Here is a 65,164-nt window from a genome sequence, read left to right on the forward strand (position 1 = left end):
CCCCTGCAGGGCCAAGCTGACTATTGCAGGCACAGAGCAGCCCAGGAAACACTGAGAAGGAACGGAGTCCCAGTTACCAATGAGAGAAGATATTCCTCTGAGGAGTGGGGCAGACACTGTCCCCCGCCCCCACTTCTAGCCTCCCCCCTACACAGAAAATGAAACCAGAGAATAAGGATTCTACCCTGACAGTCATCCTGGGCAGACTCTCCTGAGGATGAGGCAAATGGAAGCTCATGGGATCTGAGAAAGTTCTGCAGCTCAAAATATAAACATCCTCCAAAGGTTCTGAGGAGGAAGCTGCCTTTCTGGGGGAAAAGAAATTTACTGCTGCACAAGTTTTAAAAAATATATATCTGAATATCTGATTTGAATTCTCAATAAGATTCCAGGGTGCTCTGGAAAAGATCTAGAAACTAGAAAAGATCATAATAACAAGGCAGAAATCTGAGAGCAGGAAGTAGAGCAGGGAGACAGAAACCACAATGGCTGGGTTAAAACCCATGATGGAGGCTGTCAATAGCAGACAAGATGCTGGAGACAGTACAATTAACATGGTCAAGGGGGAAATGATAAAGAGATGAAAAGGAAAGAGGCAGGCAGTCTGGCACAAGGGATACAACCTGGGAATAATAGGAATCTGGAGAGAAAAGAGTGGGTACAGCAAAAGCAGTAATCAAAGACCTGGCAGGAGAAAACTTTGCTGGTATACAGAAAGAACTTGGTTGGAAGCTGAGCATATGTTCTGAGTCCCAAGCAAAGTTGATGAAAAGGAGACCACATTTAGATACTCTATGGCAGCATTCTCAAAAAAAAAAAAAAAAAGTTAAAATTTCTGGAACACATGCACACACACACCACCCTTGGAATGAAATCGAAGAGGGAGAGAGATTTTACTTTTCTTTCAATATCCTTTGTTCTGGTTTCTGTGTGTGTGTGTGTGTGTGTGTGTGTGTGTGTGTGTGTGTTAATAAAACACCATATGCATATATTCCTTCGATAATTTTAAAAATAAGCTAAATTGGAGGGAGGGGTGATAAATGAGGATCTTACAGACAAATGGGGGGAAGAAAAAACAAAAGCCTAAATTAAAATGATCTCAAATTTCTCACATCATCCAGAGAAGTAAATGTCATTTTTTTTTTTTTTAACTTCAACTCATTGTTAGAAATACATTTGACTTTGGGGCATCTGAATGGCTCAGTTGGTTAAGTGTCTGACTCTTGATTTCGGCTCAGGTCCTGATCTCAGGATCCTGGGATCAAGTCCTTCTTCAGGCTCCATGCTCCACGGGGAGTCTGATTGGAATTCTCTCCCCCTCCTTTCTCTGCCCCTCCCCCAACTTGTGCACACACTCTCTCTCTCTAAAATAGATAAGTGAATCTTTTAAAAAATACATTTTACTTTGTAACCGATAGATAGATAGATGATACAAAAATTTTAAATCTACCTCTTACTTAGATCTTCAGATTTTCATGATGCAAAAATTACCTACAAAGCATGTCAATATTTTCTATTCTTGCCTACATCATTCTATGCTTTTTGAAATTCAGTCACAGGGGCGCCTGGGTGGCTCAGTCATTAAGCATCTGCCTTCGGCTCAGGTCATGATCTCAGGTTCCTGGGATCGAGCCCCACATGGGGCTCCCTGCTCAGCGGGAAGCCTGCTTCCCCCTCTCCCACCCGCCCCCTGCTTGTGTTCCCTCTCTCACTGTCTCTCTCTCTGTCAAATAAATAAATAAAATCTTTAAAAATAAAATAAAATAAAATGCAGTCACAATCTATTAAATTGAGTGAGTTGTAATCTGGGTTTGAAATACATTGATCTAGACACACCTAAAGGAAAAGCCATATTGTCGTTCATGAATGAAGGGAACAAAAAGATCTTCTTGGGTGTGGAAGTTGTTTTAAAAAATAATCCCTCCCCAGTACTGTCCTTGAATAAATCACATACTCCTCTTGAAAGTGTATGCTAGGACACTACAAAAAAAAAAAAAAAATCAGATGCAAAAACTCATGAACGAAAAAAAAATCCACCTTGAAGCATTTGCTTTGAGGGCTAGGGAAAGGAGAACTTTCATATATTCTCAGAAGGATTCATATATTGCAATCTTCTGGCAATATCTTTTCAAAATTGAAATGTACATAGTCATTTCACTCTTGCAAATCTATACACAAAGGTAAAGACAATAGTATGGAAGGTTGTATGAACTAAGATGCTTCTTACAGCAGTATGTGTAATGACAAAATAACCAACAATGACCAACACATCCGATACCAGTTAATGGTTTAATAAATGATGGTACATCCATACTAAAGTATGTACACATCATGTAGCTATTTCTAATAAACCAGCTATGTATGTATTAACCTGGAAGAGTGTCCATGATTAAATAAACCTAGAACGGTGTCTGTGATAAAATGATTTTAAACAGCAAGTAGTTGAATAATTTCTGTATGATCCCATTTCTGTACAACATAGAGGGGGACCTATTCAGGGTTTACGTCTGCATGTGTTTATGAGAGCAGAGAGAAAAATATGGAGGGAGCAAAGCAAACTGGTCAGAGCTGGTTAATTCTATATTATTTGGCCATGAAAAAGGAATGAAATCTTGCCATTTACAATGACATGGATGGAGCTGGAGAGTATCATGCTAAGTGAAATAAGTCAGAGAAAGACAAATACCGTATGATTTCACTTCTATGTGGAATTTAAGAAACAAAACAAATGAGCAAAGGGGAAAAAAAAGAGAGAGAGAGAGACAAACCAAGAAACAGACTCTTAAGAGAACAAACTGATGGTTACCAGAAGGAGGTGGATGGGGAGATTGGGAAGTGCACTTGTTTTTCTTTTTTTTTTTTTTAATTTTATTTATTTATTTGAGAGAGAGAGAGCACAAGCAGGGGGAGTAACAGAGGGAGAGGGAGAAGCAGTCTCCCTACTGATCAGGAAGCCCGACATGGGGCCCAATCCCAGGACCCTGGGATCATGACCCGAGCCTAAGGCAGACACTTAACTGACTGAGCCACCCAGGCTCCCCAGGAGTGGACTTTTCAAGGTGAGCACTAGGTGATGCACGGAAGTGTTGAATCACTATATTGTACAGCTGAAACTAATATTTCACTGTATGTTAACTGGAATTAAAAAAACAAATAAACAAAAAGCTGGTTAATTCTAAAGGGTGGGGGCAGGGGGGAGAGAAAGGAAGATCACTGGCTGTCCCGAAACACATTTTTTTAAATTTTTATTTTATTTTTTTAAAGATTTTATTTATTTATTTGACAGAGAGAGAGACAGCAAGAGAGGGAACCCAAGCAGGGGGTGTGGGAGAGGGAGAAGCAGGCTTCCCACTGAGCAGGGAGCCTGATGTGGGGCTCGATCCCAGGACCCTGGGATCATGATCTGAGCCAAAGGCAGACACTTAACGACTGAGGCACCCAGGCGCCCCCTGAAACACTTTTGAACTAATTTGTTGCAATAAATATGCTTTGCTTTTGAAATTGTTAATCTCATTTTAAAATGATCTTCTTCATAAATAAGGGGCATTAAATTGAACTTATAAAGTAATGTTACATGAAGTCAAGACACATGCATTACTCTAAATTTTTTTTTAATAGTTTCAAACTGGAGGCGCCTGGGAGGCTCAGTCGGTTAAGCGTCTGCCTTCGGCTCAGGTCACAATCTCAGGGTCCTGGGATGGAGCCCCGCGTCGGGCTCCCTGCTCAGCGGGGAGCCTGCTTCTCCCTCTGCCTCTGCCTGCCACTCCCCCTGCTTGTGCTCTCTCTCTCTCTCTTTCTGACAAATAAACAAATAAAATATTTTTTAAAATTACAAAGTTTATAATTCCAGATGAAGTTAAGAAAAAATGGGAATGAATGGGGGCAGACTGATTTTCCACAACAGGGAGTAAAAATTATAGTTCTCTGCAGACTATTATCATTAACTATCACACCAAAGACATCTGAAAACCCTTAAGGTAAACACGAGTAGAATTAATAAAGAATTCTAATTCTTTCCTAAATTATGGAGCATTATAGTAAGCAAACAGTCTATATGGCACTAGAAAATTAACAACATTATCAAGCGCCGCCTTGACATGCGGCGAAATTAGAAGGGCCTGACCACAGGTTCCTGTCCCTACTTCGCTCCTCCAGATAAGGTCCCCCAGCCAAAGAACCCTCCTTATCAACGGTACCAAGAGTAGGTCCTGCTTAGTCCCGAGGAACAGGTTCCAGTTCCTTGCTAGCCTGCATAATTATTCAAACAAGCCAATAATATCCTCCCATGAAAACCAGTGTTTATCACACCCTTTGATACTGTAAAGCCTGCCCTTCACAGCCTGTTTGTACATTCTGTTCCTGAACGCAACCCCCCTATGACCCTGCACAGTGCACTGTTCCCCCCTTCCCTGGGCAGTGAGTATATGGGATGAATAAACTGCCCAGTATTAGGTATCTTGTGTTCAGCCATGCCCATAACCCTAGGGCAGGAATCCCTCCTTCACCAGTGGGGTGAATAGAAGGCAATTAAAACACAAGACAAGAAGGGGCACCTGGGTGGCTCAGTCATTAAGCGTCTGCCTTCGGCTCAGGTCGATCCCAGGGTCCTGGGATTGAGCCCCGCATCGGGCTCCCTGCTCAGCGGGAAGCCTGCTTCTCCCTCTCTCACTCCCCCTGCTTGTGTTCTCTCTCCCTGTGTCTCTCTCTGTCAAATAAATAAACAAAATCTTTAAAAAAAAAAAACAAAAACACAAGACAAGTGTTGCCTGGGTGGCTCAGTCAGTTGGGCCTCTGCCTTTGGCTCAGGTCATGGTCTCGGGGTCCTGGGATCTAGTCCCGCTCAGGCTCCTGGCTCAGCGGGGAGCTACTTCTCCCTCTGCTCCCTGCTCGTGCTCTCTCTCTCTATCTCTCTCAAATAAATGAATAAAATATTAAAAAAAACACAAGATGATATAAAAAAACCAGAAAGCATTAAGTAAGTTGACAAAAACAGTACCAAGCGTGGTCCTGCTAGGAGAGAAAAGGAAAACAAGATTTTCTCCATTCAACAGGAGGTAGGAAAGGAGGAAAAAATGTGGAGAAAATGGATGGTGAGCAGCAAATATAGTATAATAGCAGAAGAAAGTCCAAATAAAGCATTAATAGCAATGAATGTGAATGACTTAAATACACTTAGGAAGATATGGATGATCAGACTGGATACAAAATAAAATCTCTATTGTATGCTATGAATTTTTTCTTCAATTCTGGAATAATCTCAGCTATCATATCCTCAATATGATTTCCTTGCCATTTTCTTCATTCTTTTCTTTTGCAAGTCCTATTGGAGGCTCCCGATCTATTCTTGGGCTCTTTGAACTGTTTCTTTTATATTTTAATTCCTGTTCCTCCTTGCTGTATTCTGTGTACATCCTTCAGAACTATCTTCCAATTAACCAATTTTATCTTTAACTATATCCAGCCTAAAATTTATCCCAACTTTTGAGATGTTTTTATTTCATGACTACATTTTTATTTCTCAGATTTATAATTGCTTATATTTCATTTCTGTATGTTCAGTTTATTTTCATCTGCACTGTTTCATAATTTCTTCTTTGCCCAATGATGTCCTCGTTTATCTCTTTGAGCATCCCTATTTTCAAGTCTTTACCAGATTAATCCAAAAAAAAATGAATTTCATCTGAGTGCATATTTCAGACATTGAGTTGGTGGGTTTATTTAGCATTTAATTTCTTCATGTGCTTTGGAATTTTGGTTTACAGGCTCATTATGGCTGGGAGTTTTTGCTTTTCCTTTATGCTCTGTATTTCTCTCCCTTCTTTCTTGTCTGGTGGATTTAGTTTTGTGGTTGCATCCATAAGACGAGTCCAGGACTGGTCTTGTGACGGCAGCCATGAATTTGTGCTCGTCACTGATTTGGGTGTCTTGCGGTTATGGGCTTATGGGATGGCTCAACCCAATTCTTGGCTGTGAGGCTGTCTTTGCTCTGCTCTTACCTCAGGCCTGCAGTTTTGGCCATAGCTCCTAAGAGCTAGTCAGTTGCCATTCTTTTTGGCCTTTTTTCACACATCAGGGGTCTCACTCCAGTCCCTGGCTTCAGCCAGAGAATCTGGCTCTGTCCACTATTCCATGTGCAACATTTTCGCTTCCACTACCCACCCCATAGGCCCTTGGCTTTGGCCCTACTTATCACTGTGGTTTCCAGTTAGTTCTCTTTCTTGTCCACTGAGATGTTTATCCTGTTGTGTGTGTGTGTGTTTTTTAAGCCTGTTTATGCTTTTTCTCTCTTCCAATGTGTTTGGAACATAGAGAGTATGTCAAAGCCAGAACTTTCCAACCTTCCTCTTGTTAAAGTCACTTGGGGATGGAGCTTCTACTTCTCACAGTGGAAACATGCTGACAGATAGAGTTTGGGGATTCAAGAAATGAGTATTGAAACCACAACCCTGGGAGTTCGAGTAATGGGCATTTTGTCTGGGCTTAGTGGGCTGGGCAGGGTTGTGGGTCAAATTAGGAAAAGCCCATCTAGGCACCTTCTCATTACTGACCAGCTTCCTACAGCGACTCCACGTGGCAGTCAAATGATTTGCAGGAGCAGAATGTTCCAACCAAAGTGCTCTCCTTTGGTTTGGGGGTGGAAGCCCAGCTTTTTTAGACAACTCAGAAGACCAAAGAAAAAGCGAACACTGCATTCGGGCTCCCAATTGGTTAAACAGAAAAATAAAAGAGATGTGACCCGTTCATTTTTGGAACAATTCATACTGTTGACATAAGATATAAACAAAATAACTGAGAACGATAAATAAGGGAGACATAGTGGTGTGTTTAAATTCTTTTCCAGAGAAAAAAGATTCACAAATTACAATACTGACCTCCTCCCCCCCAAAAAAAGCACAAAATTCTGAATAGACCAATAACCAAGAGAAAAAAAATAGAAGTTATCAAAGAATTAGCTCCCTAAAGACTTAGATTAGATGCTTTTGCTGACAAGGCTTTTCTAATGTTTAAGGAATAGCAGTGTCTATTGTTGTATAAATTATTTCAAACACAGAATAAAGAAAGAATGGTCTTCAGTTTGTGTTGTAAACTGATATAACTCTCAAATCTACCAAAAAAAAAAAAAAAAAAAGAGCAAAGAAAACCATGGACCAGGGTTTGCAAATACAAGTGACTGTAAGCCAGAAAGTAATATAAATGGGTGGCATCGCTTGGGTGGGAAATGACAGGGAAAGTGGGAGCCACGGGAACTAGAGAGTGTGCACTCCCACCTCAGGAACTCAAAACCAAACACTTCAAAGCCCTCCGCTGCTCAAATAAACAAGTCCCGTGAGTCACCAGTCTGCAGGCTCTGGTGTAGGTCAATCTATGTTGTAAACATAGATGCAAAAGTCCCAACTAAAATACTAGCAAGTCCAATTCAACCTATACTACAATTGTTTAAAAAACAGTCTACTAAGACCAAGCTACATTGGGGCGCCTGGGTGGCTCAGTTGGTTAAGCGACTGCCTTCGGCTCAGGTCATGATCCTGGAGTCCCAGGATCGAGTCCCACATCGGGCTCCCTGCTCAGCAGGGAGCTTGCTTCTCCCTCTGACCCTTCCCCTTCTCGTGCTCTCTCTCATTCTCTCTCTCTCTCAAATAAATAAATTTAAAAAAAAAAGACCAAGCTACATTTACTCCAAGAGATGCAACAATGTTTTAATATGTTGACACTATTTTTTAAATAATCCATCATCTCAACAGGTCACATTAGAAAAATCCATATAATCATTTCAGTAGATGTTGGAACTTATTTCCTGATAAGCAGAAACCCAGGGATCCGGAGCTGGGTTGGGCACGGGCTGGCAGAGGGTGTGCCAAAGGTAGCCTCTAGGGATGAGGCCAGCATCAGGCCCAGCAGACAGCCCACTGAAGTGTTGATCCAAGGAACCAGACAGAGAAGCGGAAACCAGATTAAGGCAAGAAGACAGAGCCTGGGGAGATGCTTGGAGGCACAGCCTCGAGGCTTTATTGCAGGGGCTGCATGCCCTCTGGTCCTGAGCCAAGTTTGGACTCTAGCTGCTGAAAATGCATTTGAAAACATTCAGCATCCATGTCTCATAAATAGCTCCTAAAACTAAGACTCTAAGGAGAAAGCCTTCACACAAGAAAGAATATATCCTAGCAAGCTGCCCACTTAAAACTTAAAAAATGCTTTCCTGTTCTGATTTTCGAAGGAGCCATTTTGTATGTCCAAGAATCCTCTACAATAAAGGGGAAAAAAAGCACAATGGAAGTTATACGGGGAACCTGAAGAGGAGACAGTGGGGTGCGATGAACCTCACATTTTCTATGGTCCAACTGAAATCAATCTATGCATATTATACCTCAGTAACAAGTGTGTTACAAAAAATAGTAAAATCTCAGTGGGCACTGAGAGAGTGATGGGGCACAAGTGCTAAATAAAACTTGCACACCTCTGCCTCAAACCATACACAAAACAAATTCCAGGTGGATTAAGACTTAAATGTAGGGGCGCCTGGGTAGCGTAGTCAGTTAAGTGCCCGACTGGTGATTTCGGCTGAGGTCATGATTCATGGGTCATGAGATCAAGCCCCATGTGGGGCTCCTCGCTCAGCATGGAGTCTGCTTGAGATTCTCTCTCTTCCTCTGCCCCTCCCCCTGCTCGAACATACGTGCTCTCTCTCTAAAAATAAATAAATAAAATCTTAAAAAAAAAAAACGAGGTCACTTCTCACCTATCAGATTAGCAAAAATTAAAAATAGTGGTAATACCTGCTGCTGGAAGGGGTGCAGGAAAGCGATACGCTCATTCATTGCTGTTGAAAATGCGAATTATCACAGCATTTTGGGAAAACAATTTGGCAATGCTGTTAAAATTTTAAATTCCCTTTTCCCCGGTGAGCCCATGCCTGGAAAACCCTACCATAGAAATAAAAGCATCAGTGCACAGGGATTTGCATAGAACCAGGTTTACTACAGCCTGTGGTAGTGGCAAAAGCTGGAATCCACATGAATACCCATTCAAGAAGGGGTGGAATATTATGCAGCCATTAAAAAGAGAATGGGTTAGACCTGTCTTATCCGACTTGGGGGATTTTCTACTACCTATTTATGGTTAAGGAAGACAAGCAAGATGCAGAAAGTGAATGTAGTATGATTCAAGTTTTTAAATATAATGACCCCAAATAAAAAATGTGTGTTATTGGGGCACCTGGGTGGCTCAGTCATTAAGCATCTGCCTTCGGCTCGGGTCATGATCCCAGGGTCCTGGGATCGAGCCCCGCATCAGGCTCCCTGCTCGGCGGGAAGCCTGCTTCTCCCTCTCCCACTGCCCCTGCTTATGTTCCTTCTCTAGCTGTGTCTCTGTCAAATAAATAAAATTAAAAAAAAATGTGTGTTATCACGTGTGTGCATTATTAGGAGAAAGTTGGAAGGAAGTTAGCAGGGGGAAAAAGAACCAAGCAAGTAAATCAAGCTGGGAACATGGGGATAAAGAGAGAAAAACACTTAAAAATATTTTAAAAGCCATGTGTGTAATATGACCCATCCACACAAAATTATATACACATAAAGAGATGCGGGAAAGGATGCACCAAAATATTAATGATGATTATCTCGAGGGATGGGATTACAGGTGACTTTTAGTTTATTCCTTATGTTTATGTTTTAAATGTTATACAATGAGTATATACTATTTATGAAAAATCAGTGGAAAATAAATCTATTTTCACTGGGTGTGTGTAGTGGGGGGAGGGAGTATTGGCAGGTAGAAGTCCCTAGGGGACCTGATTTAATGAGCACACAAGATCAATATTTAATTAACATATCAATTGCTGGCATGTCAACTGATGTTTTCCAAAATCCTTGAGGTATAGGCTCTCTTAAGTAGCCAAACTGTCATCTGAAACATTGTTTACAATTCTCCCATTTAACTAATGCTTAAGAATGGAATGATTACAAATACCAAAGGGGCCAGAAATGATTAAAAGAGGTTTTATTTAAGTGCTATCAAATAACTGGATGTACTCATCACAGCTTAGAATTCCCTCACCAGGTTTATGGCCTGGCAACTTTCAAACTCCTTTATCATTGCTTTCAGAAAAAAAAAAAAAATAACCATTTCTTTTTCCAGACTGCTCTGTCGTGGATCTTAATGTCTTTATTCTAAATCTTCAATCTTGGTTTTGCTCTTTTTATTGCTTCGTTCTCATGGTGCTTGGCTTCATCCGTTGGCCACGGACCTTGCTTTTGTGGGCACTGCTTTCCCGCTTCTCTTCCCTCTCTCCGCGAACTGCCACGTTCAGGGGAGGGCTGCCGGTGTTCAGATCTTGTCTACGCGGTGCTGGAACATGCCAGACCCTCAGAGACAGGGTCGGGTGCTAAAACAGCAAATTGGGCTTCACTTCCTCTTCCGTTTGCAACATTTACTGAGCTCTGTTGGGTGTCCAATGTCAGGTCAAGGATTCAAAAGTGAGTAAGGCGTGACCCCAGAGAAATCACAACTAGCTATGTAGTTTGTGCTCAACTGCACAGTGCTGGGGAAGCACTTGGTGGGAGGGATGCCACTGATGGAGAAGAGGATGGAGGCGGGGAACAGCTGCTAGCACTTGGCAAAGAAAACAGATATGCAAAGGTCTAATGGTTCTCTAAGTGTAGTCCCAGACTAGCAGCATCGGCATCACCTGGGAACTTGTTGAAAATTCTAATTCTCGGGGCGCCACTCCCGACCTACCAAAGCAGAAACTCCGGGGGTGGGGAGCAGCAATCTGTTTTATCAAGTCCTCCTGGTGCTTCCGATGCACCCTAGAATTTGGGAACCACCAGTTGGGGAGAGGCCTTAAGATCCTTAGGCTGAAAAGAGGCGAGAGGAAACGAGGCTTTGTGCGGGGCCTCGGGTGCAAGGCAAGGGGGTTAGCCTTTGCCCTTTTGGTGCGGCCTCCAGGGTTTCTAAGCAGGGGCCTGTCGCACTTACACAATCTCTCCCATCTCGGCGTTTCTGGGAGCTCTAGCATTCTCTGCGCGCCCTGGGCGGAGAGCTAATCAGCATGGGGCTGAGTTGCCCCACCCCCCGTGACACGAGGCGGCGAGCGCGAGGTCGGGCGCCCGACCTCTACCCCTGCGGGTACAACAGCCTTGCCGTCCAGGACCAGGTGAGCGCACGCAAGGGCGGGACGCGGACGGAGACAGGAAAGGCACCGCCAGGGAGGCGGACCCGGCGCGGCCGGGGCGGGCGAATCTGCGGACCCAGGCTCCGCCCCCGGCCCGCGGGGCGCGGCATCTCGGACCCGTGGGCCCCGCCCCCAGCCCCGCCCCGCCCCGGCGCGCGCCCGGCCCGCCTCCTTGGGAGGGGGGAGCCCGCTCGGTCCGCGCCCAGGCGCGCGCCCGCGGCCGGGTTGCAGGGCTGGGCGCGCGCCCCGCGGCCCGGGCAGGAAGATGGTGGCGAGCGCGCGGGTGCAGAAGCTGGTGCGGCGCTACAAGCTGGCGATCGCCACGGCGTTGGCCATCCTGCTGCTGCAGGGCCTGGTGGTGTGGAGCTTCAGCGGCCTGGAGGAGGACGAGCCGGGCGAGGTGCTCCGACGGCCGGGCGGGCGGGCAGGCCGGGCGCGGGGGCGCGCGGGGTCCTGGATGGGCTGCGGGCGGCCCCGGCCGGGGAAGTGGGGCACGGGCCGCGTGCGTGCTGGCGCTGGCGGCCGCCGGGAGCAGGGCGTCGGACCCCTGGCGCCCCTTTCCCAGAAGGGCCCCAGGGACTACGCGCGGGGGCGGTGCATGACCTGGAGGCCCGGGCCGCGAGCGGGCGGGCAGGGGGCCTGGGCGGGAGGAGCGGGTCCTGGTGGGGTGGTCTCCGGCCCGGGGAGCTATGAAGGTCAGGCGGGGCCGGGCCCGAAACTGCTCGGAGGTGGGGAGCCCCAGGCCAAACTTTCTGAAGTTGGGAGGGGGCGGGGGTGTGCGCGTCGTGGGCGGAGGAGCGGGGCCAAGGGACCCCGGGCATCCGCGCCCAGCTGCGCTTGACGGGCAGCCGCCAGTGGAGAAGTGGAGCCCGGGGCTGGAACTCAGGACGGCAACCGAGGGAACAGGGAGTGACCCCGAGGGAGAGGACTGGAGTGTCCCCCAGGCGTGGCTTTCCTAACCTGGGGTCTGAAGAAAGCTGTGGGTCTTCAGGAGGAGATGGCTGGGGGAGGTGAGCTGGTGAGTGGCCTCAGGACATTAGGGAATGGGGGGGAGCGGGGGGGGGGGGGCCTCTAGCTCTTAGGGAATGGGGACAGCATCAGCTGGTTTAGCAGAGCCTCAGGCCCAGAGCAGGGACAAACCTGCCCAGCTCAGTACCCAGGTCCCTGCCCTGAGAGTGTCACTCACTCTTGGCTGGTTTCAGCTGGAGGCCCTGACAAGTCCCCTCCCAGGGTGGTCAGGAAGGGTCCAGTGGGGTCTGGGGCCGTCCTGGAAGGTCCAGGAGGTAAGCCAAACCCTGGCCCTAAGCCGTGGGCCAGAGCGCAGGGCTTCTCTGCCCATACCCCCACCCCCTCGGTTCTGGTGCCTCTAGGGCTGGGAGTCCGATGCGCTGCTTGCCATGTCCTCTTGGGCCTTTCCACGTGAAAGTGTGAAGGCCAAGGGAGCCTCCAAGTCCACTTAGCCCTCCTGCATCTGGGCAGTTTGGAAGGCCTGTTGTGGAGACTGGGATAAGAGCTGCCCTTTCCTTTTTGGGGGGAACCAAGAGGCTGGCATGGGGAGGGAGCTGTAACAGAGTCATGTGGGACCGTAACTCCAAAAGGTGCTGAGTTGGGTCGGGAGGAGGCTGGCTCTGTGACATCCAAAGGGAGTGAGCTTGTTCTGTGTGGACCAGTAAGGAGGAGGAGGGGAAAGAGTGTTTTGGGGTCAGTGTGAGAAGACTGGGCAGATGAGACGTTCTCCAAGGTAGTTAGGGAGCCCTCCAACCCTGAAGTGTGCGAGCAGAGGCCGGTGACCGCTCTGGGGAGGGCCATGGCACAGCAGCTGAGGCTTCACAGAAACCAGTGGCCCCCAGTTAATGGCTCTGTGAGTCTCTGAAGAGGCCAAGAGATTGTCCAGGCCTCACATCCCTGCTGTTGTGCCCACAGCCTGGGGTGGAGAACTGGGGCAGTTAAATAGTTGGCATCCCACCTCCCCACCTCCTCGTCCAGGTTCCTGGCAGAAGCTGATAGGGCTTTACTGGACTGGGACAGGAGAGATCCTCGGTGACCTAAAGGTTGTGCAGTCCAGGCCGCCATTGGTGCTTGGACCCCTTCAGCAGCCCCCTCACCGGAGCCGGGGGTTGCCAGGCAGCGGGGCATAATGCCTAGGAAGGTGGGCACCCAAGTCCAACCAGCCCACCTCCCCGTCCCGGGTCCACTTCCGGCACTGCTGCCAAGTGGTGATGAAACCACGGGCGTATCACCTAACCTCCTGCCGAGTCCTCAGTAGTGTACCCCCTCAAGGGGGGCACTCATAGCATCTCTCTCACGGGGCCATCGTGAAGATTAAGTGAAAATGATGCCCGTGAAGTATTTGCAGGAGTTCCTGGCACATGCTGTGCGGCCAGGAAATAATATCATCTCAGCCCTGCACACTGGGCGTAGGGATTCATTCATCCAGTCCATCATTCAGTCAGTCAGCAAATGATAGTTAACTTGTACTTCGTAGTAGGCTCTGTGCTAAGACTGGGGATACAGAAATAAAGAAAGTAGACAAGGTCCAGGGGCTGGAGAGCAGACAGTGGGCAGGGAGAGACTGACAGTGGAAAGGAAACTCAGTATCAAGGGGGTTGGTGGAGCTGGGTGGTCGGGGAAGGCTTTGTCAGGAAGTGGCGTGTGCACTGAAGAAGCCAGTCATCCTGGGGAGAAGTGGACAGAGTTTGGGCAGCCTGCAGAGAATGGGCGTGGCTGGGTGTCTTTGAGGAATGGGAAGGAGGGTGTGGCACGTTCTGCCGAAGAAGGTTCAAGAGTTAGTCCAGGGTACATCCTTTTTTTTTTTTTTAAGATTTTATTTATTTATTTGACAGAGAGAGACACAGCGAGAGAGGGAACACAAGCAGGGGGAGTGGGAGTGGGAGAGAGAGAAGCAGGCTTCCTGCTGAGCAGGGAGCCCGATGTGGGACTCGATCCCAGGACCCTGGGATCATGACCCGAGCCGAAGGCAGACGCTTACCGACTGAGCCACCCAGGCGCCCCCGTCCTGGGTACATCCTAGAGACCCTAGGAAGGGGTTCAGGTGCTGTTGCAAGTGAAGCGGGGGAGGGGAGGGCAGTGGGGTCAGATGTGCATTTCAGATGCACACTCTGCGCATCTATGGAGGGGCTGGAGTGGAGACCAGGGCTGACCATTAACATCCAAAGAGCCACTTTATGGTTTTAAAAGCTTTCACAAACATGGTCTCACCACTTACTTTAAACAGTCTGAGATGTCTGAAGGTGGTGGGGTGTGGGGGAAGCGATTCTGTGTTCTCGGGAAGTGGCAGAGGACTTGAATGCCTTCTCAGTGGGGAAGGGGGACCTCAAAGGCCAGAAGTGGCAGAGGACTTGAATGCCTTCTCAGTGGGGAAGGGGGACCTCAAAGGCCAGAATGCGTCCAGGCCAGAGGTCAGAGGGCCAGTCCCCACCCTCAGGAATTAAAGGGCACCCTGACCTCAGGGCTACTGGGGAAAGTCCCCTTGGGGGCACAAGTTTGTGGCCCTGCTGATGCCCCTATGGACACTGGTGGGAGGGGGCAGAGGTGGGGGCTGACTCTCCACCAGGGACCACCCCCCCATTCCTCACTGCTGCCTCCAGGTCCCCCAGCTTCCCCTGGGATTGACCTTCTCCGGGTCGGCCGGCTCCCTGCTGCAGTGTAGGGCACCAGCCTGCCCATCTCCTCCCGCATCCTGTCCCCCACCGCAGCCAGCCTGGCTGTGTGCCCCATGCCCTGCCCTCTTGACCGACTTCCTGACTTGCTGGTACCGGCTTCCACCCCAAGCGCCCACAGCAGCTCCACCATCTCTGTCCACCTAAGCTTGAGAATGTCTTTCTCTGTCCACTGTGTTGCCAGGTCGGATGCCACCAGCTTGATATACACTCAGCTCACCTTTCTTGGGGGCTGCCCAGTCCAGGGCGCCCTCCCCAGTGTGGGTGTAGAGTGAGATCTGCTGCTTCCTCCCACCGTGCCCTCCCTCTTGTAGTGGATGGGCATAGATGCCCTCAACTCTCCTCGGGCACCTCTCAAGAGATCAGAGGGCTGGCTGAGTGGTGTGCACAGAGGGTGTGGGTGCTTAGGTGGAGGAGTGGGCCTCTGGCCCTAAGGTAGCTGTCGGCCTGACGGGGCGGGGGGGCTGCTTCCTGTGCTCTGATGGAGAGGGGAGGGGAGGGCAGGGGCAGGGAAAACTCAACCCAATAGAGTCCGCGGTGTCTAAGGGCTTTGGCACCTCTCCTGACTTCACATTTGACTCTTTCCTAATCCTTTTCCATTGGTAGTAACAGTAATAGAAATAATAATAATGACGATATTAGCATCTATCAAATGCTGAACCCATACCAAGAGCCTTACACTCATTCATTTGTTCATTCAACAAATATTTATTGCCATTTCTCCCATTGCCAGACATTCTTCTAGGTTCTTGGAATGCATTAGTGAACAAGACAACAAAAGCCGGGTCCTCCTGGACATTACATTCTTGTGAGTGGAGAGACACAGAATAACACAAAAGAAATAAATACATTCTAGCATGCGAGAAGGAAGTAAGCACTGTGGGGAAAATGATGCGGAGGATGAGGGAAGCTGGAGTTTGCATCCAGTGCGTCAGGGTGGGCCTTGCTGAGAAGGTGCCATCTGAGCAAAGAATTGAAGGGGGCAAGGCATAGCAGTGGGGACATCTGGGGGAGGGCATTCCAGGCACAGGGGACAGTGTGTCGCCCATGGCCTGGAGGGACACTGAGAAGGCCACTGTGCCTGGAGGAGAGTGAGCATGAGGTTAGCAGCAGATGAGGTCAGAAAGGGAGGGGGGTCAGGAGGGGCGGCTAGACACGGTGCACACAGCCTCTGTGGGTTCTTGGAGGGCCTTTGGGTTTCACCCTCGGAGGGGAGGCCATGGGTGGTTTGGAGCAGAGGGGTGGTGAGATGGGGCTTGTTTTAATGGGAACACACTGGCTGCTGTGAGGGGAACAGACCATCAGGGAACCAGAGGAGGAGCAGGGGGCCACGGACGCTGGGCAAGGGTGGCCGTGAGAGGTAGTCAGACTCTGGACGTATCGTGACGGTGGCCCCACCAGGGCTTACTGCTAAGGGATCGATGTGAGGTGTGAGGGAAACTAGAGTCAAAGATGACTCCCCAAAGGTTTAGGCCTGAATGACTGGAAGGAGGGGGTCGCCATTAGCAGGATGGGGAGACTGACGTAGGGGCAGGTTGGGGAGGAAGAGGAGGAGCTCGCTTTTGGACTTGTGGGTGCCAGAGTTCTGTCAGGCTCCCGAGGGAGATATCGAGGGGGCAGGCGGGCAGTTAAACACCTGAAGGTTCAGGGAGCAGTCCAGGCCAAAGAGAGAGACACCTGAGAGTGGCTGGAGTTCAGAGGCTGCTCGAGGTCGCCCAGGAAGTGAGGGTGAGGAAGGGCCCCAGGGTGGTCTTGGGAGAAAATAGAGGGTGGGCCAAGAAGACAGAAGGAGCAGCCAGGGAGGCAGTGGAAGCCCCGGGAGGGCAGCTGTGGCCCAGCAGGTCATGCTGTCTGTCGAGAGGCCAGGCCAGAAAAGGCCCGTGGCCCGTGGTGGGTGGCCGGGGAGGCCCACAGAGGAGTCCCAGGGGACGGCGAGGGCGTGGCAGATGGCTGGCGGAGACAGCTCCATCCAACACACTAGTTCACACTCCCTCTCCCTGATGCTCACAACTCCTTCCCATTTCATCGCTGAGGGACCTGCTCAAAGAAGGTAGGCAGCCAGGGGAGCGGTCACACAGCGCCTCGTGCTCTTTCCACGCCTCGGCCACCAGACGCGAGCCACGTGTCCTTAGGGTTCCAGCTACTCTGCCGGACTCGGGGACATGGGGCTGGTGTGACAGTCCCTCCTGCGTTCCCCTTAGGGGCAAATGGGACGGTTTGCAGGAGGGGACTTGGAGCTGGCTCTTGAAGGATGGGTGGGATTTGGCCTGGCAGGGCGGGCTGGAGAAGAGGGTGGGTACACATGCCTTTCGGGTGTGACCGGGCCATCTAGGGAAGTGCCTGGTTTGAGAAGAGGCAGGGGAGCCGGGAAGCAGGGTGTGGCAGCCGTGATTTCCCTTCTAGAGAGAACCGGCCGTGAGGAGTGTGAGGAGTGGTCAGGTGCCAGCCTCCAGCTGTGGGTGCCTCAGCCTTCCAGCTGGTGACTGTGCCCTTCCCAGCAGCTGGCCAAGGCTCTCTCCGAGCTGCACAGTTGTCTGAAGCTCTTCCTTCTGTCCCCTCTAACACGGGGGCAGACCTGCTTGGCCGGCTGACGGCTTGGCCTGCTGACCCCCCCGTCGTCCGTGGGTGTCAACCCAGCGCGAGTCATGCGCTCTGACTCTCTTGGTCTTGGTCTTGGCCTCTGCCTCCCAGAGAAGCCCACCAGTATTGGGGTCTCAGGCTTCCCCTCTGTGCTCCCCACCAGGCCAGGCCCCTTTACTCTCAGGACCTCCACACTCCTGCACGGAAGTGCCATGGCTGACAGAACACTTGCCTTCTGTCGCTTCCCAACCAGGCCCCGGCGGGGGGGAGGGGGGGGAATCTTGTGTCCTCTGCAGGGTCTCCATGCCCTTCTTTTGTGACATTCATGTTCGTTATTTGCTGAAAAAGAGAGCGGCGTCTGCTTCCAAAGCACAAGGGGGACGCAGTGCCCTGTGGTGTGAGCACTGGGGATGTGGCTGCAGTGGCCACCAAGGCAGGGTGGCACTTCCTCGGCCGGCTGCTCAGGGAGGCCTCCCTGCAGAAGTGCTCCTTGTGCAGAGTCCCCCGGAGAATGGCGCGCCTCGGGGCGGAGGGTGAGGCAGTGCCTTCGAGGCCTGAGGCCAGCAGGGAGCCAACCAGCAGGAGGAGAGCGACTGTCCCGGTGACCTGTGTCTGACTATCTTTTACAGAAAGGAAGGCAGAGGAAGCCACGGCCGCTGGACCCCGGCGAGGGCTCCAAGGACACGGACAGTTCAGCGGGGCGGCGGGGCAGCGCGGGCAGAAGGCATGGGCGCTGGCGGAGTCGCGCCGAGAGTCCTGGCGTGCCCGTGGCCAAGGTGATACGGGCCGCCACCAGCCGGCACAGAGCCAGCCGCCGCGTCCCGCCGGCCCCAGCCCCAGAGGCCCCGGGCCGCCAGAACCTGAGCGGGGCGGCAGCTGGGGAGGCACTGGTCGGGGCGGCTGGCTTCCCACCGCACGGAGACACGGGGAGCGTGGAGGGCGCCCCCCAGCCCACGGACAATGGCTTCACCCCCAAGTGTGAGATCGTGGGCAAGGATGCGCTGTCCGCACTGGCGCGGGCCAGCTCCAAGCAGTGCCAGCAGGAGATTGCCAACGTGGTGTGCCTGCACCAGGCCGGGAGCCTCATGCCCGAGGCTGTGCCCCGGCACTGCCAGCTGGCCGGTAAGAGGAGGAGACGGGCGGCGGGCGGAGGGCTGGCAGCCCCGGGGCAGGTGGCGCAGCAGGGCCCTTCACCCCCGTTTCCCAGGGGAGGAAGCTCACGGGGCCCACCTCCCACGGGGCCCACCTCTCCGGCAGGACCAGTGATAAAGCGCACTGAGCGGCAGCGGCAGAGGCAGAGCCAGGACCTGGGAGCGTCAGGCTCCAAGTCCGAGGTCCTTCCTTTGGAAGGCAGGCGGTCCGTCTTCCTGGCTCACCCCCAGCCTGTGGCCTGGCGAGGGGTCTCACTGATGCCCCTGTTCTCTCCTCTCAGGGAAGATGAGCCCCGGCATCCAGTGGGACGAGGTCCGGGCCCAGCAGCCCGCGGATGGCCCCCCAGTCCGAATCGCCTACATGCTGGTGGTTCATGGCCGTGCCGTCCGCCAGCTGAAGCGTCTCCTCAAGGCTGTCTACCACGAGCAGCATTTCTTTTATATCCATGTAGACAAGGTACTGTTGGGGGGACAACACAGGGATCTGAGCGAGTCGCACCAAGACCCAGCCGGTCACCTATAGCCAGGCTCTCTGATCTGCTCAGGTGGCCCCTGGTTAGGAGCTGGAGCCCTGCCCTGTGGTCTCTCCATTCCATGTCACTTGTCCTAGGGGTGGGGTGGGGAGGTTGTAATGCTTGGGGGGGCACCCTTGCGGCTGCTGAGTCCCCCTTACCTCCCCCGCAGCGCTCCAACTACCTGCACCGTGAGGTGGTGGAGCTGGCGCGGCCGTACGAGAACGTGCGGGTGACACCCTGGCGCATGGTCACCATCTGGGGTGGGGCCAGCCTGCTGCGGATGTATCTGCGGAGCATGCAGGACCTGCTGGAGGTGCCCGGCTGGGCCTGGGACTTCTTCATCAACCTCAGTGCCACCGACTACCCGACCAGGTATGGGGCGGTGCTCTGAATCCTTGGTCCTTGGGGTGGGAGGGGCCTGATCCACTCCTTCCCTTCCCCCAGGCCTCATTCTGGTCCCTGGACCACAGCTGTGGGTTAGGGGAGGGCCTGGTGGAAGGTGATGTCAGAATTGAGAGTGACAAGAGACTAGGGAGCAGGCAGAGGCCTGGAGCAGGGGGGCACGGTCAGAGGGCAAGGGGTAGAGGAAAGCTGCAGGTGCCAACCACTGCAGAGCATCATCCAGGGGCAGGGCAGCTCTCTGTGAGGCAGGGAGTGGCAGAGGGTGAAGGCAGAGGGTGCCAGGATGGGGAGTGTGGCCTGAGCCCGAGCCAGTCCCCTTAGACACACTGCCTGTGCCCCTTCCCCTCTCCAGGACCAACGAGGAGCTGGTGGCTTTCCTGTCCAAGAACCGGGACAAGAACTTCCTCAAGTCACATGGCCGGGACAACTCCAGGTAAGGGGTTTCATTGCAGCCCCTCCCACACAGGGCCGGGTTGCAGAGCCTCCCAACCACACCCAGGTTGAAGCATGCTGGTCCCTGGGCGCATGAGAGAAAGCCTGCCCCCTGCCCCCCACAACCTTCATTGTGGCCCATCTGCCCCCCCGCCCCCCATGATGCTCATCGTGGCCAGTCTGCCCCCCGCCCCCCATGACGCTCATCGTGGCCAGTCTGCCCCCCGCCCCCCATGACGCTTATCGTGGCCCTTCTGCCCCCCACGCCCCACAACCCTCATCGTGGCCCGTCTGCCCCCCGCCCCCCATGACGCTCATCGTGGCCCGTCTGCCCTCCCCCCCACAACCCTCATTGTGGCCTGTCTGCCCCCCCTGCCACCACCACCACAGGTTCATCAAGAAGCAGGGCCTGGACCGGCTCTTCCATGAGTGCGACTCACACATGTGGCGGCTGGGCGAGCGGCAGATCCCAGCAGGCATTGTGGTGGATGGCGGCTCCGACTGGTTCGTGCTGACGCGCAGCTTTGTGGAGTACGTGGTGTACACGGACGACCCATTGGTGGCCCAGCTGCGCCAGTTCTACACGTACACGCTGCTCCCCGCCGAGGTGGGTGACTGGGCCCCCCTGCTCCGTGAGGCCAGGGCGGCTGCGGGCCAGGGCGCCCACGGCTCACCCTCCGCCCCGCCCCCCACAGTCCTTCTTCCACACGGTGCTGGAGAACAGCCCGGCCTGCGAGAGCCTGGTGGACAACAACCTGCGGGTCACCAACTGGAACCGCAGGCTGGGCTGCAAGTGCCAGTACAAGCACATCGTGGACTGGTGCGGCTGCTCGCCCAACGACTTCAAGCCGCAGGACTTCTTCCGGCTGCAGGTGCTTCCCGGGACCCCCTGGGCCCAGCCTCCCGCCGGCCTTTCTCTGTGTGCTTTCGCAGGCAGAAAGAATTCAGGCTGAGCCCCCACCAGAGAATCTTGGGGGGAGGGGGTTTCCCCTGTGGCAGTTCTCGGGGCTTCACTGGCAGCAGGAAGGGCCCCCCCAGCCCTAGCCACACCGCCTGAGACCTCCAGGCCCCTTCAGCCCCGTTGCCTCTCCTGCTCCAGCAAGTCTCCAGACCCACCTTCTTCGCCCGCAAGTTTGAGTCGACCGTGAACCAGGAGGTCCTGGAGATCCTGGATGTCCACCTGTATGGCAGCTACCCACCGGGCACGCCGGCCCTCAAGGCCTACTGGGAGAACACCTACGACGCAGCCGATGGCCCCAGTGGGCTCAGTGATGTCACACTCACCGCTTACACTGCCTTCACCCGCCTCAGCCTGCGCCATGCTGCCACCACGACACCCCCACTGGCCACCCCGCTGTGCAGGTGAGACCTCCTTCTGACCTGTTGCAGGCCCTCCACGTGTGGCGCCCTGTGGGGAGGCCAGTCAGAAAGAGACCGCCCCGGCCCCAGGGAGCCCCCAGTCCGAAGCAGGGGAAAAGGCAAATAAAACAGAGCAAGAGCCCAGCACATAGGTGCTGTGGGTGTGAGATTTGGGGCAAAGGACGCACTTGAGGATGGGATTCCCCAGAGCCCCCCCTCCCTGGGACTCCAGGCCAAGTCGGGTATGCTGATGGCATCTCCCTTTCTCCCTGCTGGAACCTTCTTAGGTTTGAGCCCCGGGGCTTGCCGTCCAGCGTGCACCTGTATTTCTATGACGACCATTTCCAGGGCTACCTGGTGACGCAGGCGGTGCAGCGCTCAGCCCAGGGGCCGGCAGAGACGCTTGAGATGTGGCTGATGCCCCAGGGGTCGCTGAAGCTGTTGGGGCGCAGTGACCAGGCCAGCCGGCTCCAGAGTTTGGAGGTGGGACAGGTCCTCCCCTTGCTTTCTCCTGACCCCCAGCAAGACTCAGGGTAGTGGGAAGAGGGGCACAGACACCAAGGGAGGGATAAGGACTGGGTTAGGCCTTTCAGGACTGGCTTCACAGGCTCTTCCTCCCCAGCGACGGAGCCAGTGTCTCCCCGGCGGGCGCACGCTGAGGAGCACCTCCCACGTGGGGTGCACATGCAGTGAGCAGGGAGGAGACTGAAGTTGCTCTACAATGCAAGCCCTGTTTTCTCAACTGCAGTTATTTTCTTCTAGAGGGACTTTGATGTTCCATCAGGCTTTGGAGTGTCGGCTCTTTCTCAGAGGCCATGGCTTCATGTGGCGATGGTCTCTGGGCGGGGCCTCACACCTCGTCTCTGCCTTACTGCCCCCACCACGACAGAGCAGGCCAGAGCAGGAGCCTGGAGCAAATCTCAGAGCTGAGAAAGATCTTAGAGAAATCCTAGTTCAAGCCCTTCATTCTGCAAATGGGGAAACTGAGGCCCAGAAAGATAGAGTGACTGGCCCGAGGTCACACAGAGAGTTAGAGGCAGCACCAGAGTAGAGAGGACTTGCCCCGCCAGGCTCTTGCCCAGCTGCCTCCCTCCCTACAGGTCGGCACCGAGTGGGACCCCAAAGAGCGTCTTTTCCGGAACTTTGGGGGGTTGCTGGGGCCACTGGATGAGCCTGTGGCCATGCAGCGCTGGGCCCGGGGCCCCAACCTCACAGCCACCGTGGTGTGGATTGACCCCACCTACGTGGTGGCCACGTCATACGACATCGCGGTAGACGCGGACACCGAGGTCACGCAGTACAAGCCCCCACTGAGCCGGCCCCTGCGGCCAGGGGCCTGGACTGTTCGACTGCTTCAATTCTGGGAACCCCTGGGTGAGACCCGCTTCCTCGTGCTGCCCTTGACCTTCAACCGCAAACTACCTCTCAGGAAAGGTAAGGATCTAGGCCCAGAAGCCAGACAGACTAGGATTCGCCAAGCAGGTGACCGGTCCCAAGAGGCTGACCATCAGAGCTGATCCTCAAGGGGAAGGGGCCGGGTTGGGGCCTGGATGGTCTGTCCCTTACTATCCCCACACTGTGGTAGGGTAGTGAGGCAAGCTTTGTGGTCAGGTGGATTTGGCTTTGGAATGTAGCTCTGACACTTTAATTGGGCCTTTCTCCTTGGCAGGTTATTGGCCTTCTGAGCCCCGGTCTTACTACGTGTAAAGTAGTAAGAGAGATAGAACAATTGGAGGCCTCCAGGGTGTGTGGAACACAAGTCCACTCAAACCAGCTCAAGTAAAATGGGGAAATTATTGGAAGAATGCAGGGCTGTCCCCCAGAACCCAGGAAATTTCTCTGGTCCCCCCGCCCTTGTACCCCGGGAACCAGAGGTGCTTTCTCTATTGTCTCTGTGGGGCCACCTGTCCCCTGTGTGTCAGCCCCAGGCTCTGGCTTCTCAATACATGATACTTGGTCTCTCCGTGCAGTAGAGACTGACCAGGGTCTCTTGGTCTCCAGGTTCCTCATTCTTGGGGCAGCGGATTTGATGGGCCACCCGGTCCACTGTGTGGCTGGGTGGGCAGGATCCCATGGCCCAGCTCACACTTGGCTGAGGCTAAGGGAGCAGGCTCTGAACACAGGCATAGGCTTCAGGTTCCCTCAAGAGGGGCCTGGTACAACTAACCCCTGGGAAATATTAGGGATGAGTATGTGGGTAAACATGGCTTGTATACAGTAGGTGCTCAGTAGGTAGGTGATGTTTCCTTTCTCTGGCTACATCTTATCACAGAGAAGATCAGGAAGTAACCCAGAGAAGGATGGGGTACTAGGGGGGCTGCGGCAGATCCCGAGCAGACAAGCCACACCCCTGCTCCCCAGGGACTCTGAGCCTGATGCAGGAGATGGGGACAGGTGGAGGCCAGCTCTCCAGCAGGCCAGTATTGGAGCTGAGCCCTGAGGAGCTGGAATTTTATAGACAGAGAGGGCTGTTCTAAGCTGAGGAGACAAACCCCACAGGCATCTGGTGCATGGGGGGAACAGAGGGTCGAGGGGGTAGGAGGTAAGGGGTGGTGGGAAGGACTGGCTAGCAAAGCGCACAGGGCCCCACAGCTGAGGGCCCGAGGGTGGGGCCTCTGATGGCTCTGGGAGCCCCTGGGGGTGGCTGAGAAGGGCCACAGGGACAGAGACCAGACCATTATGGGAAAGTTACGTTGTCTTCCAGAGTGCCTTGATCCCACTGTTCTGAATCCTCAAGGTGGGAATTCAGAGATTACGGTCTTGACTTGATAAAAACGAAGAGTTTGACAGGCCCAGAAAGTTCTGTGGATTAGCGCAAGGTCACAGGCCACTCAGCGAGTTGTGACTCCCTGGTAGAATGGGGACAGATGCTGGGGTGCCCAGACCCAAATCCCAGAGGCTGGCCTTTACCACCTGTTCTGCACCCCCAGATGATGCCCGCTGGCTGCACGCCGGGCCGCCCCACAACGAGTACATGGAGCAGAGTTTCCAGGGCCTCAGCGGCATCCTGAACCTGCCTCAGCCTGAGCCCGCAGAGGAGGCCGCCCGCCGGCACGCAGAGCTCACAGGCCCAGCACTTGAGGCCTGGACAGATGGGGAGCTGAGTGGCTTCTGGTCTGTGGCCGGACTGTGCACCATGGGCCCCTCCGCCTGCCCGTCCCTGGAGCGCTGCAGACTGACCAGCTGGAGCTCTGTGTTCCCCGACCCCAAATCAGAGCTGGGGCCCGTCAAAGCGGACGGGCGACTCAGGTAGCAGGGCCCCAGCCAGCGCCTCCAGAGGACCCGGGGAATTGCACCTTACAGACAGCGGAGGGGGCGTGCCCTCCCCACAGGCAAGAACCGGAGCCCCACGCAGGCCACCCCTGCTAGCCAGCCCGAGCCCGCGCGGACGGCAGGGAAGGGGGGCGTGGTCCTCACTGCTAACAGGTCTGCTGGGGACCAGAGGTGGGCAGGAATGTGGGGAGAAGGGCTCCAGCTTCCACGCCCCGCTCTTCTTCACTTTTCCTTCTAGGTTTCTTGTTGTTTTGGGGTTTTTTTGTTTGTTTTTAATGGGTGGTAGAAGGAGGAACTGGAAATGAAAACTGTGCAATAGGGCTCAGAGCAGCCCCAGGAAGTGGGCCATGGCTCTGAGGAGCAGGGCCCTGACGAGCCCATCTGCTGTCGCTCCGGAGGAGGCTGGGCCTGCCTCTCTCCCCGGGGCCTCATTCCCCCAGCCTGGGCCTGTGGTGCCTACGGCTGAGGCTCTACGGGGGTGCAGGTGCCGGGCCAGGCTCTCAGACCCAGAGACCAGGTGATTTGGGGGAGCTCTGCAGAGCTGAACTCTAGCGGGGTAGCCTCTCCTCTTGTAGCCAGGGGGCCGTAGAAGAAATGGGTGGGGCCGGCTCTAGGGCTTTCCAGCATGTCCGGCCCCTCGATGGGCAAGGCAGGGCGTCAGGGCCTGCTGACAAATGCAGAGTCTCCCAGGCACCCAGAACTGCATGCCGGTCCTGGAGGAGCGAGCCGTTGCGAGCAGTGTGGGAAGAAGACTCTTGGCAGGGCTCTCCCAAGAACCTAGAGCAGCATTGTGCCTGAAAGCTCCGTGTGAAGTCTGAAATATGCAACAGAAGAAATATATCTCTATCTCTCTAAGTGGAGCCTCTGTGTCTTTCCTCCTGGGTGTCAGGAAGCCGGCGCTGTTGGGCCTTCTCCCCAGTGTCTTCGCCGGTGTTCTCTGGCAGCCCTGAGAAAGTAGAGGTTTCATTTCCCTCGAGTGGGAACGGTTTAGAACCCAAGAACCAGAAAGGATGCAAGAACCCATCTAAAGCAGCTCGCTCTTTTTTTGAGGGCCAGACAGGCCCAGAGAGGCTTGGACAGTTGCTCATTGCCACCCAGGACGCCAGCACGAGAGCCAGTTCAGTTCTCAAGGGTCCTGACCTGACTCTTCCACAGGATGCTGGCTTCTTTGCCTTTGGCATCACTGGGGAGGGCCCAACCCACAAGCCCTCCTCACTCTCCTACCCCGCTCTGACGTATGGAGCACCTTCCAGAATGGAGGCAGCCCCAGCCACAGCCTGGTAGTTACCGTTGGAGCTTTAGGGGCAAGAGTAACAGCGGCATGGGGCCCTGGCCACCACCCTAGGCCCTGGGAGGGCCTGCTGGAAAGGGTTGTGCCACCTTCCTCCTCTGCAGCCCAGGCTCCGTATCAGCCCTTCACACCTTACTTAATGTGGGAGCGAGGGTTTCTCAGGCCTTTAAAATCCTTCCTTGGGCGGGTCACGCTGGCCTGCTCAGCTCCCCTTGGGGAACAAAGGGCTCACGCCTGCCTGGACTGCCACATGTCCAGTTTTCCTACTGGCCGACAGAGGGCGCCCCTGACCACCAGGAAGGGCGGTGGGGTGGTCAGTTCAGCCCGCGGGCGGACCCTACGCAAAGCATCTCATTGAATCCTTATAACCCTGTGGGGCAGGTGCTCCCATGATGGGCACCTGGCACATCAGGAAACAAATGATGAACCTGAAGTCACAGCCCTCAGGTGGCGGCAGCAAGCTCCCAAGGTGGGCAGAGGGCCTGCATGGTGCTCTCACCACTCCCTGCCCTCCTGAGGGCAGGTCACCAGCGAGGAGCTGACAGCACCAACTCCTGGGGAACAGTGCTCGGGTAAGGGGCTAGGATGACATTTTTCTGGCTGCTATTTTTGTCAACCTCTGAAACTACCCCTCCGAGTCTCTAGAATTTTTTTTTTTTTTTACATCAACTCTGAGGTCGATAAATAAAAGCTAACCAGGTCCAGCATGTTCCACCCAGGCAGGAATGGTCAGAGCATTCAGACTCTGCTGGCTGAGGACTCGCCGTGCAACTGGCAAGGTTCACCCGCGCTGTCGTTAGGTTAGCACAACAGTTTCCAGAGTCTTCGTTTTTGACGTCAGTGGGGCATGCGCTCTGTTTCAGCTCTGCCACACTCACCCCATCACACCAGGCCCTGGTTACTTATTACTCGTGACCGTGCCCTGCCGTGAACGTTCTGAGTTTACACGTTTAGCCCAGTGGCTGGGCATCCTGAGTGAGGGTTCTGAGTTCATTGGTGTGAGGTGGGAGCCCAGCAAAAGCATGGGTTCAAAGCCCCCGCCCCCCCCCCCCCCCGCCCCAGGAGATACTAATTTGCAGGGCAGCTGCACCCTCACTGCTCCGGCAGGCCTGGGTTGACCTCCTGAGTTGGAAGCATTGCAGGACCTGGACCAGGCTCCCGGCTCCAGAACCCGTGGCCGGTTCAGAAGGCAGGTTTGGCTGTGGAGGCCCTCCTCCCCCTGCCTCTCCCCTGTGCAAGCCACGGAGGCCAGAGCGAGGGCAGCTTCTCTGCTGCCTTTCTGGAGGGTTAGCTCAGCCTGGAGGTTTGGGCTCTTTGAGGCTTTGAAATCCTCGCTTGGCTGGGCCCCTGGGGTCAAGATCAGGATTCAGGGCAGGCGGGATGTGGGGTTGGGGTGGGGGTTGGCTGGGGCAGGCTGGACCCCCTAGGCTGCGCAATAATTCTTTTGGAGGGAGGGCAAGAGCCTGGGCAGAGTCTTTTGTATTTTGTGGCCCGCGTGCCTGGTTTCCAGGGCAACCTTGGACACCTCTGTTCCCTTAGAGGCGGGAGCCAAGAGCAGAAGGCAGCCAATTGGCATCTTGAGCCCCGTTACCTGGGCCAATGGGAAGCAGGGCAGAGTCGCTGGGAGGTGATCTGGAAGTGAGAAGTGCAGAGGTCTGGGCAAGTTGGAGCCCCCCTGGCTGGCCGATGTGTATACCAGAAGCTAAGCCCATTCCCGCCAACCTCTTCTGAAAGTCGTAGAGGGACCTTCATGGCCGTCGGGCCCGGAGAGGGGAGTGCCCTCTGTAGGACATGGGATCGTGGCACGGCACCTGCAGGACGAGCAGGGGCAGAAGCCGACAAGCTGGCTCTGAATGCAGTCGCTCCTCTGGGCCAGGGTTCCTGGGTCAGGGGGTGGTCCTGCTGGCTGTCTTCAAGGTGGTTCAAGGCTGATGCCCTGTCTTGGCACCCCTCTGCCACTGCTGTTCTGCGTGCAGGGATCACCGTGGACGGTAGCCTCCTAGCCATAGCTGTGAGTCCCTACTGCCGTCCTGAGTCCCAGGGTTGGATCGGATGTACCCTTGACTCCACACTGTAGGCTGGAAGCCCAGCCTCTTCATCTGTAGGGTCACCTAGAGCAAACCACTTGGGAAGAATGGTGTGTTTGGCTGGGCCCTTGCCTGCCGAGTTCTGGGATGCCACGGTCTGGGAGAGTGGAGAAGGGGCTGAGTCCAGGCCCTGGGGTCCTCCCCGGGCCCCTCAGACCCGTCGCTTCTAAGGGTGCCTAGCCTGCTACAAGTTCCTTCCCCCTCCCCCAAGTTTGTCCCTCTCTAAACTCCTTATACACTTCACTTCCCTGGGCTGAAGGGACAGGAAAAAGCCACACTGCTCTCCTAAGTAAGTCTGCCGCAGGGGGTCGGTGCCACAGCAGAAAGGGAACCGCCCACACCTCAGTTTCCCCTGCATGTCAGGCTGATGCTAGCGAGACCCGTCGATCCTACCTAACTTTTGGAGTGCGATTCCAACGTGGGGAGCTGAGATGGGCCCATGCATGCCAGGTGCGGGCTGGGCCCTTGACCGTGCGTCTGGGGGGAGGGTAGTTTTGCCCCTGGTGTTCATCATGGCCATCCTGCAGGTCCTGCTGTATCAGCGTGAGCCCCCGCGCGGCCAGGCTCCCCGCTCCTGCCCCTTGTTCCAGAGCCCCAGCCAATACGTAAGCACCCCTGCCCAACAACCCTTTGCCTGCTGCCGCCCCCCTTCCCCAACCCCAACCAAAGGGCACCTGCTCTCTGGCCCAGGAAGAGCAACTGTTCAGTAAGGAAAAGGCCTTCAGGACCTACTCTCTGGACTCTGCCCCTTCCAGCCTGGGTTCCCTCGGGGCCAGGGCAGCAGTGTGGAAAGGGTTAATAAGGTCTTTGCCAGCGTCCTGCCTGGTGATTGTTATTGTTAATGGGGACCCGGTGCTGGGAGCTGCTGGTGAGGACAATGGTCTTATCCCAGCTCTCCAAGCAGCTGGAGGCTCACCCTCTCCCCGGGGGGAGCCCAGAGCACTGAGCCCAGAGTGAGAGGAGGTGGTGGCTACCATACCGGCAGTCCTCTCCCCAGGGACGGGGCACCACGTGGGAGCCTGGGTACAGCAAGCAAAAGGAATTGTCCAACCTGCAACCTCCCCATGCTCTGATTCCCCCCGCCCCCCGCACACACACGCACACAATTCTGGGCACCAGACAGAGGATGGAGAGGTGGGCACAGCAGGAGGAGATTTTCTCTGACTCTCCCCCAAAGGAGCATCAGAGCTGGCTGCCAGACCCCGTGAGAAGCTGGGGCCAGAGAGGAGTGGTACCTCTACACTGAGTGCATCTCAGAAATGCTGAGGAGCCAGCTCTGTGCCTTGGGCTTGCTGGAGAGAACCAAAGGGGATGGGGAGAGCGACACAGGGACAGAAGGGGCTGGGCTCTGCTCTCTTGTTTGCTGACCCTGAATCTGGAGCTTCACTTTGTCATCCTTCATGCTTCCCAGAACCGCCCCCCTCCCTGCTTCTGCACCATACGAGGCCCCAGCGAGGTCCAGGCAGTGGAAAGCTGCTGAGATTCCCAGGGGATGCAAGTGAGGGAGGACCCTTGGGGCTGCCACCAGGGAGTCAGTGGAGAGCTGTGTACTGCAGGCCTGAAGCCAGGCCAGGGGCTTAGGGTGGCCAGGGGGAGGATGGGATGATGCCGAGAGACTTCTGGGAAAGGAGAGCGTGTGGTACCTTAATCTTGGGCTCACCCTGGAGAAGAAGGGCCAGATGGAAGCCGAAGGGTCCAGATGTGTGCCTGCCTGGTCCCCCCGGCTTTTCTTGGTTACAGGGCTATCCGCTGAGGGGCGAGGGAGTCTGCGTGGGGCTGCCCCTGTGGCAGCTGGCTCACCAGCCCAGCTAGGGGAATACTGGAAAGAAGGACCAGCAGAAGCAGGTTCACCAGCTGATTGCACAGCGCTTCGGGATCTGGGCCTGCAGAGAGGTGAATGTTCAGCATTCCTAGCCTCGGGTGCCTTGGAGAAGTGAGCCATTTTCATATTACTCTTACACATAATGCCCAGTTAGAGCCCCTCAGACCAGGAGGAAAGGGCCACTGATGGGGAGAGCCCCAGGACTTGAAAGGAAGCCCCACTTCACCTCTTTGGGTAGAGGGAAGGACAGCGGACCCCAGCCCCGGGGGGGCCTGCCCTGGGATTCAGAACAGGCTTCTGTGGAAGGGTTTCCACGGAGCCAACGGCTCTAGGGCTCAACTTGTTTCCAGAAAGGAACATCACTGGAGGAGAGGAGGCACAAAGGCCAAAGCCCGAAGAAAGTGCATGTATGTATGGGCAGGTGGGGAGAGGCTGGGGTGTCAGGGAATAGCTAATGCCTTCCTCCCTACCCCTCAGTTGCCACCAAGCTATGAGGAGGCCCTAAAGTCACTGCCTGCACCATCACCCAACTGTGGCTTTACTTGCCCACCCCATGAAGCAGCAACCCTCCCCCCAACCCCTCCCCCCCCCCCCCCCCCCCGCTCTGCTCAGGGCAACACCGCTGTATAGGAGGGAACCTCTTGCATCCTGCCCCTTCGTGCTTCTCCAGGGGACTGGAAGGGACAGTGCTGAGCTGACAGATGCCCCCAGCAATCTTCCCAGCTGGGCCTTGGTACATGAGACCCCACAAGAAGTGGGGTGAAACCCTGGGTCACCTCTGCCGAGTATCTGCACATGGAGAATCTGGGGTCATGCCCTAAGAGAACGAAGTGCCAAGTTGAAGACAGATCTCCCGAACTGTGGGGCTTCTGTGCCTCCAATCCCTGAAGCTCCTGCCTACAGGGCAGAGTCCTTGAAGCCACTGGACTCTACAAGCCCCTCTGCGGCCGCAGCCCAAACCACCTACCTCCAAAGGCCAGGACGACCCTCTACCCCAGCTGAGACTTTCTTCCTGGCCCTTCCACTGGAAGCTAAGCCTTGAAGGTCTCGGGTTGGATTGACAATGAAGGCCTGTCCCAGCCCACTCTAAGCCCAGACTGAGTATTCCTAAAACCAGATTCTCTGAGGCTGTTTACGGTTTGAGATAAACCAAGAACCAGAAAAGGATGTGAGGTGGGTGTGTCTCTCTCCGGGTGTGCAGAAAGAAGCCCATTTGTCACTCATTTTGCCTCATCACTGAAAGGACCTGGGTCCACCTGGCCTCTCTAGGCCAGATCCACGGAGGGGTCAGCCATGTGGCCATTCCGGCGGCTACAGCCCCAGCTCCCTCCAAATGTGGCTCCAGGAGAGGACATGACCTTGTTGCTTCCTCTCTAGCCCCTCCCCCCCACTCCTCCCAGGACCTCTCCGGGCAAGGGATGGGGAGGTGGGGGGGGGGTGGAGGGCAGGGGTGAGGGGGTGGGGGGGTGGCTCTCCTCGGGGAGATGGTGTTAAAGCAATCCCCTCCTCACACACATTCCCCTCCTGTCATTTCCTCACTCTGAGAGGTCTCTTTTTCTGCTCTGCGGTTGTTCCTCCGTGTGCACCACAGAACGTGGCTAAGGACCAATAAACGCGTAAGCAGCCCCGGCCAGGTTTACCCCCACACAGCACAGGCTCATGACACCAGCAAACTTTATTTTTGGCCCCAGGTCAAGTCTCCCAAAAGGCTTCCCAGCTGGTCACTTAAGAGACTTCCGCAATCACCACCAAGCAGACTTCCTCAGGAGGCCCTGTTGTCCCGACCTGTGACTTCTTCTGCTGTCAGTCACCTGGGCTCCAGGCTCCATCCAATGGCCTCAACGAGGAGTTCACAGCATAGCTGCCAGTTTGAAGGTGCCCTCAGGCTTGGCAGGAACCACGTGGACAAAAGTCTTATAGAGCACAGCACCCTTGGGCAGTCTGGTGACCAGATCCACATCCTCTGCATTGCTGGGACTGGGCACGTAGACCTCCTTCGTGTAGTGGACTACCCCTTCCTCCAGGGCGTACAGGTACTTCTTCTTCCCCAGCCCCACCTGCAACACAAAGACCTGGTCAGCTGGACCGAAAGCCGGGTGGTCCATCCCAGGGCTTCGAGACAAACTTCTCATAAGGATTCAGGCTCTGGAACCAAGGGGGAGATCAGAAAGCTCTATCTCGGGTTCCCTTTCCTGCTCCCTGGCACTTCCTTGGCATCTAGGACTCTGTGACAGAAGAGGGAAAAGAAAACTCCAATAGCCAATCCTCGCGGGTGCTCAGTCCCTGAAGGCTCGTCTCTAGACCCATGTCTGTGCAGCTGGCCGGGTGCCACACCGGACAGATCCCCAAACCAGGACCAGGAAGATGCCCCTAAGCACTGCCCCCTGGGAGCCAGCCTCACTTAAAATTAAAAAAACACTGGAGTTGTCATAGTAAACATGAGCTTGACATAGTTTCGTCCTACATAGTGACCTCTGAAGTTTAGGACCAAAGCCCTATGGTAATACGTCATCTAACAAAACAGCAATCATAGTGACAGGCACCAGTCCTTTCGCAGCGCCTGCGTGTGCAGGCAGTGCCCCCCTGACCCCTTTAGTCCTCACCTTGTGAAGCAGCTGCCATTTCTAACCGCTCTCGACGAAAACTATGAGCGGAGAATAAACTACGTGTTGCGTATACAGTTTGTAAACTGCATATATTTTAGCATTTTTCCTTTAGAACTTGAGATTGGATGTGGGGCAACTTTTACCCAGGCAATAAAGCATTATTCAATATTTCTCTGATTAAAGGAATGGGCTCTGGAGCCAGGATGCCTGGTTCAAATCCCAGCACCACTACCTACTGTCGTGTGGCCTGGGCAAGCTGCATTACTTCACTGTGTCTCCGTTTTCTCATCTGCAAAATGGGGATAATATTAACTACTTTTATGGGGTCCCCCTCAAAGATTAAGTGAGTTAATCATAAAGAGCTTAGAATACTGCTTAGCTCAAAACACGCTAGCTTTTATTATTGCTGCTGCTATTTTAGCGAGTCCCCAGAGTTAACACAGCCATACAGCTAGTGCCTCGAGTTCTACGAGACAGAACTACTACACAGTCAATTCACATGTAAATTAGCATTTCTGACATAATTAGTGGCCACTATCAGTCTTTATATGCCTACTAAAATGGCCAAAAAAGGGGCGGTGAGGGGACTGATGACAAAGGAAACTAACCGAACATTTACAATAATGTGAAGAGTACAGTACAGTACGGGGGCGCCTGAGTGGCTCAGTCAGTTAACCATCCCACTCTAATTTTTGGCTCAGGTCATGGTCTCGGGGTTGTGAGATAGGGCCCCCAAGACAGGCTCCAAGCTCAGCTGGGAGCTCAGACTCTCTCTAATAAATAAATCTTAAAAAAAAAAATAAGAGTACGGTACAGATCTGTGTTAACAAAGAACCTTCCTACCTTAAGAAGTAATTCCAACTTGCTGAAAACTGAAATCCCTGCCTGATATGGACCTGGTTTCTGGCACATACACTGAATTCTATTTTATTAAATTCAAAGTATCTTTCAGCCATCTAATAACAATTTTATGCAAAAGAGGATTAGGAAGAAGGAAAAAGGATACACTGAAATTAGTTTCCCAAGATCCAGAAAGTATCTCAAATCACTAGGCATCTCCTCCTCTAACAGGTGGGGGTTAGAAAGGAGACCCGGGGCACCTGGGTGGCTCAGTTGGTTAAGCGTCTGCCTTCGGCTCAGGTCATGATCTCAGGGTCCTGGGATTGAGCCCCATGTCAGGCTCTCTGCTTAGCAGGGAGTCTGCCTCTCCCTCTCTCTCTGATCCTCCTCCGCTTATGCTCTATCTCTCTGTGTCTCAAATAAATAAATAAAATCTTTAAAAAAAAAAAAAAAGGAGACCCAAGAGAACCAGGCTGATGCTCCACAAGGCAAAGCACAGTGACTGGGAGGTAGGCAGCCCCAGTACGAACCCCAGGTCTGCCATGTGGGCCCCTCCATTCCCTAAGTCTCTGGCATCCTACCTGGAAAATGGATACCTAGTGATACCTAGTGCATCACGGGGATGGGCTAAGGATGAAATGAGACAACGCAGGCCCAGGAAGCAAAATGATGCTTGGCATTTGCTAAGTATCCCAAAAACACAACTGTTTTGTTATCACTACCATGCTTAGGAACAGAGAGAGGTGGTCCTAGGAAAGAAAAAAGGGGAAAGGGCCACAGAGCAACTCACATGGGCGCCTGGGTGCCAACGGAAGTGGCGCTGAGTCGCAAGGATGTTGCCAGCATGAACATAGTGACCTAGAAGAGAAGTCCACAAGCACGCTGACTGTGGGCCCCAGTGATGGGGCAGCACAGCAAACTGCTAAAAAAACATACCGGCCCTCGATTTCCTGGCCCAAATGCTGCACACCAACCTCTAAGCCTGACCCTGGACAAAACCAACTCCTACATGCTTGGACACAAGCAGCCCCCATCTCCCTCTGCCAGTCTCACCCCCTGAACCACCCCTGCCAGTCTCCACACTCTTCTCTCCAGTCACATGGCCCAGGTTCACACCTATCTGCTCTTCCTCAGGACCCCCCTCCCTGCCTCAGGTCTTCTCTGCATCTGTAATCTGGAGCCAAGTGCTCTGGCGAGCTAAGCGGAGAGTACAGGACCAGGAGGGGGCATGGTTTTCCTGTTCTGCAAAGGAATGCCAGGGACAGCAAGGGAGGGTGCAGCTGACAAATGGAAGCCAAGGCACACGCTCACCCTCCATTTTCTTGAGGCCAAAGCGTTTGCCTGGTGACTTTCCACCCAGGTTTTTGGAGCTGCCACCTGTCTTCTTGGATGCATATCTGATGGCAAGAGACGCAGCCTGAGGGGGGCTCAGCAGGGCTGTAACTGCAGACAGAACAGAAATGTTGTTCAGAGAGACTTCCAATCACTCTTTCTCTGCCTCAGTGGGCCATTTGGTAAGCTGAGAGATGGCGGGGGTAGTGGCAGGGGAGGTGAGGAAGATACGTGAGCAGAAATGCCACTCGACTGTGTTGGTGGTTTTCAGGGAGTGTCTGAAAGTCCTTGGCCTTCTCCACGGCAGGGGACAAGTCATTCCTTGTATTGTCCAGGGCGTATGCACTGCATGAGAAGTGTGTGTGTGGCCGGGGGAGGCAGCGGGCAGTGAAATATTCACGGAAAGAAAATAAACACCATGTGCCTTGGGTCCTGACACATTCAGTCCTGTTGAAGAGAAACAAACACCACAGAAATATAAGCCAGCAAGAGGACACCACAGAGCTGCCAGTTTCAGCCTCACTCACCACATGTCCTCAAGGCTCCAGACACTGTGGAGGGGCTGGACCACAGAGCCCAGCCATAGGACACCCAGAGAGAGGGTCCTGCTTTGGCGTCACCCACCACTTTCTCAACCATTCACCCATTCCCTGCACACCAAATACTTGTAAACAAAAAGGGCAGCTTCTCGGAGGGTGGCTCCCACAGGCCCTTAGCTATTTCAGAAGGCTGGACTCCTTCGTTAGCAAGCCCACCCAGTACGGGTCCTGACCAAGAAGACTGACGCCCTGCCCTTAACAACCTGACTTCTTCATACTCATTCCAAAATGCTCAATGGCATTTCTTTTTAAAAGGAGAGTGAACTAAAATTCATACTAACCAAGTTGGAAGTAACTTGCTATATGACAAGCACAGGGCTGGCAGTCCTTGCTTTCAGGTCTCCAGACACAGCCATGGTCAATCAGGGCTATGCCAGAATCTTTAGAGAAGCCCTGTGAGTCTCCAGAGCCTACAAGTTCAGAGTTCCTGAAGCCAGGTTTCTGAAGTTTTAATGATAGAGAGTAGCTGGGACAAGGGACCAGAAATAAATGCTTAGAAAGACATGTTAAATGCCCAGCACCAAGATCTACCTTCCTTTAAATCTATTTATTCATTCATCCTCTAACTTATTAAGCTGAGGAATGGGGCTTTTGTTTTATCCACATTATCTCTTTCACAAATCTTTGCCCTTCAGCCTACTTCCCATCCTCCACCTCAGAGTAAAGGATGCTACCAACTATGCAGTTGCTTGGGCAGAAATCAAAGAGTCATTGCAGATTACTTTCCTTTGCTCATCTCACATATCCAGCTAAGGAGCAAACTCTGGGTTTTATCTCCAAAACTGATCTTAAAACCACCCATTTCCCCCCAAGTTCACTGACACTAGCATCTTGGCTAAATCATGTCTCATCCGGACTACTATTACAGCTTCCCATCTGTTTTCCTCATTTCCACTCCTACCCCCTTTTACATTCACGTAAGAGCAATGGTTTGCTTCTCAACATGTCAAACTGGCTTATGTCACTCTCCTGCCCCTCATTCTCTACCAGGGCTAGGCCTCCCGTCATCCTTTAGATCTTAACTTAGATGTTACCTCCTCGAAGGGCTTCCCTGACCACCAACCCCCAAGAAGACATCAAACACACACATTTTTGATTTCTTTAACAACACTCGTCACAATTTACAACCATTTTGTTTCTGTGCTTATTTATTGGCTTATCCACTAGAAAGAACCGGTCCGGGAGATAAGAGACTGTCCTCATCCCTGCTGAGATCCCCAACACCTAACTGCACTGTCTGGCACAAAGACTTCAATCTGTTAACTTTCTGAGCTCCAGTGTGCCAGGATTTATAGATGAAGGGATCCACGGAGTGGAAGCGGCGTGCCCACGTCACCAAACGCTAGGGAAGGTGTACTTGCGCGCGGGGCAAAGGAAGGACACATGCTCCTCGAACCACCACCCAAGGCAGGGCGTCCGACGTGGTCAGTGACAGCTACCTCTCAAAGCTCGAGGACCCCCCGCGCTCTCCCGGCTCGGCGCCTACGGGCCTCCACGGGGAACGGCCTCCACCCTCAGGCTCCCTGCAGGGTCCCCGCTCCGCCTGCACCCCTCGCCCCGCAAAAGCCACGGCGTCCCGTTACCAGCCGCCCGCGTCCTTAGCGCCAGCGCCACCGACGCCATGTTTGCCGTACACTCACTTCCGGTCTCAGAAATCTGCTTCCGCTACCGGGCGATCTGCTTCCGGGGCCTGCGCTGCACTTGAAAGAGTGGCGCGAGGAGTCGCAGGTGAGAGCTGGCGTGGCGGGCGGCGGGCGGCAGGTTGGGGCCGGATTCTTTTTTTTCTATAATCAGTGTTTATTTAAATTTATGACATATGTACTGTTTTCTTTGCTTATCATGTCTTTCTGAATTTCTTTTTTTTTTTTTTCATTTGTCTGACTTACTGGTTATTAGGGGCCGGATTTTTGAGCGCCGCCCGGCAGGGCCTCGGTGACCAGGGTGTCCGGGGCTCCGCCGCGCGGTGAGGACGCGCCGGACCGGCCTGGCAGGCAACCTCGGTTTGCCGGACTCTGGCGAGGTGCAGGGAGCGGACTCAGAGGAGGTCCCTCCCTAGACTTTCAGCGTCATTTACCGAGTGCTTACTATCGGCTACGTGCTGTGCTAAGCGCTGGTAAAGGCACGATTTCAGTTACTTCGCACAATCTTATGAAGTACGTGTTGTTATCACATCTCTGTTTTACTGTATTGGAAAGCGACGCTCAGGGAGGTTACGTGGCCCATCCGGGGTTACACCTACAGTGTTAGTGAACGTTTATTCTAAGAGTGATTCTTGTACATGACCCTGCAGTTGCACTTCCAGGTATACATGCAAGAGAATTGAAAACCTGTCCCCACAAAAACCTGGACATGAATGTTCATGGCAGCATTATTCATAATGGGCAAAACCCGGAAACCAAATATCCGTTAGTGCTGAACAGAGAAACAAATTGTGGCAGATTTATGCAGTGGAATGTTATTCAGCTTTTTATGGAAATGCTGACATCAAATACTGACACACGCCATAACATAAATGAACCTTGAGAAACATGCTAAGTGAAAGGAGGCAGTCACAAAGGACCACAGGCTGTATGATTCTGTTTGTACTAACTATCCAGAACAGGCAAATCCATAAAAAACAGAAGTAGATTTATGGTTGTCAGGAGCTGGGGGACGGGGAAGTGAACAGTGACTGCTTAATGGCTATGGGATTTCTTTTTGGGGTGATGAGAATATTCTGGAATTAGTGATGCACAGTTTTGTGAATATACTAAAAACTACTGAACTGTACACTTGAAAGAGAAGTTTATGGTATGTGAATTATATCTCAAATTTTAAAGAAAGGATGACTTGACATCTGCATTTCAAATGCAGAGATCAACAGGGGGGTGGTGTTGAGTCTTGTTACTACTGCATTAACATTTCTGATAGTAATCTCCACTTTGTTTCTAGGTCACCTTGACCTAGAAGGGATTTGAGGAGTCCTGTTAGACTACAGACAGCTGAGTTCCAGATTGAATGTGTTGGGACAGTATCCTGTTTTTCTGTTTCCATATTGTATGTATTTCCATAAAGTTTGGCCACAGAACATGTCTAATGGACTGAGTTCAGTGCTACAGTCTGCATCTCACCTCTTTTCCTTTCAGGGGATTAATTTGACAGCACGTACTGATGGCTCTAAAGAAGTCATCGCTTGCACTGGATTCTAGTGAGAGTGACTCGGAAGAGTTGCCAACATTTGCCTTCCTGAAGAAGGAACCATCTTCAACAAAGAGGAGCCAGCCTCAGAGGGAGGCAAAAATCGTTGTGGTTGACACCTCAGATTCTGAGGCCTCCTGTCCTCCGTCACCAAGGTTGAAAGATGTACCACCTATCCCAGACACGGCTGAACCTGTCACACAAACAGAGCCAGTTAGGGTGCTAAGCAGTGAAAGTGAGGATGAGGAAGAATTAGCTCCCCTGGCTGAGAGGCTTACGTGTAAGTTTTTGACATGCAAGCAACTGAGCCCTGAGGATTCTGGCTCCCCAGTTAAAAGTGTATGGGATCATCAAAATAGTGAAGGAGCATCACGTGACTGGGAAAACCAAACCTTTCCAAAGGTCCCTGATCTTCCCCTCCATGAAACCTCAGAGAGACATGCATCAACTAACAAGGACCTTGCGGGAGACAATCCACGCCATCAGCTTCTGGCCTTCAAAGCTACCTGCCCTGTCCCGAATGGCAGCTGGACCATAACCAAAACAAATGCTGAGATCCCCCCATTTCAGAAGAGAACCAAGCATAGCCAGAAGGTCCAGAGGAGAGGCTTGCAGGGATGCCAGCCGTGGAGACAACAGGAGAGGACGAAGAAGGCAGCCCCGGTTAATAGGCTGAAAGCTCAGAGGCCCGAGGAATGCTTAAAGCACGTCGTCGTGGGGCTGGATCCAGGTCCTCCTAGCATGTGTCTTCCTCCCAAGATGGGGTGCCCGCTTTCTGGGCCAGCCCCTGACCGCCCCTCTCTCATCGTCTGTTGCAGTGCTTTTGCAGACGGAAGGGGGAGGCCAGCTCCTCGGAGCCCTGCAGTCCATGGAGTGCCGCTGTGTGATCGAGGCGCAGGCCGTGCCCTGCAGCATCACCTGGAGGAGAAGGGCTGCACCAGCTGAGGTAGCGGTTTTCTGGCTGATGTCTCTCCTCCCCCTCCGAGCTCCCCGATAAATGCGCTTTCATTCTAAAGAATATTAGTCAGGATCCCAGCAGGAAATCAGCTGGCACGCTCGACAGGATAATTTGAGGAAGATGTAAGAAAGGAACAGTGTTCTAAAGTGTGAGCAGGATACAGGGCTACTACAGGGGACGACACAGCACCTCACGGTAATGACACCACTAACTCAGGGATTCTCCACCTCGGGTATAGTCAGCATTTCAAATCGGATAGTTCTCTGTTGTGAGGGGCTGTCCTGTGCACTATAGAAGGTCGAGCAGCCTCCCTAGCCTCTGCCCGCTCGATGCCAGAAGCACCCCCCAAACCCAGTCCTGACAATCGAAAATGTCTAGATGTTGCCACACGTCCCTTGTGGGGAAAAATTGGCCCTGGTTGAAGACCCCAGCATATTTGTTACCATGCCTAGGCCTGAAGAGATGAAGGGAGGAAGTGGTTCCCAGAATCCAGAAGGAGAGAGAAATGTAGAGAGGACCCCCTTGAGAGAAGCTTGACCTCCCGTAGAGGAACATAGCAAACCCTAAGTGACCCATTTCGAGGGAGCCAGGGAAAGAGCTCGACTTCACTCCTCCCTCCCTCCTTCCCTTCTCCTCTCCAGTCTCCTGTTGGGTTTCCCACCCACCATTCCCATTTGGCCAGTTGCACCAGAGGGCCTGGTGATGTGGTCTTCTGCAGAGAGCAGAGCGGGAAGGGGGAGAGTGGACCTGCGGGGCAGAACGCAGATAATCTGCATAGGATTTCTGACACTGGGCTTTGGGAATAGGTGGGCTTGTGCTTGAATTTCAGGCCCCAGGGCTTTATTGCTATGACCCTGGGCAAATTAGTTCATTTCTTTGTGCCTCATCTGTAAAACAGCAACACTGTTGTATCCCTTTGGGTGCCCCATGTTGTGGGGACTGAGATAACCAAGCCCCAAGCACATAGTAGGCACACAGCAAACGTTTGTTCCTTGGCCCAGGCTCCCGAGGTTTCTACAGCTCCTGTGCCTTCCGTTCCTCTTACCTGCGAATCCAAAATACTCCACATTTGTAAGGGTCTCTAGATGAAACCTTAAGATTTTTTTTCCTCTCTTGGGGCGCCTGACTGGCTCAGTTGGTAGAGCATGAGACTCGTGATCTCAAGGTCATGAGTTCAAGGCCCACGTTGGGCATGGAGCCTGAAACAAAATTCTTCCCCTCTCATTTGGATCTCATTATTTTCTCAGTAATTTACGGCAATTGCACACCTTTTAATTCGGGGGATTAGCAAATCTTTATATTCATATCGCAGTGACTTTTCAAGGTGCTTCCACATTCTCGCTCCCATGCCCGTGGCAGTCCCCATACACGGAGGGAGCTGTCACCCCACGTCACAGGCGGGGAGCTGGGTGGGAGAAGTTGAAAGTTTTGTGAAGGGTCACAGCCGATTGGTGGCAGAGCGGAAACTAGAGGCCAGCGCTCCTCCCGCCACACTTGGCTGTATTATGGGTCTTAGCGTTGGCTTATAGGGACCCAGTGAGAAAAGCCTCCCCACGAGCCCTGCTCCCAGGGCTCCGCCACTCCGACTGCTGCGGGAGTGTCTCGCGGGAGGCCGCCCTGTGGTGATGGTGCAGAGGACGGGCCCTCCCAGGCAGCAGCTCCCCTCATGGCTCTCGTCTTTGTCACACACAACCCGTGTGTCTGTAAGAGCCACTCATCTCCTGGTCAGCCTCTGCCCTCAAAGGCCAAGTACTTATTTGCACAAAACCCTCTGGAAGTTTCCTTTCCCTCCATTCCCCTATCCAGAGCGTACAGAAACATTGGCAGTTCTCAGCCCATTTCAACTCCTCTTCTTCACCGCCTCTGAGACGCGGTTCACCAAAGTTGGACAGTTGAGAGGACTGGGGAGGGACGGGGTCATGGGTTATCATTTCTTGCCACCTGGCTTCATTCCAGAAGAAAAAGAATAATGCAAAAATGGGCTCAGCTGGTGCAGGTGTGTTCATTCACCCCAAAGGCCTGGGTCTCTCACAGGTGCTGAGCACCTGCTGACCTGCCTCCCTGTGCTGGGTTCCGGGTCCTTTGGCAGGATGGACAGGAAGACTGGGTGGAGGAACCGATGGTGCTGGCACTGCTCCCGGCAGAGGCGTTCGTGTCCATGGTCCAGAACTTCAAGGAGGTGGGCAGAGCAGGCTGGGCACTGAGGCATGGGACAGAGGGCTGACCGAGCCTAGGGAACGAACGTTAACGCAGTGTCTGCCCTTCACGCAGGGAAATGTGGGCGGCACTGAGAAGGGGAAGGAGACGCTGCGGAGCTTTGTGACTGACGCCACAGCAAGGGCAGCTGGGAAAGCTCTGTCGCTGGTGATTGTGGATCAGGAGCAATGCTTCAGGTTCGAATTGGTCCTTGAGACTTAGCATGAAAAGGGGCAGCTCCACCAGGGGTGACCTTACTCATCCCACATCTGGGTCCCCCTAACAAGCCCTGTGCTCTGGTTGCTCTCTCACCCCTGTTCTGCCCGAGCTCAGCCTGGAGCTGCTGCTGTCTAATTTCCTCCCCAGTTACAGTGCTCCAAACCCTCCAAGAAGAAGGAAGCAGGGAGTGGCAGATAGGGAACAGGCCAAGGAGAAGAAGCAGAGACGACCAGAGGCCAACACAGGCTGCATGGTGTCCAGGGTAGACGTGGAAGAGGTAAGAACTTCGTGTTGCCTGAGTCAGGCTGGGCTCCCACTCTCATTGAACCCGATTTGCTCTAGATCAGGAGCCAAGTGCCCGCTGGACACGCCTTTCTGCCTTGGCATTGAGTAGGAGAGAAGGGGCTAAACAGGGAGCCAAGGGGCTGGGGTGCAGGTTCGGTGGGCGTGAGAGAGGAACTTCGGACAAGTCTCCCTCCGCCCCTCCAACCCGTCCTATTTTTGGGTCTCTAGGCCTTGGTGGATATGCAGCTGTACACACAAGCCCAGGCCCGAATGGTGCAGAGCTGGAAAGAGCTGGCTGACTTCGCATGCGCGTTTACGAAGGCTGTGGCTGAGGCGCCCTTCAAGTGAGTGCCCCAGCAAGTCTTGGCTCCACTGCTGGGCCTTGTGCCGTGTAGCGGTTCTGGTCCCCACACATGTCCTTTTCCCCTGAACTCTGCCGCCAGCCCCTTGTCTGTGAGGCTGGTGGTGGACGGAGCCAACCTCACGCTGGGGATGCTTGTGAGGAGCCCTCAAGCCCAGTCCCTTTAAAACGTTCTGCAGTAGCTCCTCTGTAAGTTCATGTTCTCCAGGCTGGTGCTGGGTCACCCGTGAGCCAGGTTACCAAGATCCGTCCCAGGTCAGGTCACGATGTCATAAGTCCTCATAAAACAAATTCTTAGCCTACTTAGCTCTGGGAGTGTTCATGGTCAGAATTTAAAATAGTAAGGGACCTCAGTCCAGTCCAAGTCCCTCATTTTCTACCCAAGGGAACAGAGGCCTGAAGACTGCCTTGTCTGAGCTCCTAGCAAGTGAGAAGTGGAACCAGACTCCCAGATTGCCTGACAGCAATGCACACTGCCTCTGGTCCATACAACCCAATGTCAACATGGGAAACAATTTGGTACTTTTCTGGCATCTTCTCTCTTAATGAGAAGGACTAGATATCATTTTTAAGGGAACCAGCAACTAGCACTGTTTGGGGACAAAGTGAGCACCCAAATAGGCGCTCGTGAGGTCGGTGGAGGCAGGGTTTTTAAGTTCCCAGTGAAGGGGACAGATGGAGTGACGAGTGACTCACAGCTCTTCAACTGCTGTTCACAGGAAGCTTCGAGACCAAACTAGTTTCTCCTTCTGCCTGGAGAGTGACTGGGCTGGAGGGGCAAAGGTGGACCACACGGGCAGGGGACTCGCACTGGTCTGGAGGAGACAGATTCAGCAGCTGAACCGAGTCAGCCTGGAAATGGCCAGCGCCATTGTGGACACATATCCCTCCCCCCAGCTTCTGGTCCAGGTAGGCTGCTCCAGCGGTCATCCCCCAACACCCTGTGGCTTTAGTGGACTCCCAGGCAGTTTCCGTGGAGGGCACTGGTAGTCAGCAGTACAGGCCTGCTGAGATCAGTGAACACTGACCCAGGCACAGTGGACAGGCTCTCATCCCCCCCACCCAAGCTCACGGCCCCCTTGCTGATGGACAGGGGTGACCCTGGGTAGTACAGTATTGAGAGGTCATTTGCCACTTTCAGGCTTACAGGCGGTGTCTCTCCGAGCAAGAACGCCAGAATTTGCTTGCAGACATACAGGTGCGCCGTGGGGAAGGTGTGACCGCCACCTCCCGCCGTGTCGGACCAGAGCTCGCCAGGCGCATCTACCTTCAGATGACTGCTCTGCAGCCAGATCTCTCTTTAGACAGTGCAGACTGATGCCAGCCCTGGGGGACCAGGATGAAAAGCTGGAGATTTTCACCTCACCCAGCTCGAAGGGGACCACGGGAAGAGGCTGGGAGCCCCTCCTGGAGCACAAGCCTGGGCCGGGCTCACCACAGACTCCTTCCTGGGTGTCAGTATCCGTAGAAGTCTCCCTGCCAGCTTGGGACAGACAGCTGAGATACTTGCGTTCACCTGCACAAGCATTCCGTGTCCCTCTCCCAGCGACACTCTGCTGCCGTGCACAAATCACCCTACCCCAGCAGCCCTCTGAACACGAAGGAACACAGACAGACCACTCAGACACATATTTAATAATTGTAGAAATCCAGAAGAACCTCAGCTTCAGATCTCGAGATCAGGAGTGAACTTCCCTCAGCGGGCTGGCCAGATGGGGCTGCGTGTGCCCGGCCTCCCTCCCACCCACGGAGACCGCCCCAGCCAGCCCCCCGCATGCGGGTCTGATCCCTGTGCTGCCTTCCCTATCCTCTTAATCTCATTTCACATACTATGTATTTAGTTTCAATAAAGCATTTGTACCAATGGCTCTGGAGCTTGGAGGAAGACAAAGGAATGTGTAGTGATTCTGAGTAAGGTGTGGGCCTTTGTAGCAGAGCTGTCGGTGGGGGGGAAAGGAAGTCGCTCTTCCAGTATGAGGACAGTCACGAGTGGCTGTCCTATCCAAATGAGCCACTAAGGCTGAAAGCTGGACCCCACTCTGTCTCTGAATCATGACAGGTTCTTGCTCTCCTGAGGGAGAGACAAGAAGCTTGCCATGGAGAGTTTTCAGTGAATGAGCACCATGATGACCATATGTTATCCCTTCCTCTGGCTTTTGTGAAAGCAGGAGGCCAAGGAGACCACAGAGCAAGAAGAGGCTTCCTCTGGCAGACAGGAGAACGGACAGTCCTGCCCCCGTCTGTGCTAGCCGTTCGTAAACGCACCACTTAAAACTCCATGGTGCTACTTGTTTCCCTTCATTGCGGGGGTGGTTCTAGGTCTAGACCCAAATAATGCCAAACCCCCGGCTCTACGAAACCTGAGTTTGCAGGCTGCCTCTGAGTTTGTCACACCGACTGCCGACAGCTGTCACAGAATGGCTTCGCAACGGTCTACCTCCTGGTTTACTGGCAATCGGGGAGTGAATGCTCTAACACTGAGCCGAGGAGCCCGGCCCGTTTGGTGACAGCCACACGAGTGGGGGCAGGATTCTGCAGGAGCTGCCCCGGACCCTCACGGCTGGGGGAATTCTATCTGTGGGACACAAAGCTGCCTACCGTCCAAGAGTCTGCACCCCAGCTGAGAGACGCTCAGTTCCGCTGTGAGTTCTGTTCTCTCCAGACATTGTTAAAGAAGCAAAAATGATGGAAAGAGAGGATACTGGAGTGGGAGTCTAGTTGTGCCTCAAACTAGCTGGGAGACCATAGGCAAGTCATGGAAGGCCTCAGTTTCCCTGTCTGCACGTATTATATTGGACTGGATGGTCCTGAAGTCCCCTTCACAGCCTGAGATTTTGTATGGTCGTTAAAATGTCTGAGGTCCTTAAGAAAATAGGTATACCCTCCCACCCCCCAATTTAGGCTAGATTTGCTGAGTATGGTGTTCCTTTAGTCCCCAATACCACACTGCCTACTGATCTGCCCTGGCTACGCAGGGAGGAATGAAAGAAAGGGTTTGTGACATACAAAAGTATAAACGTAGTGACAGCTCACCTGACCGTTTAGTAGGAACGAGCCTTGCCTTTACACAGCTTTGTGTAACAACTGGAAAAGGCTGTTTTTCCCTCTGCCCACCCCAAGCCTGTTCCTTTAGGCATGCAGGTAACCAGCCCACCTCCCGCTTCTCCTTACCCCGCCCGGGAACCCTGGCTAAGGAACGAAGCAGTCCCAGAAGAGGGGATCTCAAGTACCAGTCAGCAGCCGCTTGAGGATGGCAGGTAGGTCTGACGCCGCAAACAGGCTGTGTCCCGCAGAACCCAATTCCATAGGAATCCAAGCTCCAGGGCCGGGAGGCGGCGGGCGTCGAGGACAAGCTCACTGCTGCGAGTCGGCCTGCAGCACCCACTGCAGGATGTCGTGGCCGCGCAGGCCGCGGACTGCGCTGTCGTAGACGGTGTTGACGCCGGCGCAGAGGGGCTGCCGCCGCAGCTCGGGCACCCGACAGGCCAGCAGCCCGCCTGCCGCACACAGCAGCAGCAGCAGCAGCAGCTTCAGCACAGCCCACGTCCTGCTGGGCCTCCGCGGGGGCGGCTTGCGGGGCCGGGAGCCGGCCTTCGGTTCTGCGGGGACAGGGCACCGCAGACAGAAAGGTTCGGTCAGTCTGAGGAGGTGCATGCTCTACCCGGTGGATGCTCACCTCCCTGTGCAGACCCACTCACACCCCCTTCTCAAATGAAGACCCCCAGGCCCCGAAACCTTTTAAGAACACCTGGGTGCTCATACGCCCTGCTGATGCACAGACCAAGGCCGAAAACCTCCCCAGTGGGTCTCCAGGGAGCATGCCCGGAACGAGGACTCATTCCGGGTGCCTCACACAGCTCGCGGGGACCAGGGTCCCTCGGGGGCAGGGGACGGGCTTTTCAGGGGGCACTGAGCACAGGGAGCGTGCTGCCCATTTGGGGAAACAGGCTGGAGCTCTGCTACTATTGTTTGTGTTCTTATTATGAAGATGCACGTAACAGAAACCCCAGGGCCACCTGGGCAGCACAGTCAGTTAAGCGTCCGGCTCTTGGTTTCTGCTCAGGTCATGATCTTGGGGTCATGGGATCAAGCCCCGCATCGGGTCCACCCTCAGCGCAGAGCCTGCTTTGAGTTTCTCTCTCTCCCTCTACCCCTCCTGCTTGTGCATGCACCCACTCCCTCAAGTAAATCAATCTTAAAGACAACCCGGGAAGGTAAGCTAGCATCCTGTCAACGGTGACTGCTGCTGGAAGGAACCCTGTGACCGCCATTTTCTGATACATATTCCGAACCCTTCTAGTTCTCGGGAATGAATATATATGTTACATTCCTAATTTTTTTAAAACATTGGTTTTGAGATCTTTTTAGACGAAACTTTTACAAACTTGATGGAGTGCCCACACACCAAGAACGGCACGATCCTGTCACGTAGATTTTCTCGCTTAACGCTACCCTGTAAGGAGGTCCGATCCTCATTTTACACAAGGAAACAAAAAGGTGGCTAGGCGGCCTGCTCAAGGCCAGCAAGGGCGAGCAGCAGGGCCCCAGGCCTCCGCCCACCCAATGGAGCTCCTTGCCCTCCCAGCTGCCTCTCCCCCGGGGCCCCTGCTGACCCAGAGGCTATGCGACCCGCCCCGCACATGGAGCCGCCTCACCACACAAACTCAGCTGGACACTAGTGTGGTTTTTATACAGCATGCACCCAGAGGATTCCTCTGGCGTTCAAGCAAAAAGACAGTGTGTGCTCCGTTCCGACCTAGAGAGAGGCAGGAGAGGCGGTGCCGGCGTCCTGGAGATGGTGCCGAGCGCTCAGAAAGCCCACATGCACGTCACAGGTGACGTGAAGGGCTTTTAAGGGCAATGTCTCTGCCTTGTCGCGATTTTGGCATCTAACCCTGACAAGAAGGGCAGCTCCCTGTTGCGGGAGCGCGCTCAGCCACATCTGCCCCAACACCGGCACGTCAGCATGCGGCTCTGGGGCGACAGAGCAGCAGTGCACCTGCTCCCCAGGATGGCCCCCCAGTCCCTGCACACCCTCCAAGCTCCTCCCGGGCCTCAGTGTGCTGTATCTGACCACGACGGCCCCTGCCGGGGGACCCCAGCACTTCTCCCCGAGGGTCCCTGCCCTCGCTCCCTCGCAACCCCAGCTGGAACCCTGTGGCTGCCAACACGTACTCGGGGCCTGATTCGTCTCCTTCTTGGGCTTCTTCTCCTGCTCCCGCTTGGCTGCTTTGAGGGCATCATACTCCTTTCTCCGGCGCTCCTTCTCTTCCGCCTTCTCCCGCTTCCGCAGCTCCCGCTCCTGAGCCTCCTTCGCTCGCTGCCTGGCCTCCCGCTTCTTCTCGGCCTCTGCAGGAAAATGCACCCCAAAATGACTTCTCACCACCCCCCCAACCTGCAAGAGTGCTTCCCCGAGGAACTAAAAGCTTGGGTTCGGTCTCCCTTCCCTTATGCCACAGGTCACGTAAGCTGTATTAAGAGGAAACGGCGGTCTCTCTGCTCTCAGAGAGGTAAGCCCTCCCTCAGACACAACAAGCTGCTCTCAGGGTGTGCTGAATGGATTAAAGGGTCCCGAGCCCCGTGCAGCAGAGATTAGGGTGATGTAATAAGGGGCATGGGTGACGAGCTGGGGGATTCAGAAAGCACAGCGAGTGACCGCCTTCTACAACTAGGCTGTCGAGAGAAGAGACGGCAGGGGTGTGGATTCTATGGGATTCCTATCTTCCCAAGTCTCGGAAAGGAACGTGGCATGGGAAGGGCAGGGAAGAAGAGGAAGTGAGTGCTCAAGTTCACAGTGAGAGAAGACGGAAATGTTTTCCTGAGAAAGCAAGACTAATAATTTGTCAGAGGATAATCTCTACACTTCACCTCAGGAGTCTGTGATGCCTTCTGATTTACTTCACGGTTCAAGTGCATTCACATCCAGTACCCAACCTACAAATCACTGGCTTCCAAAAATGCACTTCCAAATGAGTTATTTGGAAGCATGAAGTACATTTTTCCAAAGCCAGAATGCCACAAATTAGGGAGTTAAATGTCCTGTTAGGGCTTAAAACCCTATCTGACCCGTAATGTAGCTGAAGAGTAGTACGCTAAGTACTGGAGCTTTCCACTGTTCTTCTATGTACAAACAAGCTCCAAGTTCCAGCTGGGCACTGAGAACGCCAAGGGCACATTACACACAGCCTGGAGAGAGCCTGTGGCGGCACGAGGTCAAGCAGCCGTGGTCCAAGGAAACACGGCATCACAGGGGCCGCACATGTATAAGGGCCTGGTGTCACTCGGGCTCCATCTCAGGGTTCGCCCAGGACCAGGACCATGCCCATCCCTCCCCAATCCCAGGAGCCCTCCAGTAGTGGGGGCTCAGAAGTCAGTCCCCAACAAGCGCCCACTGTGCACCAAGCCTTGTTCTAAGTGCTCGGGATCCAGCGGTGAAGACAAGTCAGGTTCCAGTGCCTAAAGCTTTCTAGAGACGGAGACAAATGAATAAAGAGTAAAGAAGACAATGATGTGAGCCACAGAGAGAGTAAGAGAGGTTGTGATGGAGTGACAGGCGAGACGGCAACCCAAGTTAGGGTGCTTCTGAAGGGGTTATGGTAATGCTAAGGCAACATGTGAGCAGACATGAGGAAGCACACAAACCCAGCTGTGTAAGGACCCGAGGGAAAAGCAACTAGACACAGCCCCTGAAGCGAGAGCGGCCTCGGAGTGCTCGAGCAACAGCAGAGGCTCGTACGGCTGGAGTTACCAGCATTCTCTCCCCGGCGTGTGGAACAGAGCGGAGGAAGCAAGCAGGCTGGGGCCACAGGGGGCCTTGTCGGAGACCAAATAAAGTTTGAATTTCATCCTAAGTTCCATCAGAAGCCATTAGAGCCTTTTAAGTAAATAGCAGCATAACTGACTTCTGTTTTAAGAACATCTCCATGGCTGCCGCGGAGGAGGCACGAGTGTGGAGACAGGCCACAGAGCGGGGAGGTGCCAGGGCCGGCTACAGCATGGAAGCTGAGTCACAGGGCGGCCCGGAGGGAAGGGAGCATCACACATAGGACTTGCTGGCCATCTTTCCAATTTCAGGCTTGAGTTAAGTGCAGGAATGGGGACTGCCTATTACAGGGGGCCCCTGGGAGGGCTTGAAGGGGACTGTCTTGGCCATGCTTAAATTCTGATGCCTCTTAACCCTCCCAGCAGGCTGTAGGCCTCTGGAGCTGGGGATCAGGGACAGACCTGTCGGACAGAGATGAGGCCGTACACCGCCACACGGCTCCCTGCCGCTTCCACGGACCCCAGCTCCTGCCACACAGGAGTCAGCGGCTGGGAAAGGACAGGAAGACGGCGGGAGGAGGGATGGCACGTACCTCGTTCTACTTCCAGCCGCCGCTGCCTCTCTCGCTCCTGATCGGCCTGCAGAGCTTTCATGTGCTGTAACACCTGCGGAGGGAGAGGGGTGCTGAAGTGCCCGGAGCAGGGGGCGCCGCCGGGCGCACGTCGCTAGGGAGGCTCCAAGGAGCCCCCTACTCTTTTCAGGCTGGTGCAGCCCCATGCAACACAGTTAAGGGAGGCAGTCGCGTCCCTGTCTCCTAACTCACAACGCCGGCCTTAGCTGGAGATGGGTCATTCGAGCCCAGGCCAGTGAAGCTGTGAGCAGACACATCTGTGAAACGTGCTGCCAACTGGAGTGTGTAAGGAGTCCTGCTCCTTAGTTACCAACACGCGCCATCCCCCAGCAACTCTGCTGACAAGCAGGGACAGCACTTCTCCCCAAGGCTCCCCGCCCTCGCTCCCTTGGCTACCTTATGCAAGTGCCGCCCCTCCCTGTCCTCAGGAGGCAACTTACTCTCTCGGTCACAACACTAGGTTCCCTAAGGGGGGAGACTGCTGTCCCCTCTGCCGGCTAGACACTCAATACATGTTTGATGAACGACTGCCTGGCTCCCCATTTCAAGAGGCAAAAAGCCAAGGCTGGGGGCGGGGGGTGATTTGTCCCCATCACATGGCTCCAAAGTAGCACAGCTAAGAGCTACGGTCTTCTGAGCTCTGGGGCCAGAGCCTGTCCCACTCACATCAGCACACAGAGCAAGGCAGCCTCTAGGAGGAAGGGAAGCGCCCTTCAGCCCACCCAGCAGACAAAGCCCTGGCGCCCAGAGCCCCTCAATCCTCATCCACTCAGTCACGGATGGCCTCTGACTCCGAGAGCCCCAGAGATTCTCACTATGGGCACGGTGAGGGGAGGAGGTAAAAGACTTATTTTTTAGGTTTGTTTGTATCTTTAGAAGCTGGTATCCCTTGGATGTAGAGGACAGAGTGAAAGCTTAGAGCCCAGCACAGTCCTGACTCTACCACTTCCTAAACGTGTGACCTTAGCAAGTGACTTAACCTCTTGGGCTCCCTGCAAGAGCCTGCTTTGAGGGGTGCCTAGGTGGTGCAGTCGTTAAGCGTCTGCCTTTGGCTCAGGTCATGATCCCAGGGTCCTGGGATCGAGCCCCGCATTGAGCCCCGCATCGGGCTCCCTCCTCGGCAGGGAGTCTGCTTCTCCCTCTCCCACTCCCCCTGCTTGTGTTCCCTCTCTCGCTGTCTTTCTCTCTGTCAAATAAATAAAATCTTAAAAAAAAAAAAAAAAAAAAGAGCCTGCTTTGAAGCCATGAGGAACCCTGTCCTGGGCCTTGAACCTGCTGCAACCTCTCGGAAGGGAGTCAAGCTCACTAAACAATGGCCACTCAACAAGAAGTGCAAAATCTGTTGGAAGGTCAAGCCTGATGTTGGGAGGCAGTCCAGGTTCAAAGTCCCCATCTCACTCTGAACTCCAAATACTAAATAAACACCAACCATTCCGGTGTTTTTAAGGGGTGTATGGGTGGCTAAAGAGCCGAGAGGTTTAAGAGACATCCCTTTTCACCCGGGCTCCAATACATCAGGAGTTACGTTGACAACACAGCAAGCTCAGAAATGGGAGTGACTCTTCTAGTCTGGACTGGGAGCCCCGGAGGGCAGATTTTGTCCACCTGGGCCAGTCCACAGCCTACAGTAAGCACTTGATAAATACTGTCCAGCTAACAAATTATTTTTAAAAGGGGCTATACTCTGCACCAAGCTTATCAGTTACTGCAACTGACCCATGCACCCACACAAAGTCAGAGCTGGTGAGGTCTAAGCTAACTCCTGGCGACAAGTGACCTCTTCCCAGCTGGCCCGAGCCACTCCACTACGACGCCTAACGGTGTGCTGCACGCTGCACTCGGGAGACCACGTTGGGCCACAGAGCCAGGGAGCATGGCTTCAGTGACCATACCCACAATGCAGTGGGCTACCTGGAGCTCTGTCTGGAAGCTATATGCTAATACTAAAGATCTTGGTGCTCAATAAAAATGATCTTTGTGGGATATCAGCAATTTCACATGGTTTAACATATTATTAGTTGAATGAATACATGGATAAATGAAAAGTGTGTGCATGGTGAGCGTTTCTTGTGTCAGAGACATGGAAGGGAGCTCTACTTCCCAGGGTTATGAGGATCATGAGGTGAGGCATAAAGCACGCAGGACAAAGGAAGGGTGGTTGGCCAGAGCTCCTGCTATTCTTCCGAATAGACAGCACACCTAGAGCACGGGGCCTTCACTGATCACTTGTACTGTTTGCAGCTAAGGGAAAGCTGTTGCCGTGGCTACCGGGCTGCAATGACCTTGTCCCTGGTCTCCTGTGACAACAGGTGAGGCACATGATGAGACTTTCTAAGAAGCCCTGAACTAACGATAAGGAAAGCCATTATCCCTGAGATTCACCTAGAGACCCACCATGCCCACATTTCACTTCCAATAATTCTAGCATTTGAAGTTAAAGCATTTCGAGTCCTTTCTGTTCATCATGCCTCCTAAACATGGCCAAGTAAGCCATCTGGCGCTCAGCTGTTCTAAAGCTGGAGGGAAAAAGTGACCATGGCTGGCGTTAGAGAGATGCAGTGCGAGGCATGGGGCGCCTGGGGGGGCTCAACTGGTTAAATGTCCGACTCTCGATTTTGGCTCAGGTTGTGAGCTCAGGGTCATGAGCCTGAGCCCTACGTTGGACTCTGCACTCAGTGTGGAGCCTGCTTGGGATTCTCTCTCTCTGCCTCCGCCCCTCCCCTCTCGCATACGTTCTCTAAAAATAAAATAAAAATCCTTAAAAAAAAAAAAAAAGCAGCGCGAGGCATCTTCAGGGCTGTTGGCAACGCCTGCCTTCCGTTCTGCCTTTAGTTCCTCGCTCCTACATCAGAAACCTTGACTGAAATCAAATGTCAGATCTGCCCAAGATGTGTCTGCTTATAGGTATATAAGCTTACGAATATTAACAACACTTATTATCAAAATTCCTACAATAACTGTGACTCAGATAATCTTGTCCCATTTAAAGAACTGTCAATGGTGTAATGCTGGATTAGGCAAGGTCCCGGTTTCTTTCCTTAAGATTTTATTTATTGATCTATTCGTCAGAGAGAGAAAGAGCGAACAAGCAGGGGAGAAGCTCCCCACGGAGCAAGGAGCCCGATGCAGGGCTCGATCCCAGGACCCTGGGATCATGACCTGAGCCGAAGGCTGCCGCTTAACTGACTGAGCCACCCAGGCGCCCCAAGGTCCCGGTCTCTTAAGAATGGAAGTTCTGCAGTAGAACAGCTAGTACTGTTCTCCTACTTGTAAAGTCAACACAGAAACAAAGGTCCCTCTGCCTGACAGGCTGATAGCAGCCATATTTCATTGAGACCTTAGTGCCGGAAACCTCGAACAGGGGAGGTGTGTGCCCTGGGAGGGAAAAACAAGAGGACGCAGAGGGAGTCCCGGGGGACCGTGTGACCGTGTGGAGGAGCCCCCGGGAGCTTCGTGCTTACCTTGTTGGCACATTGCTTACACTGCTTCTCGTCCAGGCAATCTCCTGCTGCTCTGGCCAGGGCAGGATCCAGCGGGTTATCCTTCAAGTCCAGCCACTTCAGGCTCTGAAGAGATAGGACAGAGAGGCTGGTCAAGCCCAGGTTCAGAGTCCCTCAAGGTGAACCAAAGGAGCAGGAAGAAAGCCCTAGCCTTCCGAGGCAGCACCCCCAAGGTGGTATTCGTGCCAGCCACTCACGGCCGTGCTCCACCCATCCCTCGCCCAGCATGAAACACTCGTTCCTGAACTGTTACCTTGAGCTGAGCAAAGCTGACGGGCAGGGTCACCAGCCTGTTGTTGAGGAGATCCAGGTGCTGGAGGTTGACCAGACGGCCAAAGTCGGCCGGCAGTTGCTGTAGTTTATTCTTACTCAGGTCCAGCTTCACCAGGTGTGTGAGGCCGCAGAAATCCGCCTAGGACCCAGACAGGGAACACCTAGGCCCCGGGCTCACAGCTCGGAGTGACGATGCAGGTTAACCCTGACCCTACCCGCCACCAGCTCTTCCACCTGGAAGGAGATGCAGCTGACCCCCAGCACTTCTGTTCTAAGTAGTGAGATGGGTCCAGAGTGGCACAAAGGAGGCACAAAATAAGTGTGTGTTCCCTCGTGCTCTGTGCACCCTCCAACCCGACCTCCACATTGCTCCTGGAGGGACTAGGGGCCTGTCTGGCCCCCCGACAGCACCCTATGCTCTCCTTTCTCAGGAGCTGTCAAAGCGCAGCATGACCATCCACTTCCCTAAAAAGATCGAACACCCCTCAAGTACTCGGTCTTCTTCTCTTTTCTTTGCAGCACCTAGCATAGCACCCATCTACAGTTCTACTCCCACCTCGGCACAAAGGCCCTGCTCACGCTCTCGGGGGACCTGTAACCTCCAGCAGATCAGCACTGCCGAGGAAGGCACAAACAACTGAACACATTCAGACTGAAAAGTGCCCTGGGGGCCGCGTCGTGACTACAGACAGCGCGCACAGTGGGCGGCAAGCACTTGCCACCACACTTTCACTAGATGTGAAATGCCTCCTAGAAGCAGTGGGATCTCGGATGCTTTTTCATCGTGAGAAACGGTTCTTGGTGAGCTGCGGGAAGATGCTAGAGAGAATGAGTGAGGCCCAGGGGAATACTGGCAGGGGAACAGACTAATGGGGGACCCAATGAAGAAACTGCCAACTTCTGAGACCCGATCCCCGAGCAGAGCCCAGGGGAGCCGGGCAGGGAATGACACGGCCAGAGTGATCACTGGTAAACACAACAATGGCAACAGACTCAGGCCTGACAGTGAAGGCGTGCTGCTCTGGAGCACAGACCTGCCATCACCCAGGAGGGGCTGAAGAGCTGAACCACTCTGGGGCCTACAAAGGTAAAGGACTGCAGACTGAAGACATCGCAAAGCATATAATGGAGAAGGAGAACTGGGAGAAGTTATGGAAGAAAAATGAAAAGGATCTGACCACAGGCTGGATGTGTTGAACAAAAAAGTGTCTCAAAGTAATTCAAGGGTTAGGAGAATAATGCTACAGTAGTCCCCAAAAGCCACATTTTTTTTCCTGTTCCTCATCAAAAGATACACAAGGAGGCTGTTCATAAACAGCTTTCTCCCTGGAATGCAGAGGAACGTACAGAATGGCCTCTACTCTCCTCTACATGATAAGGAGGTAAACTATTTTTCAAAGGAATGAAATAAGGCAGAGAAAAAGATGACCCCAATAAGTGATTCAGCCAGCATTCTATTGACTTTAGTTTTCATGGCCTGACTTTCCCACTGTTCTAAAGAATGAAGCCTCTACTGTGCTTCCCTTCTTGCTGAGACAAACCACCCCCCCTCCCCCAGCACACTCCCATTCAGTTATAGCTTGTCTGCGGCCTGTCCTGAAATTATGGCTCTTAAGACATAACTCCCTCAAACAAGAAGCATCAGGGCTCTAGAAGGAAGTGGGCTCGCCTGCCAATCTCACCGGTAGACTAGTCAGTTTATTGCAGGACAGATCCAGTATGGTGGCCTTCGGGAGGGCAGCCTAGAAAAAGGAATGAGAACAAAATGTCAAACCAACACATGGAATGGTTCAGTGACATGAGGCATTTTCCAGAGAAAATTCCCACAATTAGGAAGGCCTTTAAAAATTAGCACTGGAGGGTGCCTGGGTGGCTCAGTTGGTTAAGCGACTGCCTTCGGCTCAGGTCATGATCCTGGAGTCCCGGGATTGAGTCCCGCATCGGGCTCCCTGCTGAGCGGGGAGTCTGCTTCTCCCTCTGACCCTACCCCCTCTCATGTACTCTCTCTATCTCATTCTGTCTCTCAAATAAATAAATATTTTTTAAACAAATAAAAAAAAATTAGCACTGGAATATAATAGTAGGAATAATAATATAACAGCTGCATGCACCAACATTTACTACCTACCAAGTATATTACATTACAATCTTAATCCTTACAGCCCTGTAAAATGGGAACTATTATCACCATTTTATGAATGAGGAAATCTTTGGGTATAAAGGTTAACTAGCTTGCCAAGGGCAGGGATGCAGCTCTTCAACGGAACTGAAGTATGAACTGGAAATCTGTTCTAACCTCCACACTACAGAGCCAAGTGCCAAAGGCAAATGTAATTCATTAAAGGCAGGAAAATGTAGGGCACCCAAAGTGACCCTAGTGTGCCGGTAGGAAACCTGGTGGGAAAAGCAGGGACTATGATCTAACTCCACTTTGGCAACAAACTAATCTTCCTGGGACCTCAGGCCTCAGTTTCCTGGCTGGGAGTTTGGGAATGGTTGGGGGGGGGGGTGGCGGTGGGCAGCAGCAACTGGATTCCAGCCAGTTTAAGCTGAGTTGGGAAGAGCCCTTGCCAACCAAGCAGTGACACTACACAGTCTTCAAGGAAGGACACCTCAGGGGCCAGGACAGCCAGCCGGGATTGCCAGCTTCCAAGAAATGCAAGGTTCCGGGCCACACCCAGGTCTACCCAGAGGCCTACTTCTCAGAGGAGTCATTCATTCATTTACTCATTCATTCTCCGAACAGCCAGCAACCACTCCGTGGGCGCCTATTTTGACTCAAAACACGGAGGTGAGTGCTGTGAAAGCCCCCCAGATAGGAGGGGAGATTCACTCCTGACTCGTAAAAAGCCCAGGGTCGAACAAGCAGCACCTTCTCATCTTCTGGAACTGCGCCAATGTGACACGTGTACATCCCAGGAAGAAAACTGCGGGCAGAGGTGGGCTCCCCGCGAACTCAGTCCCACTCCTCCCACCTAGTTTTAAGATCTGGAAACTGAGGCGTGCGAAAGGAGGCGACCCGCACAGCGGCCTGCGTCAGTCTGGGGCGGGGACCTGGGCCTCGCGGGGCTGTACTGACCAGCTCCTTGACCGGGACCTCGTTCAGGTCGCTGAGGCTCAGGTCCAGCTCGTTGCCGTCCAGCTTGTCGCGGAGGTTCCCGCCCTTGCTACCGGCCTTGGTCATGGTGACGCCGGCCGAGCGGTCCCGGCTCCGGGGGCTCCGACGGGCAGGAGAGGGGCTGAGAAGCCGCTCGTCGGTTCAGTGGGCTCGCACCCAACCGACAACGCCCGCGTCCGCCGCCGCCGCAGGTGCAAGACGCCGCCGTCCGCCCGACCGCCCGCTGCACTCTGAGCCCCGCGCCCAGCTCCCACTGGTGCCGCCGCGACGACGACCACTTCCGTGTCCACGTCACCTTCCGCGGCCACTGAGAAGGGCGGGGCCAGAGCGGCCAGGGCGTGTGCGGGAACGCCGTCTGGCGCCGAGGAGGGCACACTGCAGTGGCCGCCACCTCCGGAAGGGTGGGGTTCAAAGTTGAGAGTTCGGTTACCTGGCTGAGCGGCCGTTTATCCCCAGTGGCCCGGGGTACGTCACCGTCGCTGGCAGCGCCAGGAGGCGAAAGGGCACGGGACTGGGCGCCAGGAGACCTGGATTGCATCCCAAACTGACTTTATCAGATCACCCCCATGCTCGTTGATTAGGAGCCAGAACTGCACGTCTTTCAAAATTGCTCCGGTCCTCTTTACTTAATCCCCAAGTGATCATCACCCTGAAAATTCAGCCTCTGAATCTCTCTTATCTCCTCTTCCCTGCTCCAGCCCTTGTCCACGTGGCCATCACCTCGCGCCTGGATTATTCTGAGTCTCTCTCCCTGCCATCCATCTCTACCCAGCTGCCCAGATGACGGTTCTAAAAATCTAACCAAGTTTTTCCTCTGCTTCAAACCCTTCAAACCTCTGGCTACCTCTAGAATATGGACCACTCTCCTTTCTAGACTGGGCCCTGCCTGCTTCTGCAGTCCCCTCACAAACCCCAGTCCCTCCTAGCCTGGGATGCTCTGTAGACTTCCATTAGGTGGCCTCTGATGTAGGAAACAAAGGCAGAAGAAAAATTATTAAATTTCCTTACTACTTGCAGCCCACTGATAAGTCCTTAAAACAGGCAGAGTGACATTCCTTTTGGAACTCAGCTGCCTCCATGTTAAAACCTTGCTAAGGGCAAAGCAAGCCTGACACACACACACACACACACACACACACACACACACGCCCGCCCGCCCGCCCGCCCCAGGATCCTGTAAGTCTACTTTAACATATAAAAATTCCTTTGGAAACTTCCTTTATCTCTACCCCTATAAGATACACGTTGGCAATCATCCCCCAAGCATATGACCCACCAATATACATCTGAAGGATCTCATGACTAAGGTTTTATTAGACAGTAATAAATGACCTTTTCCCAACAATAGCTAGCCCCCTCAAGGTCCTGGAAACCTTGCTTCCAAAATTCCTTAGAGACTTAGGCGATAGCCTAAGTCTTAACCCCCTCCCAACTTGAAAGTGTTTAATGGGCCGCTCCTCGTGACCCCGGGGCAGCTCCTTCTGCCCACCGGTCCTGTCCCCGGGCTTTAATAAAACCACCTTTTTGCACCAGAGATGTCTCAAGGATTCTTTCTTGGCCGCTGGCTTCGAACCCTAAGGTCTTTCCTACATCAGCCTCCACACCTTTCTCTCTCCTGGGATGGCCTTGCTTCCCAATGCACCTCTGTTTAGCTCATTTCTAGTCCTTCAGGAAACCTCCCCAGTGTGAAACCCAGAGCTCGTTAGGGGTCCCTCCTCGGGACTCTGATAATGTCCCATGTGCTACCTTACTATCAGAGGTGCTAGAGCTAGGTGGCTAAGGTAGGGCCTCTGGCTCTGCCAGTTGCTGTTTACGAAAGCTTAAGCAATCACCATGCCTTATTTAGGCATGGAGAGATGAGAAATGTGCATAGTAATGGTACCTAGCTGGTAGAGTCTGGGGAGGACTGAACGAGAAAAACACCACGAGCTTACCGTAGTGACTGGCATTTAGTAATTTAGTAAGTACCTGATAAATATTAGCCATAATTCATAACTTGCCTTGTGTTATACTTACCTTTATGCGTCTGTCCTCCACTCTGGACTGGGAGGGAGGAGTTTTGTCTTTGTATCCCCAGTGTCTGAGGCATGGTGGTTCTCATTCAAAAGTCTGCTGAATGAATGAATGAATGAATGAATGAATGAATGAACAAGTGAAGCACTTTATCCACTTCACACCTCAGTTTGCTCATCTTTGAAATGGGCACATCAAAGTTTCTCTCAGAGAGCAACTGTGAAGACCAAATGAAGTCAGTGCCATGACATATTCACTTCACAAATCCTTGTGCACACCCCTCCTACCCCCAACAAGGCACTGTGCCAGGCTTCTGGGAACCAGACAAGGCAACTGTATAATTATACATTAGCACTTGGCAATCTCTAAAGCCCTTGAGCATCCATTATCTCATTGTGATAAAGTACACAAAAAGACTATACAGTGCATTTTATTGTTCTCTCTCTGTCTTTTTTAGAGAGCATGCACTCATGTGAGTTGGTGGGGGGGAGAGAATCTGAAGCGGGGGCTCGATCTCACGACCCTGAGATCGTGACTGACATAAGCCAAAATCAAGAGCCCAACGCTTAACCCTTTAATTGACTGAGCCCGCCAGGCGCCCCTGTTGTCTCTTTTTTATTAAGGAAGAAACTCAGGGAGAAGTAACTTGTCCTCAGTCCCACAGGGGCAGACCTGAATCTTTTGATTCCAAATCCAGTTTGTTCTCACTACACCCTCTCATCCCTGCCCCCAAAAGACCTACAATCAACACAAGTAATTATTATAAAAAGTAGAAAGGATAAGGGCCCTACCACACACAGACAAAACCTGTGTAAATGTACAGGGCTGCGTGGGAATGTGTTTGAGAGTGATAACATCAGACTTACGTATGTAAGAGCATTCTGTCCAGGGCTATGATTTACATATGTTATTTCTTTTAACTCATAACAGCCTTATAAGGCAGACATTATTTCGGTTTTTCAAAGAAAGTAACAGGCTCAGAGAGGTCAACTACTTAGTTATTTAAAGACAGTCGTGGTAGGTAGGTGAACGTATTCCACGACACGTGGGTCATACCCAGCACGGTGGAGAAAAAGAGCCTGGAGGAAGGAAGGGAGCAGGAAGGCACCATGGAGGAGGCAGCATTTAAGTCGGGCTTGGGGGAATGGGTCAGATGCAGACAGGCAGAGTCACAGCCCAGGAAGCAGGGTGGAAGAGTGAGCAATTGACAGCAGCTGTTCACTCTGAGAAAGGTTTTTTGTTGTTGGGGCCCGCTGTTGTTGTCATCTTACGTCCCTAAGGCAGCTTGATGAGAAAGTGGAGCCTGTCATCTGTGGGCAGGTTTTCCTTGGGAACAATAGACTGGCCCTGGGCTGCAGGGCCGATCAGGTCATGATCCCGGGGTCCTGGGATCGAGCCCCACATCGGGCTCCCTGCTCAGCGGGAAGCCTGCTTCTCCCTCTCCCACTCCCCCTGCTTGTGTTCCCTCTCTCGCTGTGTCTCTCTCTGTCAAATAAATAAATAAAATCTTTAATAAATAAATAAATAAATAAATAAATAAAGTTTTTCAGTTTTGAGTTGCCAGAAAATTGTGATTGTTTTAAGATCCTATCTGCCTGTGTCTGCCATCAATTCCTGGTTGTGATCAAAGTAATGTTACTCTGCATAGCCGCTCAGGACAAGTTCCCAATTTTCACTTTCAGTTTGAATATCAGAAACAGCCGTTTTTAGAACAATTTTTTGTCAGCCTCATTGTTTGTTTTTCGTTTTGGGTACTGGCTACCAGATCGGACAGGCAGAGTGTGAGTGTTAGGTTGTCTCTGGGCACCGTCATCTCTACTTTCAAAATGAGAATCCAGGGGCGCCTGGCTGCCTCAGTCGGTAGAGCATCTGACTCTTGGATCTCAGGGTCGTGAGCTCAAGTCCCACATTGGGCGTGGAGCCTACTTTAAAAAAAAAACAAAAACAAACACAAAACACAAAACGAAACAAAATGAGAACCCTTCCTCATTCTCCTCTCCCTTTTCCTTCGCCGGGGCTGCTAGCAGTCTCTATTTTCCTCCTCTCCTTCAGGAGCTCTGCATTTCTACCCAGACAGCCCCCACCTCAGACATCCAGTGAAGATTCTTTAAAAGGGACATTTTTCATATCCAGTCAAGTACAACAGAGAGCTATGAAAAATTACACCAGATTAAAGAAATTTGCCCAAGGTCATTGAGCAAGATTTCTTCCCAGATCTGACTCCGAGACTAATTCCAAGTCTGAGCAACCCCTTTGCACTCACTGCTTTGCTGTAAAAAACCTCACCAAACATGCTAGTCCCTGTACATGATCAATGGCACTCATCAAGAAGCCTGCTAGTAAAAACTTTTATTGAGGGGCGTCTGGTTGAGCTCAATTGGTTAAGTGTCCCACCCTTGATTTCAGTTCAGGTCATGATCTCAGGGTTGTGAGATCCAGCCCCGCATGGGGCTCGGGGCTAGGCATGGAGCCTGCTTAAGATTTGCTCTCTCCTTTCTCTACCCCTCCCATCCATGCTTATGCTCTCTCTCTCTCTCAAAAAAATTTTTTGTTGAGATAAAACATGTATGGGGCACCTGGCTGGCTCAGTTGGTAGAGCATGTGACTCTTGACCTCAAGGTTGTAGGTTCAAGCCCCACATTGGGTGTAGAGTTTACTTAAAAATAAATAAAATCTAAAGGAAAAAAAAAAACCCATGCACACTGTCTTAGGAAAATAAAACAAGAAAAAGGCTTTTTAACAAAAAAAGCATTGGTTCTCTGCTCTACCCTTCCTCCCAGTCCCATGCTCCAAAAAGAACTCTTTTTTTATTGTAACAAAAGACATAAATAAAACTTACCGTTTTATTTTAACCATTTTAAACACTTTTTAAAAGATTTTATTTATTTATTTGAGAGAGAGAGAGCGCGCGTGCATGCGAGGGTGAGGGGGAGAGTGGAGGAGGAGAGAGAGAGACAAGCAGACTCCACGCTGAGCATGGAGCCCTAGGAGAGGTTCCATTCCAGGACCCCAAGATCATGACCTGAGCCAAAGCCAAGATCAGATGCTTAACTGACTGAGCCACCCAGACACTCCCCATTTTAACCATTTTTAAGTGCCCAGTTCAGTGGCATTATGTTCCCTCGCACTGTTGTGCAACCATCACCACCATCCATCTCCAGAACCTTTTCATCTTCCCAAATAAAAACTCTATACCCATTAAACACTAATTCCCCTCCCCCCCCACCCCTGGCAACCACCATTTTACTTCCAGTGGAATGTGACTACTTTAGGTACCTCATGTAAGTGTTTGCTCTTTTGTGTCTGGCTCATTTTACTTAGCATGTTGTCCTCAAGGTTCGTTTCTCTTATAGCACATGTGAGAGTTTCCCTCCTTTTATAAGGCTGAATAATATTCGATTGTATGGACATACTGCATTTTGTTTATCCACTCAAATATCTGCCAAAGGACGTTTGGATTGTTTCCGCCTCTCGGCTTTTGTGAATAATGCTGTTACAAACATATGTGTACAAATGTCTGCTCAAGTTGCTACTTGGAATTCCTTGGAGTACAAACCTAGAGATGGAGTTGCCAGAACATGGAGTAATTATTTTTAACTTTTTGAGGAACTGCCATGCTGTTCTGCACAGTGTCTGCTCCATTTTACATTCTCACCACAATGCACGAGGCTTTCAGTTTTTCCACCTCCTTGCCAATACTTACTGTTTTCTGTTTGTTTGGTTTTTTTAATAGCCATCCTCAGGGGTGTGAGGTGGTATCTCATTGTGGTTTTGATTTGTATTTCCCTAATGACTACTGATGTTGAGCACCTTGTCATTTGTATTTTTGTGTTGAGCATCTTTCCACGTGCTTATTGTCCGTTGTATGTCTTTGGAGAAATGTCTGTTCAAACCAAAGGGAACCATTTTGAAAGATTTTAACCATGTATGCTTTATCTTCTGTTATTTGCCTCTAAATATTATATGTATTCAACCATTTCTTGATTTTGTTTGATAGGGGAGGATTTTCATGGCTGTGTCTCCTTCCCAAGTGCTCCTAATACAGTTTAATTATTATTTTCATATATAGACTGGTTACCTGTGCAACTTTAAATAACATACTCCTTTATTTCATGTTCCATCATCGACAGACAGGATCTCTTGATGACTCAAGTTAAGGTCGGTATATCTGCCTGGCCCTCCATCTCCTACCCCTTCCTTCTCTACTTCTGTCATGTGTGACTTCCGAGGTGTGTAGCATTTACCTTCTGTTCGCTGTGATGAACTCTTCTGAACTTTATTCATAGGTTGATACTAAGACTTTTTTAAAAGATCAATTAAATGCGGGACGCCTGGGTAGCATAATTGGTTAAATGACCAACTTTGGTTTCAGCTCAGGTCATGATCTCAGGGTCATGAGATTGAGCCCCGTGTTGGGCTCCGTGCTCAGCACGGAGTCTGTCTGAGATTCTCTCTCTCTCTCTCCCTGCCCGTCCCGCTTGTGCTCTCTCTCAGATAAATAAATCTTTTTTTAAAAGATCAACAAATGGCGTTTACATTTTGAGCAGAAGGGAAGGATATTGGCAAAAGGGAAGGGCTAAGGGCTTTCTCAGGCTAGCCAGTGGCCTGAGTAGAATCACAGGCACTATAAACCATCCAAGTCAGGGGCTGGACTTGGGCAGAAAGCCCCTTGGGAAGCTGTATAGTTGGTCAAAGGTAGAGGGAGGAAAGCTGCAGGGACTGGTTGGTGACGTGCCCTGCTCACCACCCCCTCAAAGTGACCCAAGAGTTCTGGTCAACAGACTCAGCGACCCCCACGTTAGGCACTGTCACTTTGTTTCCTCCCAGCCGTTTTCCCCTTTCATGGAACCAGCACCTACCAGATCTCTCAAGGCTTTGCAGAGATGAAAAATAATTCCTCCTCCTAAAAAAGTTTGCAACACTGAACACAGAGGAAAGTCTCAGAGCGTAGACACAGGAGGAAGGAGAGGAGGGAGGGAGAAGCTAACAATCAATGTAAAAGGGTCAAATACTAGTTCTGTGCCCCAATCCTTACCCCACCCCATTGCATGAGGCTGGTATTATTGTCCCCATTTTATTTTATTTATTTATTGTTAAAGATTTCACTTATTTATTGGAGAGAGAGAGCATGCGTGCAGGAGCAGGGGCAGAAGGAGAGGGAGAAGCAGACTCCCTGCTGAGCAGGGAGCCTGTCTCAGGGCTCTATCCCAAGACCCCAGGATCATGATCCGAGCTGAAGACAGATGCCCAGCCGACTGAGCCACCCAGGTGCCCCTGTTGTTCCCATTTTAAAGATGATGACTCAAGCTGGAGAGGCCCTGTGACTTCCCCAAAGCTACCAAGTAAGTGTGGCCTGAGCCTTGGCCTATGCTCACTGTGTTCACCTTGACCTTGGGCAAGTAGCTGAACCTCCCTGGGTCTCAGTTTCTTTTTCCTTTTTTCTTTCTTTCTTTCTTTTTTTTTTTTTAAGATTTTAAGTCATCTCTACATCCAACGTGGGGCTTGATCTCACAACCCTGAGATCAAGAGTCGCAGGCTCCACCACCGACTGAGCCAGCCGGGTGCCCCTCAGTTTCCTCATCCATAAAAACAGCAACACATTCCAAGGCATGCTTGTTCCTTGCAGGGTCATCGTGAAGGCTAGAGAGAACATCTTTGAAGAGTTTGGCTTGTGAAAGATACCCTGACACTGGCAGCTATTATTCCCTGGCTCTGGTGTCTGGGAAGTCAGGGAAGCCTGAGTATGAAGAGCTGAGTCTGGAGCAAGTTCAAGGAGGAACTCATTCTTCTCTCCCCTCTACCCTACAGCCCGCAGGCCTGACCTTCAAACTAGCAAGGAAACTAAAAGTGTCTGTGAGAGCAATATCCACCCACCACTTCACAGGGTGATTGCCACCCAGCAAGGTGCTGCCAGCGCTGACCCCCTGGACCTGGGATGCGCCCCAGGGCATTCCCTTCCTGGGGCAGGTTCTCAGAGTCAGCAAGTTAGTCTCTTTAGGAAGGTGTGCCCCTGCAAGCTCTGCTCCTCATAATTTCTCTACACCCCACCCCATCTTCCTTCCTCCCCCATCTCCACACAACTTGGAAGTGTGCAGACGTTCCCCAGGAGTCAGGGTTCCAGGGGGATCCGAGGACACTCCCAGGATGATGGCCTTAAGCAGCACAGTCCCCTTCTCGGGACCTCAGTGGAGCCAAAGTCCCAGTGATCAGGGCAAAGGTCTTCCACAGCCAGGCCCCGCCCCTAACCACGCTTTCTGCTAGGCGGGTTTTCATCGCTGCCTCTGAGGCAGGAAAGGGGAGGTCACCCCACCACATTCCTCCCCCCACCCCCCATTGCTGTCCTCCTCCTCCTCCGGAGGAAGGGTCAAGACAGCGTGAACCTGACAGGGATGCCACTTTCTGGTGCCCAGCGCCACCTTTCCCAGCCAGAACCGGAGCTGGTACAGGCCGAGCCTCTGTACAGCGGCTTTCCATTCACGCCTCGGGCAGGGTGCGGGATTGTGCCCTAGGCCCGAAACAGCGGGGCAGATG

General features: G+C 53.0%; 4 protein-coding genes and 1 non-coding gene across 6 annotated transcripts; 3 read left to right on the forward strand and 2 right to left on the reverse strand.

The window, feature by feature from the left end:
* Positions 1–11,396: 11,396 nt before the first annotated feature.
* On the forward strand, positions 11,397–25,417 carry XYLT2 (xylosyltransferase 2). The gene is made up of 11 exons (XM_028093712.2): positions 11,397–11,570; positions 18,060–18,552; positions 18,863–19,038; positions 19,266–19,468; positions 19,851–19,931; positions 20,321–20,537; positions 20,626–20,802; positions 21,030–21,292; positions 21,577–21,772; positions 22,390–22,723; positions 24,220–25,417. The coding sequence occupies exons 1-11, from the start codon at positions 11,436–11,438 to the stop codon at positions 24,540–24,542; spliced, it is 2,598 nt and encodes an 865-aa protein (XP_027949513.1). The 5' UTR covers positions 11,397–11,435; the 3' UTR covers positions 24,543–25,417.
* Positions 25,418–31,419: 6,002 nt separating this feature from the next.
* MRPL27 (mitochondrial ribosomal protein L27) lies at positions 31,420–36,789 on the reverse strand. The gene is made up of 4 exons (XM_028093727.2): positions 36,723–36,789; positions 34,520–34,651; positions 33,999–34,066; positions 31,420–31,819 (listed from the first exon to the last, which is right to left on the reverse strand). Exons 1-4 carry the CDS (start codon positions 36,760–36,762, stop codon positions 31,613–31,615), a joined length of 447 nt encoding a protein of 148 aa, XP_027949528.1. The 5' UTR covers positions 36,763–36,789; the 3' UTR covers positions 31,420–31,612.
* A 292-nt stretch (positions 36,790–37,081) lies between these two features.
* Positions 37,082–44,203, forward strand: EME1 (essential meiotic structure-specific endonuclease 1). Of its 2 annotated transcripts, XM_028093706.2 has the most exons (10): positions 37,082–37,292; positions 38,071–38,175; positions 38,265–39,046; positions 39,135–39,262; positions 41,364–41,453; positions 41,546–41,667; positions 41,837–41,966; positions 42,203–42,318; positions 43,055–43,244; positions 43,477–44,203. In XM_028093706.2, exons 3-10 carry the CDS (start codon positions 38,290–38,292, stop codon positions 43,651–43,653), a joined length of 1,710 nt encoding a protein of 569 aa, XP_027949507.1. In that variant the 5' UTR covers positions 37,082–37,292; positions 38,071–38,175; positions 38,265–38,289; the 3' UTR covers positions 43,654–44,203. The 2 variants fall into 2 exon arrangements, with proteins under 2 accessions (XP_027949507.1, XP_087884448.1); XM_088028322.1 differs by lacking the exon at positions 41,364–41,453.
* Positions 40,395–40,467, forward strand: TRNAT-CGU (transfer RNA threonine (anticodon CGU)). The gene has a single exon. It is a non-coding gene; the product is annotated as a tRNA-Thr (tRNA).
* On the reverse strand, positions 43,950–56,898 carry LRRC59 (leucine rich repeat containing 59). The gene is made up of 7 exons (XM_028093708.2): positions 56,582–56,898; positions 55,185–55,244; positions 53,483–53,641; positions 53,191–53,295; positions 49,691–49,763; positions 47,511–47,684; positions 43,950–45,934 (listed from the first exon to the last, which is right to left on the reverse strand). The coding sequence occupies exons 1-7, from the start codon at positions 56,684–56,686 to the stop codon at positions 45,690–45,692; spliced, it is 921 nt and encodes a 306-aa protein (XP_027949509.1). The 5' UTR covers positions 56,687–56,898; the 3' UTR covers positions 43,950–45,689.
* Between the last annotated feature and the right edge of the window lie 8,266 nt (positions 56,899–65,164).

This window comes from Eumetopias jubatus, unplaced genomic scaffold, assembly GCF_037043125.1.
Source record: "Eumetopias jubatus isolate StellerSeaLion01/CBP00866 unplaced genomic scaffold, mEumJub1_p1.0 scaffold_10, whole genome shotgun sequence".
Lineage (NCBI taxonomy): Eukaryota > Metazoa > Chordata > Mammalia > Carnivora > Otariidae > Eumetopias > Eumetopias jubatus.

Excerpts from the sequence above, each read along its gene's own strand:
- XYLT2 (XM_028093712.2), top strand. The coding sequence starts at position 11,436 with ATGGTGGCGAGCGCGCGGGTGCAGAAGCTGGTGCGGCGCTACAAGCTG. Across the intron at positions 19,932-20,320 it reads CATGGCCGGGACAACTCCAG|GTTCATCAAGAAGCAGGGCC; the intron begins GTAAGGGGTTTC and ends CCACCACCACAG. Across the intron at positions 21,293-21,576 it reads CTGGCCACCCCGCTGTGCAG|GTTTGAGCCCCGGGGCTTGC; the intron begins GTGAGACCTCCT and ends GAACCTTCTTAG.
- MRPL27 (XM_028093727.2), bottom strand. The coding sequence starts at position 36,762 with ATGGCGTCGGTGGCGCTGGCGCTAAGGACGCGGGCGGCTG. Across the intron at positions 34,652-36,722 it reads GCTAAGGACGCGGGCGGCTG|TTACAGCCCTGCTGAGCCCC; the intron begins GTAACGGGACGC and ends TTCTGTCTGCAG. Across the intron at positions 34,067-34,519 it reads TGGCCTCAAGAAAATGGAGG|GTCACTATGTTCATGCTGGC; the intron begins GTGAGCGTGTGC and ends CTTCTCTTCTAG.
- EME1 (XM_028093706.2), top strand. The coding sequence starts at position 38,290 with ATGGCTCTAAAGAAGTCATCGCTTGCACTGGATTCTAGTGAGAGTGAC. Across the intron at positions 41,454-41,545 it reads TGGTCCAGAACTTCAAGGAG|GGAAATGTGGGCGGCACTGA; the intron begins GTGGGCAGAGCA and ends CCCTTCACGCAG. Across the intron at positions 41,967-42,202 it reads CCAGGGTAGACGTGGAAGAG|GCCTTGGTGGATATGCAGCT; the intron begins GTAAGAACTTCG and ends TTGGGTCTCTAG.
- LRRC59 (XM_028093708.2), bottom strand. The coding sequence starts at position 56,686 with ATGACCAAGGCCGGTAGCAAGGGCGGGAACCTCCGCGACAAGCTGGAC. Across the intron at positions 49,764-53,190 it reads GTAAGCAATGTGCCAACAAG|GTGTTACAGCACATGAAAGC; the intron begins GTAAGCACGAAG and ends CTCCCTCCGCAG. Across the intron at positions 47,685-49,690 it reads GCGGCTGGAAGTAGAACGAG|AGGCCGAGAAGAAGCGGGAG; the intron begins GTACGTGCCATC and ends ATTTTCCTGCAG.